Source organism: Passer montanus, unplaced genomic scaffold, assembly GCF_014805655.1.
Source record: "Passer montanus isolate IOZ18808 unplaced genomic scaffold, ASM1480565v1 scaffold141, whole genome shotgun sequence".
NCBI classification, from domain to species: domain Eukaryota; kingdom Metazoa; phylum Chordata; class Aves; order Passeriformes; family Passeridae; genus Passer; species Passer montanus.
The window spans coordinates 237,756-301,085 of NW_024361053.1; the positions used below are offsets into that span (position 1 = coordinate 237,756).

The 63,330-nt window shown below is 41.1% G+C and overlaps 3 protein-coding genes across 7 annotated transcripts; 2 read left to right on the forward strand and 1 right to left on the reverse strand.

Annotated features, from left to right (window-relative positions):
* Positions 1–1,050: 1,050 nt before the first annotated feature.
* On the forward strand, positions 1,051–25,098 carry SLC26A4 (solute carrier family 26 member 4). 2 transcript variants are annotated; one of them, XM_039700527.1, is made up of 20 exons: positions 1,051–1,336; positions 1,636–1,775; positions 3,896–4,024; positions 5,665–5,855; positions 6,322–6,486; positions 8,958–9,110; positions 9,209–9,291; positions 10,240–10,387; positions 12,765–12,878; positions 13,645–13,722; positions 13,911–14,006; positions 15,418–15,524; positions 16,864–16,933; positions 17,240–17,332; positions 17,434–17,529; positions 18,432–18,662; positions 20,106–20,160; positions 20,466–20,611; positions 21,750–21,833; positions 22,340–25,098. In XM_039700527.1, the coding sequence occupies exons 1-20, from the start codon at positions 1,182–1,184 to the stop codon at positions 22,361–22,363; spliced, it is 2,358 nt and encodes a 785-aa protein (XP_039556461.1). In that variant the 5' UTR covers positions 1,051–1,181; the 3' UTR covers positions 22,364–25,098. The 2 variants fall into 2 exon arrangements, with proteins under 2 accessions (XP_039556461.1, XP_039556462.1); XM_039700528.1 differs by having other exon boundaries at positions 3,896–4,006.
* A 906-nt stretch (positions 25,099–26,004) lies between these two features.
* On the forward strand, positions 26,005–32,016 carry CBLL1 (Cbl proto-oncogene like 1). 4 transcript variants are annotated; one of them, XM_039700521.1, is made up of 6 exons: positions 26,005–26,071; positions 28,228–28,395; positions 28,736–28,836; positions 29,085–29,168; positions 29,981–30,054; positions 30,568–32,016. In XM_039700521.1, exons 2-6 carry the CDS (start codon positions 28,356–28,358, stop codon positions 31,607–31,609), a joined length of 1,341 nt encoding a protein of 446 aa, XP_039556455.1. In that variant the 5' UTR covers positions 26,005–26,071; positions 28,228–28,355; the 3' UTR covers positions 31,610–32,016. The 4 variants fall into 4 exon arrangements, with proteins under 4 accessions (XP_039556455.1, XP_039556457.1, XP_039556456.1 ...); XM_039700523.1 differs by having other exon boundaries at positions 28,739–28,836; XM_039700522.1 differs by lacking the exon at positions 26,005–26,071 and having other exon boundaries at positions 26,088–28,395.
* Positions 32,017–40,879: 8,863 nt separating this feature from the next.
* Positions 40,880–54,182, reverse strand: SLC26A3 (solute carrier family 26 member 3). Its single transcript, XM_039700525.1, has 19 exons — positions 54,052–54,182; positions 53,101–53,240; positions 52,878–52,988; positions 52,632–52,789; positions 51,707–51,871; positions 50,857–51,009; positions 50,018–50,100; positions 49,016–49,163; positions 48,770–48,883; positions 48,580–48,657; positions 48,070–48,165; positions 47,055–47,161; positions 46,705–46,774; positions 46,524–46,616; positions 45,052–45,147; positions 44,212–44,445; positions 42,448–42,502; positions 41,802–41,947; positions 40,880–41,035 (listed from the first exon to the last, which is right to left on the reverse strand). Exons 1-19 carry the CDS (start codon positions 54,180–54,182, stop codon positions 40,880–40,882), a joined length of 2,334 nt encoding a protein of 777 aa, XP_039556459.1.
* Between the last annotated feature and the right edge of the window lie 9,148 nt (positions 54,183–63,330).

The following is a 63,330-nucleotide window of genomic DNA, read 5'->3' on the forward strand; positions in this document are numbered from 1 at the left end:
AGCTTCTTTCCATTTTAGTAATGGAACACTTACTAAATGGAACACTTACTAAAAATGAAGTTAGGACTGTACTTAATTGCTTTGAAACCAACTCCATGCCAGAGTAGTTAATTGAAAAAATACTTTGCTTGATGCTGTACCCTCAGTGTGTGCCCTCAGCACCTCTTTGGTGTTGGCTGAAACACTGGCACTGATTCTTACTTCAGGAAGTCTCCCAGGTGAGGAGAGCACATGCTTTGCTTCACTCCTGCAAGATCTGGGCTAGGTATCTTCCATACATAAGGTAGGAGAGCTGAAGTGTAGCCAGCAGTACTCAGCATGCAGGACTGACCTTTTCAGCCCCAATCCTATCTGTAATCCTAAATTACAGCAGGACTGCCAAGAAACTCATTCCCTACGAGCCTCTTTCAGCAAACCAGAAGCTGCAGCCCTGGGCCACCTTCTCTCCTTTGAGGTGTGACGCAAAGAGCCTGTGGGGCCTGAGCCACTTCTTCCCACCGAGGCTCCTGCGTCACCTCGGGGTGGTTTGGAGAGCAGGTGCTGTTTATTACGCATTTATATCTATGCATGGAGACGACTCCCAAAGCTTGGGTCATGGGATGCTTCAAGGCTTTGGGAACTCCAAGGAGGCTTCCGTGCGGGCCAAGCAGTGTGCGAGAGTGCCTGGTCCTATCTCCCTCCCTCAGGCTCGCCTTAACAGCGAGCACTCCGGCCGGCCGCCGGCGGGCAGGTGGCTCTGGGGCAGCAGGTGAGGGGCAGAGGCCATGGCCTGCCGGCGGGGTTCGTGTGCGTGCGGCAGGCCCCGCTCCGCACGCCGCAGTCATTGCCGAGCTGCCCGCGGGCCGCGGCCTTTGAAGCGCAGCCCCCGCCCGAGGGCCGGGCGCTGCCGGGGCGGTCGCTCGGGAGCGCGGGCCGGAGCGGGGCTGACCGGGGGCACCGGGGGGAGGGCGGATGGAGGCGTCGCCCGGCCCGGCCCGGCCCGGGTCTCTCTGTTTCCCCGTAAATAAAGCGTGGGGCCGCGGGCGGCCGTATAAACGCGGCTGCGGCGGGGCCGGCTCGCCCTGCCCCAGGCCGGGGAGCGGGCGCGGGCAGAGCCGTCGGAGCCGCGGTTCAGGACGCGGACAGCGCTGTGGGGCCGGCAGGGGGGGCCGCGCTCGCCGCCCGCCGGCTCAGGCGGGGCCATGGCCGCGGGCGGGCGGGCGAGCGAGCCGCCGGCCGAGCTCAGCCACTACGTGGTGGCGCGGCCCATCTACAGCGAGCCCGGCTTCCAGGAGGAGAACGAGCGGCGGCCGCCGCTGCCGCCCACGCTCCGCGAGCGGGCGCAGGCGGCCTGCAGGTGGGTCCGAGCGGCGGGAGCGAGCCGGGGCAGCCGAGGGCGCGCCGTCCCGGTGCCCCCAAACCCACCCGCGCAGGGATGGAGTGCCCCGCACGCCGCACCGCCAGCGGACACAGCCCCGCTCCTTCAGGGAGCGCGCTCTTGACACCAGAACGCGCCCCGTCCCTGTCTGGAAGGCAGCGCTGTGACAGCCGCTGCCCCTGACATTCAGACGTGCATCAGCTCTCTGACACGTTGGGGTTCTTGGGGCGCTGCAGTTGCAGCTCCGTGGGGTGTGTTCACCGCTTGTTTTCTCGCAGATGTTCGCGGAAAAGGGCCTTTCAGATTGCCAAGTCCTTTCTGCCCATCCTGGAGTGGCTGCCCAACTACCGGGTGAAAGAGTGGCTGATCAGCGACATCATCTCGGGGCTCAGCACCGGCCTCGTTGCCACCCTGCAAGGTAAAGCCAGGCACGCCCGGCTCCGCTCCCCACGACGTCCCTACAAGGGAGCCGGCTGAACACCGGGACCTTATGCAGATGGAATTACAAATCTGAGGCTTGTTATTTAATACTAGATATTAGGTATTATTTCGCAGTAAATAATTTATGGTCTTAATTTATTCCTTTTTGCTTTCCTTGGCTAGAAGATTTAAATTCCCCGAGATGTGCTGTAAGGATGTATTTAACTTTTCTTCCAGGCATTTTACTCAAAGAGTATTTATTTTGATATTTAAAATTTTAATTACATTGCGATAAATCAGATAGATTGTGTGGTCTTATTTCTCTTTCTTGGTTGTCTAAGCCTATAGTTCTTCTGCAACTGCCTACAAAAATGTAGTTATTTCCCTAAAATAATGCAACCCTGATATCTACTCCTCTTTAAAATTCATCTCATAAGGTTGTTCAGGTCTCTGTAGAAGACAACCCTCAAAGTGTGGTGATGTATTCACATTTTTCTAAAAATTGAACTTGATGGATATTTAGAGTACATGGCTTGCAATATTAAGTTTTCCTTATTTCCTTATTCCATTTGTTAGTAAAGCTTTCGGTAGATGAACAAATAGGAAAGTGTCAGAAATAAGCAGAAATTAGTTCAAATCAGCTACTTAAGGAAGACTCAGAGAGCAGAATCATCCTGCCTGAGGCAGCATCCGTCTAAGACAAGACTGACTATAACCCTGATACGTCTAGTAATTTAATCTCGGTAGAGTTCTTACGCTATTTTCACAGTTTTTTCGGGAGTGCAGCAGGCAAAACTAGCTGTGTCAACCCCACACTTTCCCTCAATGGAAATTAAGTGTTTGCGGAAGGGGACGAAGATTTACATTGGGAACAAAGAAAGCAGTTTACGCATTCCCGATTAGACACAAGTATTCTCTCCTGTCTGTTCCCTTGGAGCATGCTAGGAAGGCAGAGACTGGCAGAAAAAAAGCATTACAAACTTCTGCCCCAGGCAGGGGGTGACCTGAGAAATAAAGAGAGTGATTCTTTCCCAAAGAAAGTGTCAGAGCTGGAAGATCTTTGCTGAAGGTAATGGCACAGTTACAGGATCCCTGTGCCATTTTAAAATGAACTGGGCTAGACAGATTTCATATTACTTATAACAGCTATTGTGCTCATACTATAACTTCCTTATTTTTTTTCAGTGCCCTGATTTAATCTTAATTAGAATCTATTTGTAAAACAAATTTTTAAATATACTGTCTGGTCTCCCACCTATACATTAAAAAAAAAAAGTAGAAAAAAATTGGAAAAAACCCAAATTAATGCAAATCTACACCTAGCTATAATTTAAAAAGTCTGAAATTTTAGAACATGAATTACAGAAAAAATTGGCCAAAATATTTTCTAAAAAATGTTGGGATCTTGAGGTTCCTGAAGTCCCTAATTCCCAGCAACTAAGTGTGTTGCTTGCAGTCCTTCAGTCAGTCACAGTAATATGAGCAGGACTTCAGGACTTGTTATACTCTGACAGGTTTTGGAGAGTCTTGAAGGAGAACTGGCTAACTGGGATATGATTTTGAAGACAGTTTTGTTTGGGTTTTTTTTATTGCTTGCTGCATTTCACAGCTTGCACAGGTATGCAAAGGAAGAAGAACCAAGACTCTCAAATTTATGTGATTTACTATTGGTAGATTAGTATTTACTGGGAAAAGTAGTGGCCCTATTTTCACAAGAGCTGAAGATACTGAAACGGATTTGTTGTGCAATAACTCAGAGACTTGTGCTTGAAGTTTCGGTCTGAAACTAGAACCTTCACATATCTTCCTTTTCTCTCAAGAAGCACACACTCTTGCAGCAGTGTTATCCACTTAGGTTTCTATCTCAGACTGTGTCTGGGGCTCCCTGTGCAAACATGGGAACATCTTTCAGTACTCAGCTACCAGCACGGGATACACACTCAATTACAGTCATTGATACTCACTCGCCTGTGTGCCTGCAACTGACTTACAAGACAAAACATATACTAAATTGCATCTGGACCACAGCAGTAAATCTTTCTGAAAGTCTAATCTAGAAAAGATAGTTGATTGCTGAGAGATTTTAAATATGATATTTCTGATGATCTGTCATTTCAGGTTTGGCATATGCTTTGCTGGTTGCGGTCCCTGTTGGATTTGGTCTCTATTCTGCTTTTTTCCCCATCCTGACATACTTTTTCCTGGGAACATCAAGGCACATCTCAGTTGGTAACTGCATGTGTTCAAGTTACAGTGAATTATCTATTTCAGTGTTAATCCTTCCTGCAGACATTCATATTTCATACAATATAACTACTTTCTAAAACAAATTGGCTATGGTGAATATTAATATTGGTGGATCTTGGGAAATTAAGGCTTATTTCTTCTTTATACAGGCAATTGTGCATAATAGCTAACTTTAGGTATGCAACTGCTTTTTGCTTGAATTTGTGCTGAAGTTTAAATCTTGTCTTTGGCTACACTCTATGCAAGAAATTACCAGATCAAGGCCTCAGTAGGCAGTACGAATGACAACCATTTTGTCTATTAGCTAAAGCTCAAGATGGCTAAAACAGAGCCCTTTTAGTCTTCTCTACCAGCCTTATGTGCTGCATCCTTTTTTCATTACTGTGGACAGTATCTTCTTCTTGCCTGCTGTGGAGATCCAGAACTTGTGTATCCACTCCAGCCTCACTGTAGGTCCTCACATCAAGGCTATGGGTAAACTTTGTTGACTTTTGCTTAATACTTTCTTTAGAATATGAGGTTTGTTTCCTGTCAGTTCTCACATTTAAAATTCTTCTTACAGCTTGAACACTGAAGTGCCTTTTTCTTCATTCTAGCAAAATCTAGTCTTTTCTTGTTCCTATCTACCAAGAACACTGTGTTCTCCTGTCATAGCTTTGGCATGACACTGCACTTTTTCATCAGCTTTCTTCTCTGCTGCATCAAAAGTCTTTGTATGTTTTCTCAACTTTTGTTAGCCTCTTCCAACCCTACCAAGCAGCTCACATTTGCTATCCAGATCTGACTTGTTTTGTCAACTTATGGTGGCATTCCTACTTTCTAGATTATCAAACACTCCTTTTTTCTGCTTTTCCCAATGCTCTTATTCATGAAGTGTCCTTTAAGGTATCTGTAAAATTAACTTAACCTTCTTTAAGACATGTTGTGACATTTTCCTTTTCTGCATAATTTTAGTAAATAACTGCATCAAATATGATTACTTTTAGATTGTGTTTTGGTGACACAATGATCACTTTCTCTGTATGTTTCCCAAAGTATAGTTTCAGTCATCTTTAGCTAATGTCATCTTTAGCTATTGCACGATACTGCCAAAAGATGTGATTCTACCCACTGGATCATGTTCCTGCCACAACTGTGGTGTTGGGAACCCTGGTCATGTGGCACGCTGGATCAGCTGAAAACTAACCATGACAAAAAAAACCAAAAAACCAACCAACCAAAAAAACACGGGCAAACAAAGAAACCCTAAAACTTAAGAAAGAAATGTTGCTTTCACCTGGCTTGGTGATCTGTATTGTCTGGATATGATGCTGATACAAGGGAGATGGTTGGAGCATGTTGAACCTGTTGCCCCTTTAGGCCTTGGTACAGCCCTAAACTGGTTCAAGCAAAGCATGAAACTGCACTTGTATCTGCATGTACAACATAAGTTATTCAAAGAAGGAGCAGTATTTAAAGAAGGTGCAGTGTTTTTGTCTCCTGTATGCAGTGCCTCTGTCTCTTGGCCCCCTAATACCACCAATGTACCCCAATTACAATTACATGGTTTTTCTGATCTCGAGTTTCTTGTCTAGTCTGATAAATTTTTTTTGGTTTTTCAATGTTTGTTGAACTTCAGTGTGTTCTGTTTGTCATTACAGGTCCGTTCCCAGTAGTCAGTTTGATGGTGGGATCTGTTGTATTGAGCATGGCCCCAGATGAGAATTTTCTCATAGAAGGCAGCAATGCTACAGGGACTAATGTCACAGGGGTACTGATAGACACGGAATCCAGAGATGCCCAGAGAGTGCTGATTGCAAGTACTCTCACATTCCTGGTTGGAATTTTACAGGTAAAATAGTTGACTTGAAGACACAAGGTTGACACTGCTTCAATGTTAATGGCAGAAAAATGCCTACTATGGCAGTCAGACATTTTCCTGTGGTAAAACACAAAAATGAAGGAAAGTTATCACAAACTTTTCAGAGATTCTTGTCCTGTGTAGAGTCTCTGCCAGCATGATTGGGAGCACAGAGAGCAGAATAGCCCTGCCATTGCAGACCAGAAGACCTGCATGAAACTGAGTACTTAGTACTTAGAAATTAAATAATTAGTAATTAAGGAGCTTCTCTCACACATTTCTTCAGGTCTCCTTTATTTCATTGGATGGACAATACTAAGCTACACTAAGCTGAAATGGGGGAAATATGGTCCTAAGACTGCATCTACAAAGAGAGAAAACAAAGCATAAGAAATCTCCAAATAAAAGTGTACCTTTTTGTTATTTAGCAAGCTGATATTCTTCATGATTTTTCCAGGTTATATTTGGAGTTCTCCAGATTGGTTTCATTGTGAGGTACCTTGCAGATCCATTAGTTGGGGGATTCACAACAGCAGCTGCTTTTCAAGTGCTTGTGTCACAACTGAAAATAGTTCTGAATGTTTCAACTAAAAATTATAATGGTGTCCTTTCCATAATATATGTAAGTATGCCCTTCTAATCTGCTTTAGTTTTATGGCAGGTATTTTTATATAATTGCTTATCTTCTGCTTCCATTTCACACAGGGATGGTTCATATATATGGTGGTAAGTATAGGGCATTCCTTTAGTTCTCACTTTCATGGAGGTCTGCAGCTGTTCATTTTTAGCTATGGGGTTCTAAATAGCTGGGGTTCCCAAAAATGGCCATATTGAAGTCTTTTTCAGACAGAGCACTTTTCCCCATGAAGTTTAAATGCCAAGCAAAACACTTTAACACTTCCTGTCCCATCCCTTGCTTTCTCATTTACTGTGAAGGATATTTGATCATTTATTAACCATGTCAGGTCATCTCTCAAGCTGGCCACTCCCAAGGCTCTTTACACTTAAACCAGCAGGTCGTTCTGGTAAAGGGCACAGTTCTCCATTTCACACTGGAGCCATGCATGTGAATTCCTAAAGGATACAGATTCCCACCCTTTGGCCAGGTACCTACTAGTTAGCAAATGAGGCTGACTGTTAGAGTTGCAACTCCATTTGTTGATTTTATAGAAAATGCATTACAGAAATACTGAATTCCTAAAGGTCTTGTACTGCAGAATAGTATCCTTTCCCAGAAAATTGTTTAGAGTTGTGTCACTGACTTCAGCATGAAACTATCCAGGCTCACAGTATTTTAGATGTTCTGTAGCACTTCATATTAGAATAGCAGATTTCTAAAACAGGCTGTTCTAGGGGGAAGAATGTATCTGGAGATTTTACATGCCAGTTCTGGCAACCAGACTAGGAAAAGTACAGCAAACATCTAGATTAACAATAATAGGATGAATATAACTATAAACAGCAAGGAGAACAGTTTAAAAAGAGATCTCATGGACTATTTGTGTGGGTAAAAATTATTATCTCATGGGCCTTTTGAGAACTAATGAAAACTCTTCCCCTGAGAACAAGGAAAGTTAGATGAGACAAAGTACTTACTGTATAATAGACCTTACAGCAGACCTGCTAGAATGATGGACTTATTAATCCAGATTTTTTTTTCATCTGTTTATTCAATGAATGATATTTAGTATAAAACACTTTTTGAAAAGACTATGTGGTTCTTCCAGCTCCAGCAAGGCTGAGTGTGATGCTGACTTTTTAGGTTAAAGTTCAAAGCTTCTGTGTTCTTGCAGGTGAGCCAGGTCAATGTGTTTGCAGGTGCACGTAGACCAAAGAAATTGTTATTTCTGGTCTGCTCAACCAGTGATTTGCTGTGTTTGCTTCAGCAAGTTTTGGACTTGCTTCAGTAGTGTTTAACAAACTGCAGCACCAAGCATCCAACATTAGCAGAATCTGCAACCAAAGTTAGGAAGTTACTGTGAAGTGAAGCAGTGCAAGAGGGGCTCAGCCATTCTTATGGGATCCGTGGTAAACAGCAGAATGGGCAAGAAATGGCTTCACTCAACCAAGGGAGGGCGTCTGATTCAGTGTTTCAGGAAGGCTTCTTCAGCTTAGAACATAGCCAATTAAGCACTTAGATGTTGTATTTCCAAACCAAAGTCTGTTCAGAAGGGTGGGAGTGCTGCTGCAGCAAACCTCCTCTTGTGTTTGAACCAAAACCTCACTACTGGGGGAGCTAACCAGGATGCAAGTCTGTTTCTAACCCCTTTTCTACCAGATCGTTCTGCTACAGCTACTTCACTATGCATGGGGTAATTACATTTTCTTGGAGACAGGAGGCAAGTGAGAACTACCCCGATGCTTAGGAGGAGGACAGAGGAATATTTGTGACTTTTCTGTAATCATCCCTTCATGTTTTCTCTGTACAATAACTTGTAATAAACAATAGGATCAAGCAAGGGCACAGGAAGGGTAGAGAAGGGAGCTGCCTATTGCAGCCCAGTGAGTGCTCCAGACTGGGGCTGGACTCTGCTGGGAGGGTTAATTTACTGTAGAGTGAGAGTTTTTGCTGCTTTCTGAAGTGCAGGATTCTCCACAGCCTGAGTTCACACTCATTCTCTGTTTGGCAGCAGTGGAAATAGGAACCATGTAAGGCACAGACCACATGAACTGGGCATGAAGTGAACCAGAGCTTTGCCCATGGGTCTGCTAGCTTGCTTTAGAAAAAGAGGAACTGCCTTGCCATTTGTCAAAGTGAAGAAGCTCTAGATCTTCCCTTCCTTGCTCTGATACAGGTAGAAGTAAAACACAGGTAGAGAGTTAGCTCTTTTTACTTAGTATTAATTGACTAAAAATTGGGAAGCTGAAGCACCCTGTGAGGACAATTCTTGCAGTTATGCTTTTTCCATGAAATTCACTATTAAATCCATTTACTGATAGCATCTTGACAATACATTTTCCTCAGGCTTCTCTGGGCTTGAATGAAGTTACTTGGCCTTCTCAAAACCCTGTGCTTCTGGATCATCTCATGAGTATTTGCACATCCTTCAAGTGGACATGGGCATGTTTTATGCTGTCATTTTTATTTTTTAGACTCTTGTTGAAACATTTGAAAAAATTGGGACCACCAACATTGCAGATCTTATTGCTGGACTCCTCACCATTTTTGTCTGCATGGTAGTTAAAGAAATAAACGATCGGTTCAAACACAAGATACCTATACCCATACCAATAGAAGTCATTGTGGTAAGCAAAGGGGCATAACAAAAGCTGGGATGGGTCTAGCTACAGGAAGACAGGAACTCTTTTTTAAGTCTTAAAATTGTTGTTTTATTTTGTTACAGACAATAGTAGCCACTGGCATTTCATATGCTGCCGACTTGGAAAAAAAATACAATGCAGGCATTGTTAAGAGCATTCCAAGAGGGTGAGTGTCTTTGTTTTGTGGGGAAAAAGGTATTATTTTAATTGGCTAAAAATGACTGTAGTAAGAGAAAATGCATAAAAGAAACATTGAGAGCTGTAACCTGAGTTTAGAACTCAGATCTGGAAATTTTCTGAGGTTTACTTCTGGCTCTATCAGTTATGCTACCTGAATGTGTTCCCTAGCTTTCCTTCTGTAAAATGGGCTTAGGAATGTCCATCTAATTCATGAAGTCCAACTGAAAATTAATTGCTTCCTGCTCATGAAGTGACTATAGGACTATAGAAAATGGTTTTTAAAAATAACAATTTTTAATAAAGAAATTTAGATTTAATTTCTCTAATCCTGAGTTATCCCACGGCGGTTCATATTCATGCTGCTACTGTTGTCCCAATCAATTTTGTCACTTCCATACTCATAGAAGCAAGGATGTTGAAGATTACACTTGTAGAGACTTCCACTTGAAAGATTCAGAGCACTCACAGTAGTAACCTTCACATTCCATTTAGTATTCAGGGCTTAATTAATTAAAATTTGTGGAAACACAGTAGGGGATAAGATGCTTCTGAGATCTTACTGAAGAAGTATGTTAACAATAGTATGCAGTGGCATTAACATATTTATGTAATTCATCATACTATTCAATACATTCTTTATTTGATGCTTCAAAAAAATGTAGTTTTTCACTTTGCTATCGTAAGGCCAAATCTCAGTCATGCTGAGAACAATGGGAACTTTGTTGCTGACTAATAGCATCAGGATTTGGGCTGGGGTGAGCTAGATAAGCGTGTTCTGTATGTCAATGGGCTGTTTCCACCTTTTTATTAACTTGAAACATTACACTTCATATTATAAGCAACCTGTATGCCTCTGCCTCAAACTCCTTGACAGTTCTGGTAAGAATAGAATTCAATCAAAGTTGGTAACACCAATGTATTTTCTAAATGCTAGATTTTTGCCTCCTGAGCCTCCAAATGTCAGCCTGTTTTCCCAGATGATTGCAGCCTCCTTTTCCATTGCTATTGTTGCTTATGCTATTGCGGTGTCTGTGGGGAAGGTATATGCAACCAAGTATGACTATGCTATTGATGGAAACCAGGTATGTATAACCAAAATAGTTTATAAACATAGTAATTTTAATGTATTGATTTTAATTAATGTAAATTTACATTAATTAATTTTAATTGATGTCAAACATGCTGACATGTAGCCAAATGAAAGAAACACTATTCACACACATTTTTGAGACAAGCACTGAAGTCTGACAGGAGAAATTCTTTCAACTCTTGAAAAAAAATTAGCTGAAATGGCCGCATAGAGATGAGCCTGATCCAGCTTCAATATGGGCTTTTCACACAATTTCATTCCTTGTGTATTGGTTTAGTTACTGCAGTAGCTCTGAAAGGGCTGAGCACTGTATAGGGGGAATTTTCTGGTGATGTCAAGCTGACATGGCCTAGCAACCTACTTTCCATTTCCACTTGTAAAGCATATTTTGAGGTGGGCTGCTTGGGCAGTTGAAGGCAATGTCAAGCTAAGAAGTTGCTCTGGACAGCTTTATTTAGGCTTAGTCTTCATGCAGGATTTGAATCAGCTGAACTTTACATTTAATAAATTATTGTGCTTCTCAGTATGGCACCAGTTACATCAATATAACTACACTTGTAACCTGACAGATCAGCCCTGCAGCTTCACACAAGTTAGTGCCTACCAGCATGTGAAAGTGCTGGAGTAGCTGTGTACACTAAATGGCTGAACTGCTTTAAGCATTGGTTTCTAGGGGCACAGAGCTAGAATGTGACATGAGCTGTGCATCACAAGCTCCTACAGGATTCCTGCATTTGTTCAATGTCTTCGCCAGGAGTTATGTTGCTTGCCCATGGTGTGGAATTAAAATGTCAGAAAGCTTCCTCATCTGCATCTGTGCTAATTTTTAATTTTATCCTTTGAGCATATAAGAAAATGCCCTCACTACAACAAATAGATGAGTATTTTGTTTAATGAATCCTTTATTTTAGCACTAATGGATTACATAAAGTTTAACTTTAGAGACACTGTTTTGCTGTATATAAGAAAATTATGCTTCTGTTTGTCACTTTACAATTCTTAAAGGTCATATCTGGTAACACTTGGTCTTAAAGTTGACCAAAATGCACCAACTTTTCAGTTTAGTAAATCTCAAAGAATAATACATAATCCTAGAAGTGCTGTTTATGCTGTTCTGTTGTTGAATATGTTGTTCTGCCAGCAGTGGTGTGCTTCAAAGATACTGGTTAAATACTGTAGTAGAAGAATTAGTTTATAAAAGCAGAATGCCTTCCTTTCAGTACTATGTTGTGAATTTTACATGTAGCAAAAGTTAAATGCAGCCCAGGATGATGGGCAAATAGTTTAGTTGATCTGGAGAAGGTAAAAAAATATCATAAGAGCAGGTAGTAAAATATTTTTGAAGGACAGGTCGATACTATTATCTAGCAGTGTCTATATTGTCTTCATAGATCCAGATCATTAACACCTAAGAACACTAGGAACTATACCTCCAATATTTTCTCACCGATCATAGTGGTTACATGGGAATGAATAATTTAGGTCCGTGTTTTCTCTTATGGTTGGAGCCAAATGAAAACTTACAGGAAATTTAATTTTGTACAAAAGAAGGGAGACAGCCAGAATAAAATCTTAAATTATATTTTAAAAAGTTTGCTGTGAGTGAAAAGCTCTTGTGCCTGTGTCAGCTTGGTGAAAGCAATGTTTCTGTCAATTATATGGGGTTGGTTGCAGACAGCTCCCAAATTCTTTATTTCCCAGGAGAGGAATGGCCCAGATCCCAGGACAAAGCTCCCAGGGTCCTTGTCACTTGAGCAGAACAACTAGCGTCAGTAGGTGCCAGCATCTGTGTCCCTGGGGCAAATCTATGAGAATGCTGCTGGAGACTCAGCATGAGTTCATTGGGATGCTTAGAGTGAAAAACTTCTGACTTAGCAAACTAGAATTTCAGAGAAATTGTGTGTTATTGCAAAGTTCCTTAAGTTCTACTAATAATACAATGCTTTGCATTAGTTAAAGTCTTGTCTAAACTCAGACTATTGTACTGAGTTTAGTACAATAAACTTGTTTAGCTTGTGATACCTGGGAGTTAAATTTATTCTAGCACCCGTTTCTTGATGCAATTATTCCAGTGTAATTCTTAGAAAAGTTAGGTTTGGTAACCTTGATGGAAGTAAGCTTTAAATACCTTTGTGTATGTCCACTTCAGGGGGAGTACACCAACTTCTTTGTGTTGGTTTCCAAACAGAGGTAGCTGCACTGGCACAAGAGGCATTTGTGTAAACACTTAACAGCTGTTACTAGTTCATACTCTTCTTAATATTATTGTGCTACCTACTTTATCAACTGCTGCAGAAGATGTTGTCTTTCTCCATTGAAAAACTGTCTTCAGGCATCTTTATTTACAGCATTGTCCAACTATCTTTCAGGAATTTATTGCCTTTGGGTTCAGCAACATTTTTTCAGGTGCCTTTTCTTGTTTTGTTGCAACTACTGCTCTTTCACGGACTGCAGTCCAAGAAAGTACTGGTGGAAAGACTCAGGTAATGACCTCTTCCTACTAGTACTGTGCAGAGGTAAATGTAATTTTGCGTAGTGCACACATTTCACTGTGAGATGAAAATAGTCCTAAAATTATTTCATTGCTGTCACATGGAAAGCCATGGCTGTCTTAGCAGCTGGGCTCTAGTAGTGAATAATTTTTGTAGCTCTGCCAGAAGAGGGCAATCAAGTTTTACATAGCATGAGGTATCTTAGAGGTCAGAAATCTTTTAACTCTAGTTCCCCAGAATTTAATTTCCAATGAAAGAACTGAGTTTATCACAGAAGGATGTGGGAGGAAATCTCTCCCAGCTGGCCAGGATATCTTTAAGCTCCCATGTGCTGTTCTGAGCAGCTCTGCCATTTGCCATTCACCATCAGCCATGGAACATCTTCATCATGTTTAGTAAACTACTTTGTTCTACCAAACTATAGCTGTGTGGTTCTTAACAGTGAAAAACTACAGGTTATCCAGCAGCTCCTTTTCCAGCTTACACAGACTGCTCCATTCATCTGTCTTTGTAACATAACCCCTCAAGAGCTACTACCTTGTGTTTGTTTAGACTTCCTGCTTAAATGAATTCCCTCTGTGTTAGCTGAAGTGCATAATGGTTGCCCACATATGCCTAAACACAATGACACTTTGGCAGGTCTCCCTGTTCCTAAAGAAATGTAATGTGCAACTGTTTGTACTTTTTTCTTTGTAATCCTAGAAGCAGATGATAGAATCATAGTAAGTTAATTTCCTATAAACACTGTTCTTTGCAGGTTGCTGGTATAATCTCAGCTGGGATCGTTTTGATTTCTATTGTTGCCCTGGGGAAATTGCTAGAGCCCTTACAAAAGGTACTGTACTCTTCTGCAGCACAGCCACATCAGATCCAAATGTTCAACTATGATGGGCAAGATTAATATCCCTCTTTAAACTGTGGTATCTAATTCCAGACAGGGCTGTGATTTATAGTGTGTCATATTGAGCACTCAATATGTATCTTTGCTTCTGAACACCACTTTTTCATTATTTGTCTTCACAGTCTGTGTTGGCAGCTGTAGTCATAGCTAACTTGAAAGGGATGTTCATGCAAGTGTTTGATGTTCCCCGTCTATGGAGACAGAATAAAGTGGATGCTGTAAGTAACCTAATTTTTTTTCCTCCTGAATGTTTTTGACCGCTTTTGGGGTTTTTTTTTTACCTTTTAATGTCATCCAAGTTTCTCTTAACTACCACATAAGTAGGATTTTGAGGAGTTAACATCAGAAAACTTTTATGTGTATCCTCAAAATGCAAATGCCATGAGGTCAGTAAAAAATTCCCTGTTTTTAGGTCAGTATTCTGCTAATCTTCTTTATTTCCCAAGCCATGCTGCATGGGTGCCAGTCAGGGTATTTGTGTGTATTGATAACTCCTTCATAGCCATTTCCATAGTATACAGCAATCTTGTGTTGATACAGCTTGAAAAGCAGATGGCCTGCTGCCACCTTTACCATTCTGATTTTATCTTTTGCACTGTTAAATGAGTCAGAGACCTTTCCTTCATTCATGTGCATATATTTCTGTTGTTACCACGTGAACATCCCATTTGCCTGAATAATCCCAGATAGTTCTCAGAAAAAATGGTTTTTTTTGTTGTGGTAAGACTAATCCAAACTAGGATGTGGATTCATTTGGCACACTAAGGGATGTATGAAGAGACTTTTCTTATGAACCACTCTAACCATATCTCAGGGTACTTGCTCACATTTCACATTGTGTATTCTGTGGAAAAGACCTTCACCATGGCTCTTAGGGCAGGAAAAGATTGCATGAAAGACATTTTTCCCATTACTGTGCTTAGATTTTCCAGTTAGTGTTATTAGGCAGACAGATCTCAGATATTTTAGTCAATCATTTACTGATTTATAGATAAAAGATCCCACTGACTTCAGTGAAAAGTGCAAGCACTTAGCTTTTAAAAAAATTTGAGTCTACTGCATGAGCAGTGATGTAGGAAGGAGCTGAGGAGTGCACTTCAACTGTTCTGCTTGAATATTCAGTGGAGATCTTAGAGAAGTGCCATCAACCTCTTAATATGAAATACCTGTCTTTGCAACAGTTCTTTCTGATTCTTAAATGTCACTGAGGAATCCCCTTCCTTCCCTGTCTGCATGTGGGGCACCTTACAGTATTTTTCATCTTGGTAAAATAAAACTCTTTCCAAATTTAAGAAAGATTAACCAAGATTGCCATCATTAAGTAAATGCAATGTTTAACTATATCTCCTTCAATTTAACCAAAGGAATCGGATCCTTTAAAAATATTGTTATGTTGAAAGCCCCCTTATTTCCTAAAAAGCTAACTGAGCCTAATAAGATAATGATGCATAAAAGCATCTTGGAGGAAGAAGAAGACTTTTGTATGGAAGTCAGCAGATTGCTAGTGTGCTACAATCAGCTCCAAAGTTAAAATATGCTTCTCATGTTATCTGGTCTAGTGTTTCTTTAGCATGACCAGGAGTCATATGTTAAAATGAAAATACTTTACGTTTGTTATTTCTTCTCCAGATGATCTGGGTTTTTACATGTATAGCATCCATCATTCTGGGACTTGATTTGGGATTACTTGCTGGCCTTTTGTTTGGATTGCTGACAGTTGTGCTGAGAGTTCAGTTGTAAGTAATACAGTATCAGAAATAATTCTTAGTTTTATATTAAGAAAAAGGAAGATAATATGCTGAAATGCAAGATGGTTTGTGGCAGAATATCTGCCTGAGTTTACAAAAATTTTGAAATGAAAAAATCTGTTTCTTTTAGAACAAGACACTCTTTCTGTGGTATAATTTAATTACACTGATAAAAGAGAAGCTGCATTATTTGATCAGTATTTCATATCATGTTGGCCACTCTGGTGGTGCTTAGCCATATGTTTTATATGCACCCACACATCTGAGTTCTGAAAAGGGACAGGAACATTCTAGATCCAATATAAACAGATGTATGGCTTTTGTAGTGAATTGATCGTTACAGTAACTCTCAGCAGGTAATACTACTACAGGATGTTGCACATGCCAATAACCTCTTCACTTACTGCTTATACAAGACTGATTGTGTGGCTATAAAAGAAGAGCAAGAGAAAGCATGAGAATAAGAAAAAAATATTGTGCTTCTGGCTGATTTTTTGCTGCTTAAAGAATGTATAGGAGTGGATTGGTGAGAAAAGGTGGATTTGAAGAACCTTATATTCAGTTATCTTGTTATTTTTCATTGACCTTTTATCTGAAAATACAACATTACTCCTTTCCTTCAGCTTGGAGTTCAGAGAGCATGGTAACTAGCATTACCAAGGTACAGTTGCACTGTCAGAAAATGCATAAAAATAAAGCCTTGTAAAAATTGTTACACAATAGTAGATTATAAAAAAATAAAATTTGAAGAGCCTCAAAAAACAATTCCCAATTTCAACTCAGATAATGTTACCAAAATATAAGGGGGAGATGGGGCCTTACGAACTTCAAAACTATTTGCTTTGGCTGTTAAATATATATCTGAAGACTGCAAAATATTTTGGCTTTGTTATTGACTAAAATAAAAATTTAAAAGGTTGGACAAAAAGATTTACATAATCTGAAAATAATGTAAATGCATTTCAGTTCAAGTGAAAAAAAGCCATCAATTTTTTTTCTCAGTGTAAAAAAATTTGGTTTTTTTAAATTTCAAGTGAACTAATCTGCTTTTAAAATATTCTTCTGGTTTGGGAAATCAACTGAACAAGTTTTTCACTCATCTCTTAAATCAGAATGGTGCATTAAGTAGGCTGAGATCAAAGTACCTTGTTTTTATAAAGGCCTGTTCACTACAGTGACACAAAATAGCTTCAACACTTTTGCAAGTCTGTTAGTTTGGCATTAGAAAGCAGACGACAAGGAGTCAAAGCCACTTTGTATGCAGCAATCTCTTAAATTCTGTGAGTGCCCATATATGACATTTACCTTCACTGTCTATTTCTGGTAGTCCTTCATGGGGAGGCTTTGGAAACATTCCTGGCACAGACATCTACAAGAAGGTCAAGGACTACAAAAATGTAAGTTGTGGCTGAATTGTTTTCCTTGAGTCTGCCCATCAGTGTAAGAAAAGGTGATGCCTTGCATATTGTACACAACTTGAATTTGGAAGTGAGGTGCTCAAAGATAACAAATTTCAGAACCATCTTCATCCAGATGGTTGGTTCATCTTGCATGCTGGGGTTGTAAGCTTCTAAAAACAGAATCCCCTCAATCATCAACAAATCCATGCAATTTTTTTAAAATTGAATATGTTAAAATAGCTAAACTGCTTCTTATTGTCAAATATGGTTGTTGCTGTTTAACCTTAAATTTTTTGGCAACAGGTTATAGAACCAGAAGGTGTGAAGATTCTCAAGTTTTCAAGTCCAATTTTTTATGCTAACATTGATGGACTGAAAAGCAGCCTCAAATCCACTGTAAGTGATAAGTTATGGGTTTGGAAGCTTCTTAACTGTCCTTGAGATTTCCGCAGAATTATACTGAGTTAAGTTAAATAATTTTGGTCTGTTTTCTGTAGGTGGGATTTGATGCAGTCAAGGTATATAATAAGAGACTCAAAGCATTGCGGAAAATACAAAAGCTAATCAAGAAGGGAAAATTAAAAGCTACTAAGGTAGGCCTTTTTAAAATTATTTACGTCTATTCTTTCTCAAAGGGTTACTGTTGGAGCTTTTTAGTTAAGGTTTAATTATTAATTACTCTGTACTCATCTTTAAAATAGAGATGAAAAGCATGACTTCCTACATGGCAGTACAGTTTATAAGTAGCATACAGAATTTATAATACAACTTAATTTACAGTTTTAATCACCTAGACCCTAACTTTTAACTTAGAGTTTCTAACTACCTGGACCCCCTGCAGATCAGATGAGATCTTAATACATGGTTTAATGTATCAATATAACAATCATAATCTAAATATAAAAATGATATGAAATAAGTTGAGTCACCAATACTCAGAGAAAACAAAAGACAGTGCAGCCATCCCTGGCCCCTGGGTGTGTCTCACTGTTAGCAGCAATTTTGGTTCAAATTTCCCATACAGGACTTGCCATAGACAGTGCTCTCTCTGTGGCAAGTCCTGTGTTTCACTTCCCTTTTCTCTGATGGGGTCACCAACTATACCTGGTTGCCCACGTGCCTGGGACCTTCCAGGCCAGCAAGGAAGGGAGAGACCAGCTTGGTGCCCAGGAGCCTTGAGGCTGGTAGAGAGAGGAAGAAGAAATCGGTTTGGTGTGTCTGATTGGTTCACAGGAACACAGGACCTTCAGGGACTTTTCAGAGGAAAAAGGGAACAAATACATGACCTGCTCAGCCACAGAGAATGGCTTCTTGCAATGTAAAATGGCATTAGTTATGCTAACCACAGTACCAGGACTGGGAGCAGGGGATACTGTTCACAAGTGTCTGTCTTGCCAATTCCTTCAACAGAAGGTACCACAGGGGGGTATTTTCTGTAACTCCCAGACTTTCCCCATGATTAAATTCTATGTCCCATATATTATCTGTGCATTAGAATGGCATCATCAGTGAGCCTGGTATTAATAATGAAGCTTTTGAGACTGATGAGGAACCTGAAGACAACCAGGATCTTCAAGTTCCCACCAAAGAAGTAGAGATCCAGGTGGACTGGAATTCAGAACTCCCAGTCAAAGTAAACATCCCCAAGGTGCCCATCCACAGTCTCATTCTTGATTTTGGAGCAGTAACCTTCTTGGATATTGTAGCTGTGAGATCAATAAAAACGGTAAGGGCATTTTTTTTCTGATGTTCTATGAAAATGAAACTAGTCAGTAGTACATAAATCAAGAGCTGTTAGTCAAGTTAATTTCTGAGTTTTAAAAAAGTATGTTGTTGAAAAATACCATGAAAATATAAATATGAAAAATACCAGCAAGAAGTAGAATATTGGTGGTGTGTGTATTTTAAGTGGGGAAAAATGCATTAAAAGAACAATATGAAGGGTTCATAGTCAAGTACTCAAAATAATTAACTGCAAAATGTGGTCCCCTTATATGCATATGTTATGAAATATTCTAGTTATATATTTTCTTTCCACATGCCTCCTGCTTTATTCTGGGCACAGGATGATGCTCACTCAACACAGAGGTAGTAAAACTTTCATATTACCATCCCAGTTCAGTTTTAGATTTATTTATTAATTCCTTGATTTATTAATTCATTTTAATTATGAAGGAAGAATGATTAATTTCTTTATAGTATTTTCTGTGGCTAGTATCAAGTGCTTCATCAACATTCATTAATTAATCTTCAAACTCATAGTACATAATAAGGAGATTATATTTCTTCTTAGGAAGAAGGAAATGAGGTGTAAAGATTAAGGCCAAGTATTTCCATTATTTTTTGGTGCCCAGTTACAAGTGTGTAGGACCAAATTGTTCAGTCTTCATTTTTTTCTGATATTTTGTATGCTCAGATGAATGCTTTCACTAACTTAATTTTGCAGTTGGGACTACTTAACCTATCTATAAAACCAGATCTTTACCATGACTCAAGTTTATCAACTAACAAAAACAGAATCCTCTGAAAACACTAATCTTAGAGACTTGCCTGCCACCAGGGAGCCAGGGGTAGATTTCAGTCTCCTGCCTTTTACCAAAGTGAAATACAGGAGCAGTGTGTGCCTTGCATCAGCCTCCTGCCCAGGTACATGGGAGTACGGGGTTCACTGACATCATGACACTGACTGTCTCCATGTGTAGCTTTCTCATCCAAGGACAGGTCCATCTGTGCGCTGCATGAGGGAAAAATCTGTGTAAAAATACCTGCATGTGCCAGTGAATGAGTGTATCATATCACACATACATGAGGGAAATAAAGCTCACTCAGGCCCGCGTGGTCTCACTTGGAGAGATGATTATTCTCATTTTGAGGACAGAATGACAACCAGCAGCAAGGCTTGTGCATGTAAAATGGGTAGTTCCACTTATATAGCTGAAGATAGGCCACTTCAGCACCAGGTACTTGACTAGTGGATCTTTAAACACAGCAAACTCTAGCAGTACATTAATTATGATGAATAAACAAAATGTACTATGTGGAATGAAGACAGTCAGAAAAAAATGAAGTGTATGAGTCTATACATTACACAGACCTACAGACATATATGTATTTTCTCCTTACAGGTTTTATTTATTGATGTCCTTGTTGCAAACTTTTTTTTTTTTAGATAATTAAAGAGTTTGAGAGAATTGATGTGAGAGTATACTTTGCTTCATATCAAGGTAAATATCCAAGTATTTGTACTTTCACTCATGCAAAAAATAAAATGAAGGTGAGAAGGGATCTCTAGATGTGTGTGTGTAGCATGCACACTAATAAATATGTGAACTGTAACACTGACTCCATTGGGAAACAAAAAATGGTGGGGTGCAAAGGAAATATGGAAAGTAAAAGTCAAAACTGAACTATAATTGAAGGATTCATTTGGCTGTCCACTTGATTTCTGACAGTTGCAACCATGTATTTTAACTTTTATTTCTTAAATACTTCATATTGTATAAACCTGTTATGACTTTCTTTTATTCAGACAACCTTATATCTCAGCTGGAACGGGGTGCCTTTTTTGATGACACTGTCAGAAAAGACATATTTTTCTTGACTGTCCATGATGCTGTGCTCTACATAAGGAATCAAATGACATACAGTGACAACCAGGATCCCATATTTGAGAAGGTAAGGATATCCAGCATTACATTCCCATTCCTTCCATCATACAGCACTCATTCTTGAAATTTCTGTGCCACATTTGAAAACTAGACCTATAATTGTAGTACAAAAAAAGTGGGAGTGTAGTAAATTGGGCAGCTTCTGTAGTACATGAGTATTTTTGTAGATTAAAGGAAGGGTCTGTCAGCTCCAGGAGCTTGTTAGTGAAAAGAACATGAGAAACAGCACATATGGAAAACAGTTCATCCTAAGACATATTTTCTAATTTCTGACTACTGGCATCTTAAGAACCTCATTAGCTGGAGGTTTCATTTGGAGCATTGTATTTAATTGCTACAGATGGAGTTTTCTTCAATGTGTCTGTAAGACTTCTTTGGAACCTGTGACACTATCCTGTGGAGATGGGTTCCCTCATTTTCAATTATATGACAAATATTTCCTGGTTGGTTTAGGCCTGCTGGACTTCTGGATTGTTAGCTGCAATGAATAATCATTCCCTGCTCCCTTTCCCAACACTCCCTAGACTTCTGATCAAAGCCATAGTCTCACTCTGCTTGGCATGGATGTGTACAGAATTAACATTAGTGTTAATTCCTGCTGCCTTCTCTGTGCACTTCGTCATTGTATTCTGTGTTTTTTTCAGATACCCAGAATAATCTGTAGCATTTAGAGATTTGCTATGCTCTGTAGCATTTAAAAGGCCCTCTTTAGGAAAATGGTCAAAAAATGTCCTCCTTTCTTTTCTCCACAATTCCTTTCCTAGCAATTACTATTACAGTATTATGAATAAATAGCAATTAAAATTAATATTACTGATAATTAACTGGGCTAGGACTCTTATTTTTATAACTTTTCCATACTAATTTTTATGCCAGACATTAACATTTTTGTAATGTTTAAAGATAGATTTTATTATTTTTACAAAGCCATAACTAGTCATGTAAGCAGAGACAGGCCCAAAGGCTCTGCAATTTATCAGTTCCTCTCAGCTGAAGTAAATCATCATCCTCTTTGTCAAGGAACAGTAAACAACAGACTTTTCTAAGCTGTGGAAGTTATTTTAAGGTACTTTAGAGTAAAAAAATAAATTCAATTATATGGACAACATGTAACTCATCATGTTTCTTAATTTCTTTCTACCAAGATTTCACTCATGCAGGAGTCTAAAGAACCCATAGAGTTCACAGAAGCCAGCCAGCCTGATGATGAACTTGATGTTCAGGAAGAGGTATGCACTTTAGAACTGAATGTGTCTATCCCTCTGCCTGTAGCCTTGAGTCATGCTGTGAGAGTGTGGCCCTCAACAGGTACCTTCTCCATAAATGCACACCCTCTCTGGATACTGAATGGCAGTGCTAGGTGGAGGAAGTCACATTTTTCTTGAGATTATAGTAGATTATATCTGCTTAATTATCTCCTCATCTCTCTTGCTTTAGGATTACTTTTGCCTTACACAGGCTTATAAACAGATCTAAACACAAGCTGGATGCCTAAAAGAAGACTTTGTAAGGCTTGAGGCACCAGAGACCAAAATGATAATCAACCTTCTCCTTTCATTCCTCCTTTTAACACAGCAGACATCTTCTTGCACAACATGTACAGTTTACTGAAGTTGCTTTCTTTGTACTTTCACTGAGGTTTTAGTTTACACAAACATGTAATTTTCCCAGATGGTGTATACTGAGAACTAACCACGGCCTGTTTCTCTCCACCTTTCAAAACCCATTTCTCTAGGCTATGCGCCGACTTGCCTCCTGAAGGACTGCTGGCACTGTCCTGCCTGTGAGCACACAGCAATATCCATGCACCAGTACTATCCACACCAGCATTTTCTGCTATGAAACCAATCTTTGCACTTGAAGAAAACCCTGATTGTTTGTCTGAATGATACAGATCTCTATAACTCCAAATTTTAGCTAGCATTATCCCAGAAATATTCTGGACCTTGATTCTGCAAGCACTTTCTGCTATGATATGTATTAATAAAAAAGAAAATCAGAAGACTATTGTGAAAGATGTACTTAGTTTTGAGACTAGTCAGGCAGAAGTTGCACTACACTTTTATCAGTGTGTACAGGATGAAAAGCTGCTCTGTGGTCTGCCCAGGAGAGTGAAAGAGACCAAAATTTTCAGATGTCAAGCCTTTTGTTCAATATTTATACAAAGCCTAGTGGAAGGGCTGGAGTTCTAGCTGGCCAAGGCTTTGAATTCTAGAGCATTAGTATGGTAATATGTGCTGGCAAGCCTCAAAAAATGTATCATGATCATTTTTTTCAAGCAATTCCTTGAATTGCTGCAGGTAGTTAAATCACTGAGGTGGCAGGTGAAACTGTCACATGAACAGGAAACAGCACTGAACTACAGTAATATTTCAAATAGGAAAAGTTTCTAAAGACCCGTGGACATGGGTTCATTAGTTCTGTACTAATCCCATTGTAGCAAGTCTTGCACTACTATTAATGATTGTCCCTTAAATGAAGGACAGACAGAAGATTATTTTGGCTAGGTTACATAATCTTCATCAAGAGGCAGATCATAAGATAAATTAAGGAAAACCTTAGTCCCTGGGTACTTAATGAAATCTGTAAACAGGCTGATACTGAGTGTAAGCAAGAAAGTCAGAATGTGACCTAGTATTGACATTTGGTTTTTTAAAAATGGAATATAGGTGTATTTTTTGTTTAATGAATAGTTATATTTTTATAGAGATTTTTTCTTTTAATAATCTACATCAAACTGCTGCTGCTGCTGTTCTTTTACATATGAAAGTTCATAATGCACAAGTGCAATAATTTACAAAAGATAAAGATTTGAGCAGCAAAATTTTAATCCTTAACTAATGTTCTTAGTTTTCATGAAGAAGAAATGTATTTTGATGGAAAACAGACTGCTACCTTAATTTTTTTAGCATTACATTATTTTTAAATGGGAAAAAACCCTGCATTGTAAGGAAACAGATAAAAACTGAAGTGTAAGAAATGGCCAGAAGTGTAAGAAATGTCCAGGTATAAAATGCCTTTAAGTTCAACAATGTGGAAAATTACCTTCAGTATATTTAATTCTCCTTACTTGATTACATCAGAGAAATTTTCTCACATTACACTGCACAGAGATTTCTGCTGCAGGGAGTAGTGGAAAAGCTAAGCACTAAATAAATTATTCTGGCTTCAGGACCTAAGTGAACTCTGTTAACATCTGTGAAAAAAAAATCCTATAAACTTTGGCCAGTTGGACAGTATCTTACACAACAGGTAACAGCACCAAACTAAAATGTGTATTCTCTTGTTAAGGCACTGACTTCAGCCTTCACAACAGTGAAGTTTCTCAGTACAGGCACTTGAACTTAGGAGATGTTGGTGCTCCAGTCCAAGCCAGCAAACAGCAGGATTCTCACAATGGACATGGGCCTTTTGTCCATGGGGTGGGCATCTCCACCGTCTGAGAATGGGGCAAGGGTTCAAGCGGCAAATCACACCACTCTGCCCCTCTTCAGATGGAACCATTCATTTCTGGTGGCACTGCTGCTTCAGCCCAGCCTGTCATTTGACAATTCATGCTTTGAACTCTACCTGTCCTCCTCCTGTCCCCTTGCCAGCCTCTCACAGGGGGTTGGCACTCCAGCCCACCTTACTGGCCTCAGGTCCCCATCAGGCCATGGCCCAGCTCCTGTTATCCTGACTGCTGGAACAGTTGCCAGTGCACAAGCCAGTAACATGTTTTTTAGATGCACATTTTAAGTAAAAAGTAAAATAATCTACCTGGCAAGTGAGCTTTCAGCTAATTGTTGTGCAGGGCACAGTCTAGAGAAAAGTTGGTAAAAAAATGGTAGCAGTAATTTTTTTTTCCCTCAAGGCAACATCTGCACTGTGAAGTTTGAGTACAGATTCTTACTTGACAGATATGTCATTACATTATTTTTGAAATTTCTCTAGTTCTTGTCTGTACAGGTATTTAAAAAGCAATTAAGTACTCAACAACTGTCTTCCAGTTCTTTTCCAAATAGGACATCTGATCTGGGATTGTGATAAAATGATAAAATGCACTTATTCTTGGCCGGTGTATTTCTTCCAGGCATGGTTGTTCTTAATTTAACAGGCCCAAAATATTAAACTTTTTCTGAAAAACAGCATTTCTCTCAAAGCCTACAGTGGCATAGAAGAGTAAGAGGTAGTATGCAGAATGCATCCAAATGCCTTTCTCACTGGTTAAGTGCTTGATTTTCCATGTATCCATCAAAATTAAGGATATCAAAATACTGGATTTTGCAATGAAGCTAAAATTCTCTACATTTTTTTACTAAATAAAATATCTTTAAGTAGATGTGCTTATCTTTTTCCAGTAGGATGAAGAAGTGGTATTTTTGTATGCATTTTGAGTATTCCTGTTCTGTCGTTGCATGTCAAATATCAAATTTGGAGATGTATTTTAAGTTTTTTTACACTTTTAAAAAGCTGCATTTGAAAAGTAATTGTACCCATTAACTAGAAAATAAAGTTGTGCATACTGAAATTGTGCTCCTTGTGTCTGTATGTTTGGGGGTTTCTTCTTTAGTCTTGGGTTTTTAAGTCTTCTCTTTGTGAATTCCTATTATGGGGAGGTAAGGCATATTATGAAGGGATCAGTGTCACTCTTCCCTTGGGTCTGTTTTGAGGAACAACAAAGACAAAAGGGAAAACCTGTTCCCTGTGCCTTGTGCGGGTAAGACAAGAAATGTTAGACTTTAATGGTAGCTTTTAAATGTTAAGGCTGTAAAGATAATGAGAGACATTGTCTGTAGGGGCACAAGATCCCAACCCGGGAGGCTTTTAGTGAGACAATCACCAATGTGAAGTGCATGGAGTAGAGTTACCCGTACTTCAGGGCTGTGGAAGGACTGCTCGAGGCCATTTTCTACTTAAAACCTACGACTTCGTTTTATTTTCTTTCTATCTTCAGCGCTACTCTTCACCATCGCAGTGAATTACACAAGAATTACAAAATGCTAAATTTAACATCAAGTCCTCCCCTGCCTAGTGAACTCTGCTGTGAAGCTTCCGAGTGCTCTGGAGATGCACAGTTCCCTCACTGGCACAGTGTCAGCAATCCGCCCGTTCCGGGCTGCAGCTGAAGCCTGACCAGCAGCAGCCGCGAGCGCGCCGCGGCCTCACATCGCCCCGGCGCCTGGAGCCTGCACCGCGCAGCCGGCCGGCGGGGCCTCCGCGGCTCCTGAACCCATGGTTCCTGAGCACGTTTTCACTCCATCCTTCCCCCAAAACCCGGGGGGCGGCCTCCCAGTCCCAGCGGGCGGCGGCTCCGCACGCCGGGCCTGCTCTGCCTCCCGCTCCGCCGGCCCGGAGCGCCGCGCCCCGCCCGCGCCGCCGCCGCCGCTTCCGGCCGCGCCCTTCCGCTCCCACANGCCGGGCCGGGCTCGGGTGTCCGGGGTGTCCCGGCCCGGCGGCCCCGGATGCGGCCCGTGAGGTGCCGGAGGTGGGAGAGACGCGCGTGTGCCCGCCGCGTTCCCCGGCATCGGTGTCCATAATGTGTTTCCTGATTCCGTGTTTGTGGCCCGAGAGGAAACTTCCTCCTGTGCTTAAATTCGATTTCGTGGTTTAAATGTCGTTTGCCCGTGAGCGCGCTGGCGTAGCTGTGCTCCTTTGCTGGTTAATGCGCTGGCGTAGCGCAGTGAATGTATGAATGGACCTGGGCTTCGTGCTACGGTGGTTTTAGAGGTTTTTTCCTTTCCCTTACAAAAGATTGCGTTATGACTCTTACCTGTGAAGTATTTGAGCTGTATTTGTGAATTTTAATAAAGCTAGAAATGCAAAAATAAAGCATAAGTTGATGAAGGTGACATTTCAGTAGGCTGCATCACCTCTAATTAGAGCTTCTTTAAGTAGTCTCAACAAGTTTGGTATGTTTCTTGTAGTTTTTTCTGGACATTATCCCGCAAATTGTGCTCCTGCAGACTGGAATTTATTATCCTTCCGTGAAGCATGAGTGACTAATAAACCTGCTAGGTTGGGTTAGTTAAGCAGCTAACTCATGTAAATATTCCTGGCTTGAAAGGATATAAGGAGGAAAAGTGACAGAACCTATTGACAGTTCACTGGATTAACTAATAAATAGGTTTTTGATTTTTAAAATTCTTTTTGGTTATCCTTGTTTACAAATGGACTGAGTTGCTGCAGAGACTCTGTGGTTTATGGTGCTGTGGTTTTGTGTATTCTGGTAGAAAACAGAATTTCCCAACATGTGGAAAACAAGTGGCTTTACCTCTGATGCCTTGGTCAAGCACTCCCTGGGGAGGCCTGATGACATAGTTCAGTGTTTGCAAGTTCACCTGAAAGAAATAACAAATGACCAGAAGTAAAAACAAATTTTATTGCTTTTGCCTTTTTGTATATTGCCTTTTAGAGTGAAACCATAGTTCTAAGAGGAGTTTGGTCTCTCTGAGGAAGCTGAGGGCTTTTGGTTTGGAGGGACAGGACTGTCAGGGCAGTTTGGAACTGACACCTTTCCTGGCTCTGCTGGTAGCTGCTGAAAAACTGAGAGCAATCCTGTTTTTTCTTGGTTTTTTTTCCTTCTACTTGTTGCATTGTTATGGTGCCACTCGTTGTGGTGGTTGCAGGCTTTGAGAGGCAGCAGTTGGTGAGGCATTGTGCAGAATTACACTAATGAGCCTAATTTCAGCATCCTGCACTGCAATCCTTTGGGGCCTCTGCAGCCATTCCGGGGCTGGAGTGCCCTACCCTGTGGAGCTGCAGGGCTGAAACTGCTCGGGGCTCTCCCCTTCCAGACTGAACGTGCCCTGCTGTGAAACACCTGTGGCATTTTCAGTTAAAATCCCGGTGAAGATTTGTGAAGGATGTAACTTCATTTTTGTAACTTCATTTTTGTATGAATGAGATGCTCTGGGTGGTTGCAGATAACTCGCTGGAGGTTGAGGGAGTTGTGCCTCCTCTTTGGTGTTGCTTGTTGCATTACCTGGTCTGTGCTGTACCTGCTGATGCATGTGTCAGGCTATTTCTTGCTTTGTTTGCCCTGGTACTTAGATGTAAATCTGGTTAAGGATAATTTTGTATATAGCTGGGGACAGTAATTCTTAGGTTAGGAAGCATGCAACTACATATTCCTAAGTACCAGTATTTTTGTGATACTATATAATAAATTTTTAAGTGATATGTCAAGATGCTGAGTTAATATATGAACTAGTTTCCTTCCTACTTTAATAAACAATATACATAAATTGTAAAAATTATCTTTTCATGTAAGAAATTCTGTGTAATTAAGGTGGTACAAAGAATTGACTCTCCAGTGCTCTTCACACTGTGAGAAGAGCTGTAAGGTTAATGTTTCTGTGGTGGAAAAATGTGTGACTAGCTAGGTCATTTTAATAGCTTTATTTTTAAACTAGGTTTCCTAAATTCGTTGCTGGTCACAATGCAGTTTTTTTTACGTGATTTCTGGAATAAATTGTCTGTGAAGATACCTATCTGTAGTGATGAAATTTTGATATGTTGTAGGAGTCTTAAGCAAGCTTTAAATATTATTTTTCTTAAAATATTTCTGTTAATATTTAGCCTCTTTAGAGACCATTAGATAAATTTTAAAAAACCTATACTTTTTAAAATTTTCTTTCACAGACAATGATTTGCAAGGAACAAATAGTTCAGGATCATTGGGTGGTCTTGATGTCCGTAGAAGAATCCCTATAAAGCTAATTTCAAAACAGACCAATAAAACCAAACCTGCACCTCGAACTCCAAGAAATATGAACAGGATGCCTGCGAAGACACAAGCTGGTGATGAAGGTAAATTCATATAAATTCCCTGTAGTAGGGAAATGTATTATTCTACAGCATTGTTTCAGACTTTTCTCAGAGACTTTAAGGGGTTCTGTCCAAACACAAACCAAGTTTCAAATCTCCAAGTACTGCTGCACTGTAGGGCTTCAGTAGTGCCCACTTCCAGAACAGGCTGTCTTACTGCTTTGGTTCTACCTTTCTGTAGAATGGGCTCAGCAGATTGGAAGTGCGGTGGCATTTTTTGATGATTTCAGTAAAAATGACCCATGCTCTTAATAGCGGCTGGTGTCAATTACAAAAGTGTTGTGGTTGGCTCGTGTCTTTCTTCTCTTTCTCATTTCCACAGAAGAATTTGATTATAACAAGGAGGAGCGATACGAATGTAAAGGAGGTGAAATGTTTGGCAATCAAAGGAGATTTCCTGGACCCATTTTTTGGGATTATAAGGTAAAGTCATGGATCTCTGACTGTGTTTCATACCATGCTGTAGATAGTCCTGGTAGATACTTTGTTAATTAAAAGGTTCTCAGTTATTTTTGTTTGACTAAAAATTACCTCCTCTGCTTTCTCCTGGTGTGGCATTCTTGCTTCCTTTTCAACCAATTCAGAAATAATGGGTATGTTGATGATAATTGAAATGGGAAGCTTTAGTGACATTGGGGTTTGTTTTCTCACCCCCTTCTCTGTCCTACCAGATAAACCTGCTGGGGGAAAAGGATGATACACCTGTCCATTTCTGTGATAAGTGTGGATTGCCCATCAAAATGTATGGACGCATGGTGAGTGAAATTGCCAGTGGAAGATTCAGCCATGGATTCCCTTTAGATAAAATGAGGTTTTACTGTGTCTGTGTGAGGCTTCTAGAGATTTCTGATTTCAACGGGCATCTGAATAAACGCAGAATAGTACCAGGATAGACCTGGAGGCCTTCACTGCTCAAGTGTTTTTGTTCCATCTGTCTGACTGATTTTGCTTTATCCCCCTGATTCAATAAAGTAAGCCTGAAAATGTTAGACAAAAAACAGAACACCATCACAACAGAAAAAACCTTCAGGTTCTGGGGTTCTGACCTTAAACCACTTAGGTTTGAAAATAAGCTTTTTATCTCAGCTGAAGACTTTCAGTGAAGTTGTAAAACACTGTTCACTTTTATGTACCTTTAAAAATCCCTGAGATTAATTTAGATTTATATGTGTGATGTAACAGGCTTCAGTTTCTGACTTAATGACAGTTAATGCTTTTAAAACTTTCCTTCCTTGCCAGCAAGACAAGTGTAATCAGATTGCATATGCAGCTTCTGTGAAAGTTCAGTGTTGGTAATAGTGCAAGACTCAAACTTCTGCCAATGCTTTTTACCAACACTTAACCCCAAACTACAGTATCCCAAAAAACCCCAAACTCAGCATAAACTGTTCTAGAAAGTTGCTGTGGAAGATACTGTAAATTGTTAACTACTGCTGTGCTTGTTCACCTCATAAGTAACTTAGTTACTTTAATGTTATAAACTGTGTACTGGAGGGAGGAACTGTATTCTGCAGAATGGACATAGATATTTATATGCCATGTCTTAACAGCAATTTTTTATTTCTAGATACCTTGCAAGCATGTTTTCTGCTATGACTGTGCTATACTACATGAGAAAAAGGGAGACAAGATGTGTCCAGGGTAAGTTATCTCAAGATTTGTTAGTAAAGGAAATGTAAGAAAGTAACTTACATATCTTATTTCAGATACTCTATTAACACAACTCTTATTTATGTACATTTAGCAGGGGCAGTAGAGTACTCTGAACTTTCTAGTTCCCATTCCATATTTTGGGATTGTAAGAGATCAGTGTTTACTTTATTGTTTTTTGATAGGTAATCTGTTATTGCTGTAATTTGAAAAGGAATTAATGACAGTTTGATTTACTTAGTGAAAATGATCCATGTTATGTTTTAATGCACAGAAGAATTTGAGAGATGCTACTTAAAAATTCTACCTCATGACATTTTTATGTCCTTTCGTAGTTACATTTCTATATTTATAAACTATGTAAACTTCAAAATCATTGAAGTTTCTTTCATTGCTACAGTGGGGAAAAATTGTCAGTTCTAATTTGGCTAATTACATTCACAAGGAAGAGTGAATGTTGAGCTCCCTGTGATGACAATAAATCAATATTCTCTTTTTATTTAGCTGTAACGAACCCGTGCAGCGAATTGAGCAGTGTGTACGAGGGTCTCTCTTCATGTGCAGCATTGTTCAAGGATGCAAGAGAACTTACCTGTCACAGAGGGACTTACAAGCTCACATCAACCACCGTCACATGAGAGCTGGCAAGCCTGTTACTCGTCCTCCCATCGAGCCCGTGCATCCTCCTATCGCCCCGCCGCCGGCCGAAATTCCCGAGCGTTTCATCATGCCCCCTGAGAAGCATCACATGAGCCACATTCCGCCAAAGCAGCACATCATGATGCCACCGCCTCCTCTGCAGCACGTGCCACACGAGCACTACAACCAGCCCCACGAAGACATCCGTGCTCCTCCCGCAGAGATGTCCATGGCTCCGCCGCCCCCCCGCCCCGTCGCTCAGGACACCTTCCGCATCTCCACCAGGAAACACAGCAACTTAATAACTGTCCCCATCCAGGATGATTCCAGCTCAGGCGCTCGAGAGCCGCCTCCGCCAGCGCCCGCACCTGCTCACCATCATCCCGAGTACCAGGGTCAGCCGGTGGTGTCGCACCCTCATCACATCATGCCTCCCCAGCAGCACTACGCGCCGCCCCCGCCGCCGCCTCCGCCCATCAGCCACCCGCTGCAGCACCCTCCGCAGGCGGCAGGCACGCCCCACATGGTGTACAGCCAGGCCCCGCCGCCGCCCATGACCTCTGCCCCGCCGCCCATAACCCCCCCGCCCGGACACATCATTGCCCAGATGCCCCCCTACATGAACCATCCTCCCCCGGGACCTCCCCCTCCGCAGCACGGGGGCCCGCCCGTCAATGTAAACGCTCCCCCTCCCCATCACTATAATCCCAACTCTTTGCCACAGTTCAGTGAAGATCAAGGAACTCTCAGTCCCCCTTTCACACAGCCTGGGGGAATGAGTCCAGGGATATGGCCAGCTCCAAGGGGGCCGCCTCCACCTCCAAGGATGCAAGGGCCTCCTACTCAGGCCCCCCTTCCTGGACCACATCACCCTGATCAAGCCAGATACAGACCCTATTACCAATGATACAAGCAACTACATGAATAGAGAATGCCATGAAGAGGGTAAAACTAAATACAGAAGCCTTTTAATTAATCATTTTGGGGTTATTTTGTTGTGGTTTTTTAAGAATACTGTCATTTTGACTGTAAGACATTTTGAGGTTTGAATCTTAAACGATTTTTAAGCCTTGGCTGTAGGACTCTTAACTTCAAAATACTCTGTAGTGCTAAAATAAGTGGCTTAGTAGACCACAGTTGCATTTTAACAGAACTCCTGTTGCTAGTGTGGCTAAATTGTCCTAAGATGATCACTTGTAATATTATTTCCTGGAGAAGATGAACACGTGTTGTACCATTCTGAATATTGTTTTCGTTAAACCCAGTGTTTTTGTTAACCTGTGTACAATAATTAAATTGAAATATGGTTGTAAATGTGGTGAGTTTTTATATGAAGTTAACATACACATAGTTCTGGGACACCATTTCAACACATATACCTTCTAAACAGCAATGTAGTGAAATATTAAAGGAACTTTTAATATTTCTCCTACTGCTATTTACTGTTACTCATGAGGATTTCAGGCTGTAATTAATTCTTGGCACTAGAAATCAGACATGCAGAATTCTGCATTTACCACATTCCAGCTTTTCCATTTTTTTCTTTATGCATCAAAATGAATCTATCAAAGATAGAGCTTTGGGCATGACGTGAAACCATGTATTGTGGGTTTTGTTTTCTTTTTTTTTTTTTTTGAGTTTTTGGAGTTTGTTTTAAAGCTAGTTTTGATTCAGAGGGTTCTGTTGCATGAAACCATGTATTGTGGGTTTTGGGTTTGGTTTTTTTTTTTGAGTTTTTGGAGTTTGTTTTAAAGCTAGTTTTGATTCAGAGGGTTCTGTTTACATGTAAGCTACTCAGTGGAGTTGAATTCAAACTACTGTGTTTACCTATGGCTGTGTTTGTGTGGAAGTGGCTGTGAACTGGCTTGCCATGTCCATGAAAAGCAGCTTCTTTTAGGCAGGGAAGCCACATTTGCCTCTCTTACTTTATGTAATGTGTACAGTAGGAGAACTTCCCATTTGGATAATATGAGAAAAGTGGTCTGAAATCCCATGTGTAGAAATAAAAAGGTACACATTATTTATCTGTTTTGGTTTTGTGATACGGGTTTAGCTGAACAGTCACTCATTAGGTGTTTTGCTTTTCTCAAAAACTAGCAATATAAAAGCAGGCTTTTAGGTCTGTTTTTGTCCAATATTTTTGTTTTGTGAGAATGCATTTAAAGAGAAACATAATATAAAATGAGAAGGTTCCTTTTTAGTGCAGCTGGTAGCAGAAGCAGGCACTAACAAGACAGTACTGTCGGTTGGTTGGAGTGTTTATCTTTCCATTTCTTACCAGTATTTGCACTAAACCATTGTTTTTCCAAATGCCACATTTCTGGCAGTGGTGCTTTTAGATTAAGTCCTTTGGGATTTTTTTAAAGTTTGTAGTTTCCTACTGTTTTCAAATAATCTGAGCCATCTTAAAGTCTCAATGTTACTTTTTATTTTATAAAAATTATTTTCCAGATTCATAAGTGTTAAATTTATGAAAGAGCTGTGACAGTGCAACATTCCAAATTTTGTATTTTTATGTCTAAAGTTCATATTTTTAATTGGTAGAGCAAGGGCTCTTTAGATTTATTCTGTTCTTGACTGCCATTGATTTCCTTGTGACCACGGCCAAATCTTTTAGACTGCCTTTCAAGTAAATTCTTCTTTAGAGACGGGATACAAATAAATTCTGGGGTATGCAAATGGCTAGTAAGTGTCAACTGCTTGAGAATCTGCTTAGCTGTAACATACTTCTTTCTAAGAGAGAGTTATTTGGTTTGGTTGCCCTGAAAACGAAGTAATTTTAAATAAAATACAGTGGTGAAGAAAAAGAGGCTGATTGTGATAGTGTGCTATGAGATGGGCTGGTTGAAAATTTACTGTTTCTGTGCACGTGAAGGCAAAAATGGCTCTGCCAGCATTCTTTTCTTTCAGTAACTAACAAACACATGAGGAACTTTTGAGGACCCTTTCTGTCACTGTGAAGTTGACTGGGAGGAGGCACATTTATGTTACAGCACGTGACTTCATCTGCGGGGAAAGCTGCGTGTCAGATCCTTGTCCTTCATCTGCGAAGAAACTGCGTGTCACATTCTTGTCTTTCATCTCTGAGGAAAGCTGCGTGTCAGATCCTTGTCCTTTATCTGTGAGGAAAGCTGCATGTCACATTCTTGTCCTTCATCTGCGAGGAAAGCTGCGTGTCACGTTCTTGTCCTTGGCCTCTGCCAAGCCGAGCTCAGGCCCAGCCCAGCTGCGTTGCAGGGACTCAGAGGGCTCCAGCTGCCAGCTCGCTGTGCTGGGACACGCGTGGTGTCCCGAGGGAGGGCTGTGTGTCCACCCCACCCTGGTCTGGGTTTGGGAAAATCAGACATTCTGGAATGAGCCACTACCCACAGTCACAGGTGATGAAGAAATGAGGCAACTCTTTCCACCCTGCTGTGTTTTTGAAGTAAGTCAGGTTGCAAGCTTCTGCTTTGTGTTCTCGCATCTCTTGACCCACATGAAGAGTTCAAAATAGTTATGTGTCCAAAGCTATTGAAGTTACTGTTAAAGTGCTTTCCTGAAAATGCTGAGGCAGATGAATTGATTAGGGGAAAACAGCAGTTTTTGCTCTATCAAGAAGCAGTGGAGATGAATGTATCTCTATCATTGTCACTGTAGACAGTGCATGAGAATTTTTTTCCTCTATATTTGAAACAAAGGTGACATATGTCATAGGGACAATGATGTATTACCCAAAAAATCAGTGGGATCCCTTGAGCTGGTTAATGACCATGGACCAAAAGTCTGTGATAGAGAACTTAGCTGAAAAGTCATGCTATGTAGGCAGGTCTTGGACTTGAGTCAAATTTCTATGTTGTCTTGTAAGAGGAAGACTTAAATATATTTTTTAAATTATTAAATCTGGATTAGATTATATATAAAAATCTATTACCTATGTAACTAAGGGCACCGTTGATGTTTCCATATTTACAAAGTTTAAAAATGCTTCCTCTGCTTCAAACCCTGTGTTAACTGTCTTTTCAATTAGTTTATGGGTTTTGTGTATGTTTTATGGTGTTTTTTCCCTTGATTTGTTGGTTGGGTTGGTTTTTTTATAAGTACTTGATCATTTTACTGAGAGGTTACAAAATTCATGTGTTGTATTTAATTGTGTAATTGACAGAGTTAGAAATGGTGAGATGTGATTTCTTTGGATTCTTTCTTACTGTAAAGACAAACATTTGAATTTGATTAATTATGTTTATTTTGAATAAATATCCTTGTCTGTGGCAGTGATCTCCTTCCTGAAGCATTGCCAAGCGGATCTCAGGCTTTAAAGAGAACTCTGACATTTAAATCTGTCAGCCATTGCAGGTTGCTCTAACAATGTCACATAAGCAATGACAAAGAGTTTGAGATGGTTTGTGTTCACCATGGAATGAAAGGGCATCAGCAGATGGCCTGAAAACATCTGTGCTTTAGATGCTTGTCTCCTTACACTTTATCCTTGATTCTATCTGTAACTTTGCTTAAAGAGTTGCCTGCAGCCATGCATACTTTATAACCAGGGGACCAATTGTGAGAACTATACTTTCTGTTTGTGGTAGGGTTTTTTTAATACTGTTAACTTAAAGACTGGTTACCTACATGTGATAAGTCATATTTTTCTTCTAAAAAGAATTAAAACTATGTTTTGGTGTTTTTTTAGTCTGATCCAAGAGAATTATAAAACCTTACTGGATGAATTTTCCATTTCTTTTCACTTCCTGCTCTCAAAGACTGTCAAAAACTGATTGTTACAAACTGAAATGGAAGTAACTCCACTATTACCTAACTCCACTTTTGAATTTGCACACATAGCAAGGGAGAAAACTGTCTTCCCCTTAGTGGAGGTCAGGTGTGGAAGTCAGGTGTTCTCAAAAACACATTTGTGGATATGCTTTCCCTGCGGATCAAGTCTGAGAACACCCCTATCTTCTTAGACTGTTTTCTGCTCTGTAAAACTTGTGTCTGATTTTGAGTTGTTTCTCTCTGTGTGCTTTGCTGGGCTGCTGACAAAAGCAGGCTCAGGTTCACAGCAGAAGGTCCTGTCAAACCTGGCAAACTGGAGGAGCACTGTGGATTGGAGCTGCAATGGAATATTGAATGTATGGGAAATAAGTTTGAAGTTTTTGTATGTATGACACAGAGTCCAGTACAGCAGAGAAATGCTGTAGTGCAAGGTTTGGATTCATTTTCATCCTGATTAGATTTCTAAAGTAAATATGAGCATTATACAAGTTGTATTTCCCTTCGTATTTATTTTATAGTGTTAAAAACAATTCTTAGCAATTCATAAATCATCTTGATACAGTAATTGTCCCTTCACAATTGTGAGGTTTTGAGCTTTTCTGTTCAGATGTATTATACTCACACTGGTGATTCACACTGTCCAGTTTGCAAACTGAACTGGCTGAGTTTGGGCAATGTGAGTGAAAATAAGGATGTTTAAATCCCCTTTTATTCTTGACTTAGCCATGAGACACCAACTTTAGAAACTTTCCATACTCTAAATTGGATCTGTTTTTTCTCTTGAGTATGAGGCATTAATTTTTTCTTTTTTAAAATTTATTTTCAGTGTAGACTCAGTTCACAAATGCAAGAGGTTAAGGTATTTAAAAATGCAGCATGCATCCAGAAATGTGTGGGTGGAATAGCAGCAGGAAGCCGGTAAATTAGCTCAGCCATTATGAAACTTCAGTGAGCAATTTTGATAATACACTTCAAGTGATTCTTGAGTGCCAGTAGGACTCAGTGTGATACACTTCTGGTCATGGGAAGAGTGGTAATGTCTGTGGGCAGGCAGGGACATTTCCATTTTTATGTAGAAATGTTTCACCAAAGAACTTCAGCATAACTTCTTAGGGCAAAAACCCCAAATGAGTAACTAAATAGAAGTATGTGTCAGTCATCAAGGGTTTTCTTCAGTTTTATTTGTGACAGCCAATGCTTGAACACACCTTCAAGATAATTTATGATGAATTATTTCCTCCACTAAATAAAACCATGTAAGTGCTGATGATTGTAGCTCAACATGTCCTTTGCCATTTCTGGGCCAGGTAAACTTTCAGGCATCTTCTTAGGAAGCAGAAGGGAGCAATGCATACAGACTGAGAGAACAAATTCTCCACATTGAGCACAGTGATGAGGAATGGGGAACTGTGAGTAGCATTTTGGTACAGCAGTGCTTAAGATACTTCTTCCTTCTTAGGAACTCAGTTTGAAATGGAAAAAATATGGGTTTGCGTGTTATAATCCACTCTCCATTGGGCCTAAGACATTGAACAAACAATTTTTTGTTTCTGTATTTCACTTTTCACCGCAAAGTGATAATCAGGCTTGAGTAGGCTTAAACATCACTGGCTCTGTGGCTTCTCCATTTTCCATTCCTCTTCTGTCTGTAAAATTGTTATTTAGTTACAAAGTGTCTGTACTCTGCTGAAGAGAAATAGGCTTAGGATATGTGATGAGGTATTAACATGATACCTGTCAGCTCTCCAAAAAGCAGGTATGGAATTTGCCTTTTTGATTAATTCCTGAGTAAAATACTAAAACTCAGTGTATGGTAGTGTTCTAACTGAGTAGCAACAGCGGCCAGTGCAGGATGTTTATAAACCCAAATAGGTTTCTGAAGGTCCCTGTCTCAAAAATAGAGCAGTCAGCATCAGCACAGTGTCCCACAAGATGTTATAATCTGCATTAGAGAAAAATGCTAGTATTGGAATAACAGAGAGTTGCAGAAATAACCAGTACCTGGAGAGAATATCTCATAAAGCATCAGATGTTCAATTGCTGCTGGTACAACATTGAAAAAGAAGGAGTAGGGTGATTTAAGAACATGGCAAATAGCTGGTAGGGATGTGTGACATGGGAGTGCAAAGCTCTCTGGCCAAGGCTGTCTATGTACCATGTCCATTTAAGGTGAATAGTATCGGAAGGAAGATTTATCCTCTGTGGCACTGTGCTGTGTCAGAAAAGTCATTAGTATAGAAATTAATTGTTCTGAGATGTGCAATTTAGAAAATAATCTTTTTTATTAACCTGAAGTCTGTCCAAAAATCCCATATAGTTTTGAAGTGCAATATGTGGGATTCCACCAGATACTACACTTCATATATTGCTTTTGATAGGGATGTTTGCCTGGGTCTGTATAGGTGCATGTGAGCACAGGACTGAAAAGAGCAGCTTGAGTCTGACAGTTCATATTACACTGGTATGATGTAGTATCATGATTTTCATGAACATTTTTACATCTCATCCTAAAAGCAGCTTAGATTTTTGCTCCTCTTGTTCCAGCTGGAAAGGATCTCACCATTGTAAAAATGAGGAACCATCTTCTAATATCTTGTTAATGTTTAAGTTGGGCCAGTTCATTTTTCCCCCTTACAGGACAAATTATTTTTTTATGTTGCATAACTTTTCCTCTATCCTAGGTTAAATCCCTGTATCTATTTCTCTTTTTGCCAGTCCTTAGATACAGGCTCTCCATTTTACCAAGATCCTCATAGCAATTTTCTTCATTTACATTTGATTTCATCTTTCTTGAACTGGAGAGCTCAGTCCTGAAGTTCAGAGTATTTAGAGTGAAATTTCCCCTGTGCTTTGCACAGTATCACAGAATATGCTGGGATGGAAGGCACTCACAAGGATCATCAAGTCCAAATCTGGCCCTGCACCATCCCTGCAAGTCACCCCATGTGCCCAAGAACATTGAACTCTGTCAGGCTGGTGCTGTCACCAGTGCCCTGGGGAGCTGTTCCAGTGCCCAACCACCCTTTGGATGAAGAACCTTTTTCTAATATCCAGTCTAAACCATCCCCTACACAACTTCAGGCCACTCCCTCAGCTCCTGTCACTGTCACCACAGAGCAGAGATCAGTGCCTGCCCCTCCTCTTCCCCTCATGAGGAAGTTGTAACTGAGTGAGGTCTCCCCTCAGTCTCCTCCAGGCTGAACAGACCAAGTGACCTCAGCCACTGCTCACATGGCTTCTCCTCAAGGTCCTTCACCATCTTTGGACACTCTTTAATAGTTTAATGTCTTTTTTATATTGTAGTGACCAAATAACTTTCTTGTTCTGGAAAGATCAATGGTGTTATGCTCTATGTTTTTTGGAAGACTGCATTGGAAGGGCACTTTGGCAGTGTGCTAATTGTACCTGTCTGCAGGTACTGCTGTGCTGATGATCTGCCCCACGACACGCACTTGGCAGTGAATCTGCCGTGGCACACTCAGAAGAACAGTGGTTGGTATGAGCAGCTCTCACCATCCCTCTGGTGTCTGCAGGGAGCAGCATCTCTTGGGGGTGATGCCACCAAGGGCCACATCTCCCACACCACGTCAGGCAATGATCACCCACCACAGAAACACAGCTTGTTATTCGTCTGCAAATGCGTGAGTGTTTCCTGAAAGCTGAATTTGTCTACTTCTGTCTTCAAGCTCTTCTAATTCTTTCTATATTCAAAATCTCCTCAATTTTAATACTGACTCCGAGCTTGGTTCTCATCAGATAACTCCAGATTTTAAAAAATAATATAAAAAGGATGAAAATATTTAGCAGATTTTGTTTTTAACACCTGCATACTCTGAAGACAAAAACTGTAGTACAGAACACTTTCTCCTTACCTTCAGCTGTTCTTCAAGTCCAAATGCACATTTCTGGCCACTCCAGCTTGACTGAAAGTCAAAACCAGGCTTTGAAAACCAAAAAGTCTTGTGATTTCAGAGTGCTGTTTCTTTCAGACTTCAGGAATTGTTCAATTTTCCTTTAGGCTGAAGATTTTTATACCTCTAGCACTTGCTATGAGAAATTAAAAGTTCTGTCACTGCGGGCATTGGGTGCTCTTCTCTGGAAGCTGTGATGTAGCTCATCTTCAAGCCTTAGGCTTCCAGCAGGGGTTAATTGACAGCAGTTGTGCAGAGTATCAGAGTAGATCCTTTGAGCTGATCTATGCTCATCTGTCCATGGATCCAGGCAATTCAGCCTGCTCCCCTGGCAGCTCCACACCCACAGCTCCTCCAGGCAGGCTCTGGGGCCAGTGCCTGTCACAGGCTGCTCTCACTGACTCTGAGCTGCCCTGATGATGCATGGACAAATGCAGCCATAGACTCACTGAAACCAAGGTGATTCACTCCATATGTATATACAATGGTTCACTATAAATGTGCACTTCACACAAGCCCAATACAAACCAATTCATCATGTTTTGATCTGAAAATCCTGTGTCTTTCCTGAATAATCTTCATAATTAGATACATTAGTCACTATGTACACTGTGCTTATGCTTGGGTAGTAAGCTGAGAGCAAGTTTAACTCAGTCTACTAAATATCTTACAAACCATCAAGAAACTTTATTCAAGTTATATACATGCTGAAGATAAAATATCAGTCTTAACTATTATTCTGTGGTATCCAATATAAGATTTCAAATATTTATAGATTCTCAAGTAACTGTACAGATTGTCTACAAACTGTGGTATGAAATAAGAAAATCTGTGTGATTTTAACCTCTCTATATATACATAAATACATTTATATATACAGAGACACATAAAGACTAACAAGCCCATTTCAAAACCTGGAACATAACTACATGTAGTAAATTCTTCTTAAGGTATTTGAAAGTATCCTTCTGTCTTCATGCTCATCACAGCTTCATCCACATTCTTCTGTGACATTGTGTTGCTGGAGGATGTTATACTTAGGAAATTAAGTCTAAAATTTTGTTTCTATTGGAATCTGTAGGGAATAAAAAAATAAATAAATTCCACATTCTGTACAGAATAGCCAGGGTAGGTGTAATCTGGTAAATGATGTGTAAATATTTGATCCCCTAAAGCATTTGTGTGGGAAGACTGGGATCTGACATTTCTCTCCTTACAGGCTTGCCCTGTGCTGGATAGCCCTTCTCTGTCTGTGCTGAAAGGCTGCATGTGTCCCTTCCTTATCTCTGTCTCCAGACCCCCCTTCTGCCTGAGACATTTAGATAAACTGGACTAATGTTGACTTCTCTGCCACAGGGCCATTCTACCAGTGACTTTATCATGGAGGAGCTGTGGTGGACAGGTGAGGAGACCAGGTGAGGCAGCCTTTGCCTTACTCCTAAGCCAAATCCCATCAGTAAACTGTCTGGTGCCTTCCTGCCCTGGGCTGACACAAGAGCTCAGCTGTGAACAGGAGCTCAGCTTTTGTTATCTGACCTAGCTGTTCCCATGAGCAGCTTTTTAGGGCTGCATTTTCTCCAGCTGGAGGGCCACAGCCAGAGCCTTACTGTGCACTCCCGGCTGCGCAGTCCATTCCTGGGGATGATGACACACCCACTGCTTCTGCCCTTCTCCTGCAACGAGCACAAGAAGTTGTGGGTTAGGAAATTGATTGATTTTTTTTAAAATGTTTATAATTTTTCACACTAAAGAAGTCTTGATTTTTAAATCTCTGGAACATGCCTGGGATGTTGACATAGAAGAAAGGAAGCTCTCACTTGTCAGGCTTTTATGACCTCCACTGCATCTCTGGGTAAGTGCAGAAGATCTGGACCAGTTCAGTTAAGTGGGATTAGACAGTTGAGCAGCATTCTGGGTCTGGTACATTTAAACACATTTATTGTATAGGGGATCGTTTCTTGCTCATGATTTAAGAACACTTCCAGAAAGGCCATCACCAAATCTGGCAGTACTAATTTATTCACACCACTTTAGCACTCATTTTGAAGACAGGGCTGGAAAGCCTATATGCAAGCAGCATAAAGTCTGCCTTTCAAGAGCCACTGCAGCAAATTGAGCAGTCTCTGCTGGGTGGGTGACCACAGAGGACTGCTGGTGGATGGGCACTGTGTTCTTCCCAAAGAGGTGACTGGAAGTCCACAGCCAGACCAGCTACCAGTGGGAATTATTCACTCCTTTCACAAATGGTTTTTCACACACCTGAACCAGCAGCCACTCTTGTTTTTCAATTTGCTTGGAGACCAGCTGAGTTTTAATGACTATCTTTTTCAAAATACAGACAGTGTAGCACACACAGCTGTAGCTGTGCAGGGTGCTGCTGGGAGCCTGGCAATACTAAAAAGGCACTTAGATAATTAAAGATGAAGACTGTAGTGTTACCTCAGCAAGCTTTAATTTGGGAGAGTTGGCTATGTCCTTCTTCAGCAAAATGTGTAAAACCGCATCATGAATGGTGAGGAAAAACATGGATGGCTTAATCTCTTCATCAAAAAATGCACTTCTCTCCAGTTTGTCCAGGAGGCCCTCTGTGAGGTAACAAAATCAAAGCACAAGTGACCTGCAGGCCTTAAAAAGGAAGAAATTGTGTATCCTGAGCATGCCCACTGAGTGAACGTGGGAGTTGCTGGTATAATACACTGTTTTATTTAATAGAGCAGATGGCTTTACAGACATCAAGAGGATGGAACACAAGTGCCCATCAGTAGTTCCCTGCTCTATGCCAGGCAGGAAGGAATTGGAGCCCCTTTTCTTACTTAATGCCTAGCCCAGGGTGCATGATGGTGGGTCCTGCAGCCCAGAGCTGTACAACACAGCAGGGGTCAGAGGTAAAAGGAGCCATCACACAAAGTCCCAGGATTTTGGGGACAGCCTGGGAGAGACAACACCTCCACTTAGTGGGACCTGTTTGCTATCCAAGACTGGAAGGTAAAACTGGGTGATCCTCCACAGCCATACTCGGTGGTCAGCAGGGGAGGCAGTGGGACAAGGCATCTGTGGGGAAGCCAGTGCAAAGGCAAGTACTCACCGTATGCCCCAGTGATGTAAACGTCAATGTCGAGCCGGACAAATTCTTTCAAAGTCTGTTAAACCAGAAGGAGGCACCATTTAGTTTCTGCTGGGCTTGCTGATTACCATTTGCTGTGATTAGCCACAGCAAATATACCAGCCACTCTATGATATTTAAGATCTATGACGGTAAGTGGATCTAGACTCAAATTCTGTTGCACATAGAGGCAGGACAATCTCTTCACATGGCTGCAGACAGGGGTGGCTCAGCCTTTTGAAAAGAGGCAGTATTGAAAAGGTTTAGCTCACAGAGAAGAAGGTGATCTTTCATAAGTTGTATGGCTTTGTTGTATCTACATAATACATCATGAAACTAAAAAAAAATTACTTCACAAGCCTCTGGGGGAGATTTTTGTAACTGGGAGCTTGAGCAGAACTATAATTCCCACTGTCATGGTGGGTCTTTATTTCCTATGGAAATACACACCCTCTGTATCTCCAGACAGTTAACTGGAGCTGCTACTGTTGAAAATGTTGTGCCTTTTGCTTTTGTTCAAGGTCACCCGGGCAAGCAAAAGCAGGAGCGGAAATGGAACTCCAATGCTCCAACTCCAGCTGGGTGTTTAAAGCCATATTTCATATCTGCATTTCTGCAAAGCTTCCCAAAACCATACCAGGTGAAGAAAGGGTACCACAGCCAACACTTTAATTCCAAGACAATTTATATTGATTATTTAAACTATTTCCTAAATATTTTCTATAGAAAATGCACATTCAAATTCACATAAACTCAAGGTTTGCCACTGGCCTTCCAGCCCGTGTAGCAATGCCTTTAAGAAGCAGACTACAAACACAGAATAGAATCATAGAATGGTTTTGGTTGGAAGGGACTTAAAGATCATCTTGTTCCAAACCCATGCCCTGGACAGGGACACTTTACACTGGAGCAGGTTGCTCAGAGCATCATCCAACTTCTGGATTGAGGGATGAAGCGTTTCAGGGATGAAGCATCCACAGCTTCTCTGGGCAACCTGCTCCAGTGTTTCACCACCCTCACAGTAAAAGATTTATTCTAACCTGGACCTGTCCTCTTTCATTTTAAAGCCATTGCCTCTTGTCCTGTCACTGTATACCCCTGTAAGAAGTACCTCTCCATGCTTTTTTATAGGCTCCCTTTAAGTATGGAAAGGCCACACTTAATAGTATAGCCTTCATAGCCTTCTCTTCTCTAGGCTGAACAACTCAAGCTCTCTCAGCCTTTCCTCACAGGAGAGATGCTCCAGCCCTCTAGTCCTTTCCATGGCTCTCATCTGGACCTGTTCCAAGATGTCCACCTCTTTCCTGTGTTGGGGACCCCACAGGTGGCACCTACCTCAGGTGAGGTCTCATGAGAGTGGAGTAGAATCTCTCAGAGAGTGGGGAAGAATCACCTGCTGGTCATACTTCTTTTTATGCAGCCCAGGATATGATTGGCTTTCTGGTCTCTGAGTGCACATTGCCAGGTCATGTCCAACTTCTCATCCACCAGTATCCCCATCTCCTCCTCTGAAGGACTGTTCTCAATTCATTTATTCCCCAGTCTGTATCGATACTGGGGATTGTCCTGATGCACCTGCAGCACCTTGCACTTGGCCTTGTTGAACTTCATGAGGTTCAGGTGGGCCCACTCCTGCCCAGGTCCCTCTGGGCGCCATCCCTTTGCTCATGTGTATCCCTCAAGTGTAACTGCATTTGTAAGGTTTTCTCTCATGTGATCACTGTTTGTCTTATGAATTGTGATTACCTTTCGGAGGACTGTCATGGCAGAAAAATCAAGGAAGGACACGGATGAGAAATCCAGAATGATGCTGTGGAGGTTGACCTGGGGCACAGTGATGCCAGGGGGGAGGTCAGTGCCCCAGTTGATCCGAATGGGCAAGTCTGTCATGATGGTGGGCTGGTCCAGCTCCTCTATCTTGTTGTTGTCCAACTCTTCCTCTGACTCATATGTAGGGTTAGCCATGCAAATCAAGCCCTTCTGTGTTGACATAGAAAAATATCATCATTAGTTCTCTTCTTTAATACCCAGCCAGGGTAGTGGTACTTCTCACACAAGGGCAAGGGTAATGGCAATGCACAACTGATCTTCCCATGAGACAGATCAGGACCCACCTGGAAAGTTCTGTCTCTTCCTTGTCTGGAGAAATATGGAAATTATTTAATCATCATCATAATCACTTAATGACAGTTTTTTATTGTTTCCTGAAGCCAGTTGCCAGACACATTTTAATTCAGTAGTTTTGGAATAAGTCAACAGAAGACATGCAGGATTTGAGCTGGTAGAAAACCTGCTTTATCCTACCATTAATGCAGAAAGATATTCACTTCTGTGGGATCTGATCCTGCCATTTGTTGCCAAACAAAGCTCCAGTGGACACGCACAAGCTCTGCCTATGGTAAATCTTTAGGTCTCTAACTGTGAGAACCATTTAAAATCTTGGTTTTTAAATGTGCTTATGAAGTAGCAACTTGGGGTATGGTGTATCCAATTAAGAAGGGAGGATATGAGGTCCATCTCTGCCATGTAAAACAGGGAGCTTGGTTGCTTAACACCCCCCTCACCCTGGGGGCTTGCCTTACGTACCGGTGTCACTTGCAGCTGTCCTTTCTTCAGCATCTTCCTAATCTTCCTCAGAGCTTTATTGCGTTTCCTCAGGACTCTCAGTGGGTTGAAGCCAACCTGCAAAACGAGCAATTTGAATAATTAAACAAAAAAACACCTCTGTGACACCAGGGGAAGGACAAAGCACCTCATAAGGTTTTTTGTTACAGTCATGATGACCATAGTTTGAATTGATGTTGTTTACCACTTTTCACAAATTCCAAGCAAGGACTCTTTCTAGGCTGGAAGGATGTCTACAGGAATGGCTGCAAATGAGGCAGGGCTAACTGTACTGCTTTAGGACACCAGCATGGACAGCATTATAGCAGTGACAGTGCTTAGCACAGTCCAGTAATTCCAGCAGTCTGGCACAGTGCTGGGATCTCCTGCTCATCTGCATTATGAAGTGGTCAGCCAGGTAGCCAAGATCTGAGAACTCATGATTTCTATCTGCTTTGTGCCTCCTGACTTCAGTGTGGGTCATTCACCCATTCTTTTTCCCGAAGAAGCCAGATTTTATCATGTTGCCTGCATATGCCTCTTGAAACTCTGAGCTGGTTTTAACAGAATTAGCTGGCAGGAAAATTAGGCTAATAAAAAAATTAGGCTAAAATACTGAATTCCTGCAAGTCTTCTGCATCATCCATCTAGTGTGTAGAGGAGAAAGGTGTTAGAAGTATCTGTATTTGTAGAGAAGAGTGGTGTGAACATCTGCCCTCACAGAAAAAAAGCTTCAGGCTCTTCTGAGGTGAAAGCCAAGCACATGGAGAACCAAATGTGCCAGATTCCCTTATTCCTCTGCCAGTTTCAGTCCCTCATGTGAAGAATGAACTGCTCATTATGAGTGCTCAGGGGAGTCACTGCTTATCAGCTCCCCACTAAGAGCAGCAGGAAGGGGAGGTTATGGTGCAAATTGTGTTTGGGCTGGGGATGGTGGGCCTCATTCACACAGTGGGGCCTCAGGAGTCCTGGATCTCTGTGCTGGTTATGGAAACACTGGCTGCATTCACCAGGTTGTTATGAAAGATGTTAAGACCTCTTTGAGAGAATGATTCCATTTGGCATTCTTCTGACTGTTGCGGTTAGGTTCTTGGGGCAAGAGAAGTAAACTAAAATTTATTGTGTGTAAATAATACAAGAGCAAATAGAATAAAATAAAACAAAATTTCCTTTATATTATTTATGTTTACACTCCTTTCTTCTTGAAATATATATTGTTATGCTACAAGTATATATTTGGTATAAACATTTCTGTGGTGTAAGTTCAGCATGAGTCAGGCTGTTCTGTTTCTCAGAGTTGTGTGCATACTTGTTATATTACAGTAGTGGCAACAGTATAAAGAAAATTCACCCTTGAACTGTGGAATGGCTGCATATATAGCAATTATTGGGAAACTGTATCCACCTTAAAGTGTCACACAATTCATATGTTAAGAACAGCCCCGGACACTTACAGCAGTGATCAGTTTCTCTCTGAAGAATTCAATATTAGCAAAGAATATCGGAGAGGAGCATCTGAAAATCTTCACTCCCTCTGGCTCATAGATCTGTAAAATGAAGCAAAAGTGTCAGTGGCAATGTTTGCTACAAAAGCACAAGTGCAGCAGGTGGTAAAAGAAATGAGACATTTCTTACATCAGTGTAATCCTTCCTGTTTCTGTAAATGTTACTTCTCCCAACATTGGCCAAAACAGTGCAGCTTGGACTGTGAACAAACACACACACACAATTATTTACACACACACAATTATTTGTGTCCCACACCAGAACAGGGGGGCTGGGAAGGATCAAATGAAACCATCTCAGCTGGGGGGGCACACTGAGGCAAGCCCCCACATCCAAAGGCTTATGCCTGTAAATTATTTTTCCAAGCATGGTTGCTGGACAGACCAAGGCACAGACAGGGCTGTTGCCCTTCTCTGTACAGAGGGAGAAAACTTATAACAGGAGGCCCTGGGATGCCATTGCATTCAACAAGTACTCACATCTGGGAGCGGATCACCACGGTCAGCAGCTGGAATGCCACAGCTGTTGCTAGCCCAATGTCCAGGCCAAGAAAGATGGCAGCTAAGAAAGTCACCACCCATATAATCTGTAGGGACACAGTGGATGTCAACATTATAAACATGCCAAGAACCTGGAGCATGAGCTCAGGGTGAGAGCAGAAATAGATCTCAGATCTGGTCCAGCATATCTATCTGCTTTCGGTAAGGTTTTATTTTTCTTGTAAAACAAGGCCAGAGTCACCAACCAGCACCAGGGAGTGTTTCTAGGGACAACAATTTCTAGACAATAAAAGCTTAAAATGGTATAGGTGGTTCAGTGAACGCTTAATGAAAATCCAGCAGAAAGGCAAGATTAGAAGTCAATCAGAAATCTGGTAAAGCTGAGAGTTGTAAATGTGCAAATATAGGTGCTGTGAGTGTACACAACTGATAAATTACTCGATAATACTGAATAACTTTTAGCCACAGAGTTCAAAGCATTTTCATGGGGCAAATAGTTTGACAGCTGGGAAAACTGAGGCCTGGAACCATTTATGAGCCTAAATTTTCTGAGAGGTAGTGAGTCCTGCCCTCTAGCCACAATCTTTACCATTTGGACTAAACCCTTCAAGTCTCAGTTTTCATTTGTTTGTTGTTGTGTATCTTCCATATTACACAATGTGTGATTGTGAGAAATGTCCTGAATGTTCATACATTTGGATATTTTCTGTCATTTAGGCATTTTCTGTAACTGTCTTCTCTATTTGACTTTATATAATGTACTATTTTAACAGATCTTGATGAAATGGATGAAAATGAAGTTAAGAGTGAGAATCTACTCCAAATAAATGGGACAAAATGGAAAACATTAACAAGGGATATACCAGTAAAAAAGGTACGGAAATATTGTATTTTCTGTTTAGTGAAGTAAAACTGGAATTAAAAAAAAATAACATTTGTATGACAGATTACTTTTTCAGAGCATTTAACTTCTGATGCTTGTGAAACAACTTACGCAGTCACACTTGTCCTTTCTCCAGAGGATGCCTATTTCCTTGAACTGCATGAGCATTCCTTTCAAATTGCCAAGAGCCAAAGATGCAAGGACTGACTGTTAAAAAGACCAAAACACATATTCCTTGTTTAAGTAAGCAAAGAAAATATAAAACATTAGGAATTAAAAGATCATACAAATAGGGCCAAAGTGCAGCTGAAAGGCCAGGGAGCTGCTCCCAGTGTACACTGCTGTTGGAATATCCTCAGCTATGGTGCAGTGCTGGGTCTGACTGAAGCTGTAAATCTCACTTATTTTTGGCACCTGAAAGTTGGATTTTGGTGTTTGGGTACTTGTGTTCCCTTTCAGGGACCAGATGTAGGGGTCCTTTCTGGCATAACATGGGAAGAAGAACCAAGCTTTTCAAACCTTTTTGGCTCCCACTGAAGCCTATGAACACTCTCAGTGTGCTCAGAGAGCAGCCCTGTCTTTGGGAAGCAAGAGGAAGCATTAGATGAAACCAGTGAATACCTTCTGTAATGGTGCCAGGAGAAAACCAACGGCCAAGATCACAACCAAAACAATGACAGATGAGATAATGCCAGCAATCTGCAAGAGAGAACAATTCCACAATGAATAAGTGCCCACAGGCATGATGGTTAGCTAGGAAAAAAAGAGCTGTCTTTCATTAAATGCCATCATGGCTTGTTGTCTTCTGTACCTGTGTTTTGCCTCCTGTGCTCTCCTGCACACCTGATCTTGACAGAGCAGTGCTGGAGGCAAATCCCTTGAACGATCCACCAAGTATATTACCCAGCCCAAAAGCAATTAGTTCCTGAAATAAAAATAACAGAGATTGTCCTTAAGAGCCTGGTTTGTGACAGTCATTCACAAGGCAAAGCTCTCCTAAAATGACTTATTTCCCATTGATAAATGCAGTATATTTATCTCTGTGTTATTTGCCTACCTGGTTGCCATCTATTGGGTAGTCATGCTTGATGGAATACACTTTAGCCACGGAGAAGGCTACTGCAAACCCAACGATTGCGATGGAAATGCCATCACCAATACACTTCTGGAGGATGCCTACATCAGGTGCAACCGGCGCGTGGAACCTGAAAGACAAAATCCTCAACTCATTAAGGAGATGGCTAGGGGTCTTTTGCAGATCCTAGGGAGAATTCCTCTCTGGACTTCTTTTTCCTCCTTCTTTTTTTTTTTTTCAGTCAACTGAAATCTGAAGAAAGGAGACTCATGAGCAGAAATAGCTGCTGCTCTGCAAGCTTCACCCACTAACACCCCTGGGGCTACAGAGACCACCCCAGACTCACTCTGCTGTCCTAGTAAATAAATAAATAAATAATGATCTCCTAGTAAATAAATAAGTAAATAAAGCTGTCCTAGTAAATGTCTTCCTCCCTCTTTTTAACTTGACATGTGCCACGTGATTCTTTATGCCAAAATTCTGGCATAGCCAGATGAAGGCTATATATTCTATATGTGGAGAAATAATCTTTATAGTCCTGGACGGGCACATGTTGAGGCCTCTGGAGGATAATGGTACTGGTACTGATGGCTGGTCATGGGACCAAGCAGGAGAATGGTGCAGGGTCCTGGTGGCTTCCCAGGGCTGGTGGTGGCTGCTGAACTGTGCATGTGCTGTGAGGGAAACGGAGGAGTTCAGGAGTAAGTAGTTCAATAAAAAGGACAAACATCAAGCTCCTGCTCACCAGATGTCTCAGAAAGTGAAGGACAATTATTTCGTGTCTCAGTGTACTCCTTGATAAGTAAAAGATGTGCTCTAGAGTCTGTGTACTGAAAGTGTGTCATATCATTGAGAGAAAAATGTTTATTTACTGACTGAAGAAGATAAAGCAGATAATTTTAATCAGAAACATAGCTGAACTTGTTCAACGCTGCCAAACCAAAGAGAACATCTTGCTCCACCGGTGAATTGTAAGTCACTTACCCTTCCTCTAGTTTTCCAACAACAGCTACTTCAAATTTTTCTTCAAGGTTGACAAAATAGGAAATCAATGCTGCTAAGATTGTCTGAAAGATAATAAACCACACCTCCATTAGGCACATTAAAGCAAGAGTGTGAAGAATCTATGAAACACCATTGCCTTCCTTCTCTTACACACTGTCCACCCTCATCACTACTGGCAAAATTATGCCCCAGGTTTTCATATCCCTTTGCTTTTTAGATGTCATTCCTGAATGACCTTACCAATATGGGTTTACATTCATAAATCACACAGTTTGTAACAGAATATCTTACTAACAACAGAGATCATCCCACCTAGTAAACCAGGTATGTTTTAACAAGGTTCTGCAATGACTGTGGGGGAAAACAAGTGCTGCTTGAGTCTATACATCCTCCAGAATTTTAGGGGCTTGCTGCCCCTGTGAAGCTTCCTCCACCCCTCTGCTGTTCAGAATGGACAAAACCTTCTGCTGCTGGGGGGCAAAATAATTTTGTCTGTGGCTATAGATATCCAGGATTTCAGTAGCTGCTTGCAGGTGTGGTGCAGAAGGGCCTCAGCTGTGAGACTGCAGCTGACTGCTGTCAGAGCCAATTCTGTCCAAGGAAAAAATTCATAGTTTACAACACCACAGATATGTTCCGTTAAGAACAGCTATGTGGAAGTAAAACATCTCACAATAGCTCCTGAATGCTGTAAATTTTTCTTTATAGGTAAAATGATAACACTGATCATTTAGTGGATAACAGGAGAAGAAATAGTTAAAACTCTGCTTCCCATGCCATAACAGGGAGCAATTGCAAAATCAAAGGAAGTGACTCACCACAAGGAGCTCGATCGGGATGGGAGCCGGTAACTTTTCCTTGTATCGATCGTTCATTTCTTTCACCACGAACACAATAAGCAAGACAACCAGTGATGTGACAAGGTCAGCAACGTTTGTTTTTGTGATCTGGCTGAAAATGCTCTCCAGAGTCTGCAGAATCAGGAAGAAACACGTGCTTTAGCAACGGTTCTGCCCTGGCACAGTAGCACTACCCCTTCCAGTAGAACCTGTATCTGAACGGCTCCAAGGATTGTGCTGTTTGGGATTTATTCCCTGTGGTATGATGTGGACTGCAAGCCCCCCTGAATGTATGTGCATCTGCCAAATGGTAGAAGCATTTGCAAAAGACCTTTTCCACTAACTTGTGACCCTCTCCCCCATATTTGCCCCTGAGGGATGGTTGGAACAACAAGCAAGCCCATGATAGGAAATGAGAGCAATGGCATTGCTGGGCAGGTGCCTTTCTCCACTCCTTCCTTCCTGTTCTTCTTGTCTCTCCTTTCTCATCTAACAGCCCTCACAGTGTCATATACAAATTAAATATGTATAATATCAGTCCAGCAAAAATGAATAATTAAATCCCTAAAGCAGAGTTGAATGCTTAATTGAAATATGCCAACACAAAATAGTAAATATTACCTAATTGTCCCAATGGGGTATAACTTGGTGCTTGGTAATAAATTTAAATGTTGGCTAAATACTAATAACATTTTCTCATTTTTCTCTTGTTTTTCCTCCTGCTTTGCATTTTTTAGCTGAGTTGTTATTACTGCCTCATGATACACAGTCAGAAATACATCCCAGGTATATCAATAGCATTAGCAAACAATGAACACCTAGCACTTACATAGATGATGCCAAATGGTTTATTAAATCCAGGGACAGGTAGCTGAAACATGAATTTCAGTTGAGATACCAAAACGTGGATAGCTGCAGCAGTTGTGAAACCACTAATTAATGATTGTGATAGATAAATAACGATGAATCCAAATTGGAAAATTCCCAGAAGCAACTGAAACACAAAATGAGCATAGGTCAGTGGGATTCATTTGTATTTTTAAGCAATCTTTGAAAGAAAGACAGCCGTACTAATGAAAGCAAAGATTTTCACCAAATCTTATCCATCCAGAGATTAAGGAATGTACCTTCACCAGACTTGCAACAAAAGCTGACATTGAGAAACAGAGGGCATAATACTAGTAAGAATAACTGCTACAGCAGTTGAAACCCATTCCTTTTATTTTATAGCTCAAATATACATCTTTATTTCTAGGGTTTTCAGTTCCTATATCTTCACATAGTACAAGTGTTTCATGAAGCAACAAATATATTAGTATGTCAGGAAGGGAGGAACTGTAGGAATTCCTTATTAGGGAGTAAGGATAAATGGGTTTTTTAAAAAAAAAAACAACCAAATACAGATATTTTACTATTGCAAGGCAGAACTTTTACTCCTCTTGGTGCATCTGCATCATTCACATTACTTTCACAGCTTTTTCTTTCTTATCCAGCAGATTGTTTTTTGTTGCAGGTGTAGGTTGAAGGTGTACGGGCTGAGGGCTCAGGCCTGTGCAAAACCAAGGATTTCACAGCACATGTGAGTGCCTGGCCACTGGAGGGAAGAAATGTCTCCTGATCAGTGAGCCAGGGTGGGCTACATGGAAAGTGGAAGAGGATTACTTTGGTGACTAGAACAGCAGAAACCAGAGAGGAAGGTCAGGCCACCCTCCATCTGTTCACATAGGTGTGCACACACACATACATTCACCAACCTGAAAAACTCCAGAAAGGAAGGTTACAGATGCAGCCACCATCACCCTCTCATCGTTTATCGCTGAGGTATTTGTGGAATTGCCATTTCCAGAGCTGTCATCAGGGGCCAGCCTGGTGACGACTCCTCCCACCATGAGGCTCAGGACAGGGAAGGGACCTGAGCAGCACAAGGCATTTGTTAAAAGATCTGAGGAGGCAGCGTGTAGTTCATCACTGAGGAGGGTAAGTGGTGTGCCTGAACTCACCCACTGAGATATGTCTCGATGTGCCAAAGATAAAATAGACCAGGACAGGGAAGAATGCTGCATAGAGTCCATAACTGGGGGGGACATTCACCAGCAAAGCAAAGGCCAGACCTGTAAAGACAGAGGCCCAGGGAAGGTGATGTGTGTGTTGCAGGCTGAAGCCAGCAGTGCCTTGGCACCTGGCTTAGCAGGCTGTGTCAGGACACACATTTCCCAGAGGTACCTTGCAGCACAGCCACGAGCCCTGTGTTGATGCCAGAGATGATGTCACTCAGGACCCACTCCCTGAAGCGGTACGCTGGCAGCCAGGAAACAACTGGAAACAAACCCAAAGCAATTTTTTTGGCCCTTTGTGGGGAGCAGCTGCAAAGGCACAAGGGGAAAAAATTTTGTCAGTGAATGGCTTGGCTGAATTGCAGCCTGTTTCAGAGAGGTGAGGAAAGGGGAAGGATTCAGGTTCTGGCTGCCAGAAGTCAAAATCTCACCCAGACACAGCCCTGATCAACCTGCACTGCCATCTGTGCTTCAAGGTATATGCAGTGGCCTTCAGAGCTCCTTTCCAAACCAAAATCTCATAGAACCCTAGAATGGCTTGGAGTTGGAAAGGAACCTCTATGGCCATCTAATCCAAACCTCCACCCCAGTAAGCAGGCATGCCACCCACTGGATCAGGTTTCTCAGAGCCCTGCCCAACCTAACCTTGAATATTTCCAGGGACAGGGCATCCATCATGTCTCTGGGCAACCTGTGCCAGTACCTCACCACCCTCATCATAAAAAATTATTCTTGATACCCAGTCCAAATATACCTTCTTTTAGTTTAAAATCACCATCCCTTGTCCTGCTGCAACAGGCCATGGTAAAAAGCCTGAGTATGTCTTTCTTACAGGACCCCTTTAAGTACTGAAAGGACACAGTAAGGGCTTCCTAGAGTCTGTGCTGCCAAAGGCCCATAAAAAGAGAAGCTACCTTACATACAGCTGTAGGAAGACTTCTAAGGGTAACAGCAGTCAAAATCCATTAGAAAAATCTGACATTGAATTTAGTTAATGAATTTTCACTTGCTATGTTGGAATGGGAGATGGACACTGTCCCAATGAAGTTCATGCTGTCCAAAATCAGTCAGGACTGTTTCTTAGATCTAACTAAAAAAAAAAATAAAAAAGTCTCCTTACCTAAAATAGAGTTTCAGGTGATCCCAAAAGGTTTTATGGTATCTGTGCAATTTCTCATGCTCTTCATTGAATGCATTCTCCGAGTACACAGGTCTGGCTATAACATAATGGTTACCCACAGGTTCAACCATTTCTCCTGAAATGTCAGGATAGGATGGTTACTTGTGTGTGCTCCTCTCTGCTCCAGGCACTTAAAAACCTGAAATGAAGAACAGGGTTAGCTCCTTATGTACTGTGGGGCGGGTAGCCATAGCATAGCTGAGTGAGCTCCAAACTGAGCGTTTCCACCTTTGAAGATCAAAAGAGGGATGGTTGAGACACCCACTTCACTTTGCCAAGGTGATCTCCTGCCCTGCTCCTCCTTCTACTGCAGAGCAGTGTTTCACTGGAGCATGAAGTATTTCTTTCGAAAGATGCAGCCAAAAAGTGGACAAGATGGTTTTTGAGTTAATTTATCTCTCATTCAGCCGTGTACAATCAAAAACTTCCTCCCTCAAAGGAAATTAATCTCCTAAAGAACAAATAAGCAGATCCCAAGCAGTTTCTCCTTGTGGCACTGCTAGGAGGGCTGGGAGCTCCCTGTATCCCACACATACAGGAAAGGCAGAGACCAGACAGGGCTCAGCCATCCTCTCTTGGATTCAGAGACAAGGCTGAATGTATTGGGCTGGATTTGTGTGACAAGATCAGGCTCAGTAGTAAAAAAGCATAATATTGCTGCTTGTTATTTGTAAGATTTATTTCCACAGATTGTCTGGACTGCTTCTCCTCTGCTGCATGTTCACGAACAATTGTTGCAATGTCTTACCTGAATGCTATTTTCTGCCTTGTCCCACCCCACATTTGCATGTTTGTGCTGAAGAGAAACTGTCCTGGGTCACTCCAGAAATGACCCCTGGAGCCCACATTACACATGAGAATGAATCTGCTCATCACTCATTTCAGTCAATACCCCTGGGTATTTTGCAGCAATTAATTGATGCCATCACTGTGCTGCTCACTGTGCTGTTACATTTCTCATTATGCCACACATTCTTCCCACATTAAATTCATCTTAAACTTGTATTGTCTAAAAATATTTCTCTCAGTTGAAGCCGTGATTAAATGTTTAATATAGCACTAGTCCCAGACAGAAGCTGTGGAACTTGCTCTTTGTAGCAACAGTTGGACTAGATGATCATTGTAAGATCCTTCCAACTGGAACTAATCTGTTTGATCCTGTTCTATTTTGTTTTGACTTAGAGATGAAGATGTGCTGTAGGAAGCAAGTAGTCTTTTGGGACACTGATAATAGAATTTTTTAATTTATTTTCTCTTCCTGAATGAAAATGCTCCACAGTGCCTTGGTGCTGGCTGGTGGTCTCTTGTCAGATGCCTGACCAGCACCAGTTCCTTGCTCATGTCTATCATCTGACTCTTGCTGAAACACCCTACATGCATTTCTAACTCAGATCAGTGAGTACTCAACATTTGGAAATATCACAGCACAGATTTTAATGTGGCACAAAGCTGCTTGCATAGTTATGAACAGATGAAAAGCTTTTAATCTATGACAATCTTGGCACTAAAATGTGAATCCCATCTTAAAACTTTGATACAGCTCAGAGCCTCTTATTGACCTATTTGAAGTGATTTAATTTTAGTTTCCTTGTTGTTCATTCTGTGGAAATTCATAGACATGTGTAGAAGTCCAAACAGTATCAATAAACATCTTAGATATTTTGTTGACATACTATTCTTGCACTAAGGATTCATTATTTTGGCAATGGGTTAAACATTTTTACTCTTTGTTTTAACATTAAAAAAAGTTGATCTGTAACATTTTCCAAAAACTGGCAGGCAATTATTCTAGCAAGCAAATGCTCAAAATCTAAGCTCATTCAAAACACTGATCCAAAGCCAGTTAAAATAATACTCTGATCTGTAATTTTACACTGCTATGCCTCCCTCTGTTGGGATCAGAGCTCCAAAACTGAGGCTGATAAAATTTCAATGAAAAAATTAGTTAGTTCAGTTTATTCCCTGATAAATCGTGGTTACTTAGATTTGCAAGAAATTGTTTCATCTGTTAAAGGTTTTTAAATTGCTCTGTTTCCTAGTCTGTGTATCTGCCTTTTAGACTTCATGTCACAAAGAGGGATATTGCTGAAAGTGGAATAGTTTTGTCCATTACATTATAGGGCACAAGATGTACTATTTGTACCCTTTGAAAAGTTCATAAGCCATAAAAATAAAAGAAGTGTATGGGTGACTCTTTCATTTCAGATTTTCCTCAGTGCTGTAGCTGCTGTAGCTTTTGGGACTACTTCAGTTGTCCCTCCTGCCCCTTGCCCAGCCGTTCTTCTTTCGTCAGGCAAAACTTACTGCACCAATTTCAGGGAGGATACAATATCTTCTTCACAACTCTCTAAACATCCTTTGGTTTATTAGTGCTGGTCTCATTGCATGTATTTTTTACCTCCTGAATGCCCCAATTTACAGACTTTCTTGGGGTCTGATGGCTTAGAGCTGCAGGGGGGACCAGGAGCCTTGCCAAGCTGAAGTCTGCATTAAACACCACAGAGCTGTGCTTCAGTGAGGTTTAACCAAGCCAGCCCAGGCACCTGCAGTGCAGTGGAAGGTGCCTGCAGCCTGTTCCCTGGCAGGTAAACAGGACCACACAGTGCTACCTTGCTGCAGATAGATAACCACTGGTGCTAGGCAAGCTTCTCCTGTCTCATTCCCTCTTCCAAGGCTCTGTCAGCAGCTGTCAGATACCACAACACAGCCAGTATTGCCTTCCTCTTGCCCACTCTCACTTTCTTCCCATATATCTTTAAAAAGATGGGATGCCTTCAGTATAGGGAGGGGTTTTTTATCAGTTAGTCATTACTTATTTTAGATGTTTTAAAGATAAGGAGGATATCGTGAAAAGTACAAGCATGGTGAAGGCCAATGTCCTTCACAAATTCCTCAAAAGAGAAGTCTGTACTCCAGTAACCCACATTGCCTCTCTAGAGTGCCTTGGGCTCCTTGGGGGGAAAAACCAATTCTTCTGATGACTTCTATAATGTGTCCACTCACACATGAGGAACACCAGCACAGACCAAGCTCACACTGCGCAACTATTGAGTGGTTACAACTTTCAGTCACTATTGACCAAGACTAGATCTGAAATAGAACTCTAGAGACAACACTCTGGTTCAGTTTTAATCCATATAGCCTCTGATCTTGTTCCCATGGTCAGAAATTAAAAGCATTATCATTTCTCATGCGTAAAAATCTCCAACTCCACTGCTAATCTCTCAGCTCTATGAAATCTTGGAAATGTGTATTTTCATGTGTGCCATTTTGTTAAGAGGATTAACAAAAGGACACTTTTTCCCTTAATTGACTTTTCCTACATATTGACTAAGAAGTACACAAAAATATGTCATTTTAATTGAATAATAAAATATTAACACGATCCATCTCACTTTTAAATCTATGTTTATCACTCACAAATTGAACTTCTCTGCAATATAAACAATTGAAAAATACAAAGAAATTCCACCAAGGAAATTTTACATTTTACAAAAAATAAAACACATTACTAGAAGCATTTCATTTATAAGCATCACTTCACATATCCCATACCTAAAATGACAATTTTAAGTTGTACCTGGTATATCTTCCAGGAAGCTCTTCAGAAGAAACCACACCAAGATTTTTTGGATAAAGATGCCCCTGAAATTTTCACAGGCAGTGCAGGTATCTTGTGCTCTTCTTCACTTCGGAACCTCCCTAAATACTGCCAGCACTTTAATAACTAACTTCAGTTAACTTTTACAAGAAAAGGAAGATTTAACTGTGGCCTTGACCGTTGAGCCTATCCTCAGGAGGGGTGATAAGGAGTAATTTCTTAAAGTTCTCTGGGATATTGCTTATCTTTGTTTGGTGAACTGTTTCTGATTGGTCTGCAAAGATCAGATGGGAAAACAGAGATGAATAAGAAGGACTGTCTGTTGCAATCCTGTGTTGTTGCTGAGCTGAAGTGGGAAGTGTGGACAGAGCTCAGCTATGGTACCCTTCACTTCTGAAGAGGCCTAAGACATTGATGAGGGAGATGGGCTGCTGGGCATGCCAGCTCTGAGCAAAGCTTGCCTCCCCAGATCTTCCTCCAAAGCATCTTTAACAGTCCCTAAATTGTCTTTCCAAACACAGGTTCTGGATTCTCAGACTATTGCCAAAAATAATCTTGCAGGGATTTCCAAAGGACAGCTGAGAGCTGTGGCACCCCATGACAGAGAGTGGAAAGGCACAGACCACGTGTCTGGCCACGTACTGTGGCATGGGTGGGTTGGACTGAACTGCAGGCTCCTGCTGCCCTCACTGCCCACAGAGCAACCGGGGGGATTATCCTCCCTAGGCCAAACTGGACCTTTGATAAACATCTCCCTGAGATACCTAAAACCTCCTAAGGAGATACATGAAATAGCATTTTGAGGCCTCAGGTTGCAACTTCAGTTCCAGGTGCCTGTGTTCATGACAGCAGTGAGCCTTCAGAGCTGAGGTGCTGAGAACACTCCAGCATTGACGTGCCCTGATGAAAACCATCCTTACAAGCCTTTGCTTAATCACACTGACATGAACACCCAGCAATGCTTCAGCTGTTGATACCCATGTTATCATGAAGACCATGGTTTGCCAGGCTCCTTAGGGTACTCCTCTGCTCTGGAAGTCAGAGCTTGACTTAGCCTCTGGGGATTTGAAGTTGCAGACTCTGCCCCTGAAGAAAGTTTTCTTCATCTAGTGAAAAGTCACAACATGCGGATGGGCACTCTTCATGCTCTGCAGGATCAGTCACACACATGGATCCAGGAGAAGAGGCAGGAGGAGCCTGGAATTCTGTCCTCAGCTCATTTGCCCACATTTCAGTCAGTTATTAGACCAAGACATGATGAAGTAAGCAGGACCCCAGTATCCAATCTCACAAGGTGTGACCTCTATTAGACCATTCAGCAGGATTTCTTTCTTGTGCTTTAGCCCCCTGAGAGATGTTTGAGACCTCATGTTCTTTTGAAAGTCAGAGCTACACTTCTAACCAAGACCATAAGCTTGTCTAGTCAGTAGAGATCCCAGGTCACTTCCCAAACTGTTGTGAGTACCTTCTCTGCATCAGCAAGACCCTGTTTTGGAACCTGCTGTTTGCTTAAGGAATTAACTGCAGTTTGTGAAGCTGGCACAGTTTGTTTTTTACTTCTTACCATTAAAATAACAAACATTAAAAAAGCTGTAGAACCATCAACTATAAAAAGCCCCATAAAAACCATAAAACAGGTTAACAGCTTTTGGTTTCCCTTCTCACAGGGTGTGATTATAGAAGTGCTTTAAAATTTTTAATTCTTTGTGTTCATGATACATCACAAGAATCTGCAACATAAACCAGAGAACAGCTTTTTGAAGACTAGGTTTAAGTGCAGGAGGGACCCTTGGCTCTAAAGAAGTCAGTAGGGTCTTGTCTTTGGCTTCCTCACATCTACCTGTAAGTGCTTTAGTGCTTTACTCTTGGATTATTTCCACTAATTCACTGAAGCAATAAGGTGGTATGTGGACTGACAAAGGGAATAAACACTTTGGCTTTTCTGTTTTCAGCAGTAGTGTTAAAAACATGATTTTCCCCTGATAGTGCAGAAGAGCTTTCATGCACAAAGGCCACACAGGAGGCTGGTTGCCTGTGTCTCACACTGCACAAGTTCAGCTGCGCAAACCCTTTATGTCCTTGTACCAGACACTCAAAAAACAGCTAAAGTAACTAACTGGGAAAGTGTAGCTTTTTCACAGGCAGAAAGAGGAGGAGGAAATGACCTAGGCAGAGCAGAGGAGGAGGAGGAAATGAAAATTCCTGATTGTTCTATCTCTCAGGTAGCTCCATAAACACATAGAGTTCAGAGATGTAAATCAGTCACAGCCTGATCCTTTGCCAAGCCTCAAGCACTCTCAGCTTCCCTTTGTTTTCATGGGAGCTGAAAACCATCTACAGCTCTTGAAAGCCCCTTGGTGAGCTGAGCTCTGAAGGGCTTTACCTGTGCTGCTTCCCACCCTGGCCAGGATGGAGAAGGAAGAACAAGTGACTGGAGTGAGATAAAGCAGCAACAAATTCAGTGACTTACTGCATAAAGAAGCTATTCTTCACAGAGGAAGAAGAAAACAGTTCTGCTGGAGATGCAGGATTTGTCTTGTGAAGTGCTCCATGTCTTTCGTCAGTGTTAAACAAACACCAGTATCGATACTGGGAGATTAGCTGGCTGAGAACATGGATAACAGCATCAGCCCATACAGATTTCTAGTGTTTCCCAATGTTTTCCTCCACCATGTGCTGTACAAAACTTCTGTTCTCCTGTGTAGCTTTCTGGCAACATCCTGTCTTCTGGCCAGGTTCTGCCCAAAGCCTGGAAGCAAAGTTTGCTCACAATACCATCTGCTGTGATGCTAGAGGTGCAAAACACCCAAAACTCAAGTTCTTCCAACCATTTAAAAAATGACACTCTGTTCTACTCGGGCAGTTTAGCATGTAAATGCATTTTGCTCAGTGGTAAGTGCAGCAGGCGGTTTGGGCATGCACCTCTTGTCAGTGCCAGTTCCTCTCTCCTTTTTGGAGGAAAGACAGGGACACACCCTCTGAATGGCATCCTTAGGAAGATTTGAAGCTCCCACTGGGGACATCCAAGAAAGAAATGGAAAAATGCTTGGCCCTGAGAGGCCGTCATGGAAAGTAGAGGTGTCACTTGTACTCACAGACTCAGGACTCTGATGCCAGAAGGAAGCATAATGCCATTTCACTTTTTACTTCTTATAGTCTCTAGTACCTTAGGTTTTTTACAGCAAATTTCTTTTACTAGCATCCTGAAGTTCAACTCAAATCAGTCACATTACTGTGTCAAATTCAGTGGTGACACCTAAAACTAGGATGAGGATGAGTAAGTTTAGTCAAGATGCAAATATGAGGCAAACAACATAAGAAAGGAAAGGGCAGTGAGGCTGGGTAGGAAGAGATTAGTTCAATTAACAGTGATATTTCTTGATTGCTCAGGTTTATTGAGACCTGTAGAAAAAGAGGGCTGGAATTTTGCTTAGTGCCTCCAGAAGAGCTGACACCCTGCTAGGATGTGATTCATTGAAAGTTATTACTCCTTTGTACAGAGCACACTATAAGCAGGAGCACCCAGTGCAGTTATTGCAGTGTATGGTGAAGTGCAACTGGAAATTTCCAATAAAAGATTGGTGTCATATTCACATACCTCTAATTTTCTATTCACACTTTTTTTATTATACTTCTGTAATTTTATTATCTTTTTATGGACTTTACAGTTATTGTGCCCTGAAAGCCAGCAACCATGGCGTCAGTATTTGGTTTTTATAGGATTCCATTACACCATAATGAAGAGCACATACACAAAATCCTGTACATTGCTTTTCAGAACAAGTTTTGACATCCTTCTCTGCCAACATTAAAAATAGTGCTTGATTCTTCTTCAATACAAAAGTATCATATTTTAATCCAATGTTATTTTCCCTCTTATGAACTTTCTGTATTTTGCTTAAGATGTAAGTAATTTGTTTTCATTTAAAGCTGTCTCTTTTAACTTCATTAAGAAAATTAATTCAGCATTCTCTCACATCAGAGACAACCAACCCATTAGACTTGTCAATTCAGCATTTGACTGTACTTTCACAGTTGCTGAATCTAGCAATATATTGAGACTCAACCAGGCTAGGAATCACAGGGATGGGAGGGAGCACAATCACAGAGCTGGTGATGAGTGAGTCAGGGAATCTGCAGTGTCACAGCCAGATACTGCTACAGATACTGGTATAGGTACAGGGGGACTGCTACATGAGTATGGAGTTGTGTTTAACACAGACTGCAGTGAGTGTTCAGATATTTGAAATAAAGCAGAGATGTGGATTGCCTCTTTTTGTGCTGTGCTGGAGTGGGAGGCTCAGCCTTGCCACTCCACCCTGATGTCCTGTCTGCTGGCTACAGGGACACCTGCCACAGAGATGCTTGTGGGACCCCCATTTACAAGGGGTTTTCAGCCATGTGAGAATGTAAAACCATTCTGTGTTTCACCAGGCCAAAGAAGAAGCATTGCAGGGTGTCCTGTCCACCTCAGGCTTGCATGCAGTGTCCATGTATATTCCTCCTCCAGGCATATCCCATCTCTGGGAAGCCAGGGTCAAGATAATGGTCCTTGAAGACCACAGCAGTTACCTGAATTTCAATTAATTCAAAAATATTTCTGTTACACAGGAACAAAGTCAAGCTGTCATGAAAGAAAAAGCAAAACCAAAATAATTATAAATGGCCAAAATGCTACCTGGCAGAATATGACAAGAAACTTCCATGAATGGGTGTCAGCACCGTATTTCACAGGTGAGCCCTGGCCACTGTTCCCAGTTTCTTTCCTAAAGTCCAGCTGAGCACACTTTTACTAGCATATCCATTTTGAAACAACCTTAAAATAAACTGTTAAAAATAACCCAAACAAATAATATATTTCTAGGTAGCTGGTGGAACATTAGAATATATACAAACACTGTCAGAGACATCTAGTAATCATTTATGTTTCTGCTCTAGGTCTCCCCGTGTGATGTACCTTTGCAGATACCACCGCAATAAAATACTCCACTATCTCCAGATACTTTAGACTGTGCCATCCCTTAAACTGTGTGAATTATCCTTGGAGTTTCCCTTGGGTGACAGCGACATGGAAAAATGTCTTTCCTAATATTTCACCAGGTCTCTTATCAGTTCCTGCGTTCCTATCAGTGTCAGCTTGTTTTGCAAGAATGTGCAAAATGAAATTGTCTGGGGTTTTGCTCATGGAGCAACATTGCTGTGTTCATCTAGCAGAGGGATTCACGCACCTGCATGTTCCACAGGTCTGGGGTCTACAGTCACCCACTTCATTGCCAAGTGTTGGTTCCAGAGCTATCCAGATGTGAATAGCGCCTTTGAAATCACATCTGGGTTTGGGAATTTTAAGCTGAACTTAACATTTATTAACAGCCTGCTCTTTCCCTGGAATTGTACAAAACAAGTTGCCATGGGATATGGAGTATTTTGTCTTTTGATCATACATCAGGATATTTTCAGATTATTTAAGGAGCCTCACTTTCCTGAATATTTTGGTAGTTGCTAAGTGTTCCTACATTGCAATGATTTGCTGCTGGCATTCTTTGAAATTCTTGTTATTTTTCAACATACTGTTATCATACTTAACTTCTATTTGTGGGGTCATAAACATTTCCATACAG

Coding starts and splice junctions, on each gene's coding strand:
- SLC26A4 (XM_039700527.1), top strand. CDS start 1,182: ATGGCCGCGGGCGGGCGGGCGAGCGAGCCGCCGGCCGAGCTCAGCCAC. Junction 1,337..1,635: donor CGGGCGCAGGCGGCCTGCAG/GTGGGTCCGAGC, acceptor GTTTTCTCGCAG/ATGTTCGCGGAAAAGGGCCT. Junction 15,525..16,863: donor GTTGTGCTGAGAGTTCAGTT/GTAAGTAATACA, acceptor TATTTCTGGTAG/TCCTTCATGGGGAGGCTTTG.
- CBLL1 (XM_039700521.1), top strand. CDS start 28,356: ATGAACAGGATGCCTGCGAAGACACAAGCTGGTGATGAAG. Junction 29,169..29,980: donor TCAAAATGTATGGACGCATG/GTGAGTGAAATT, acceptor TTTTATTTCTAG/ATACCTTGCAAGCATGTTTT. Junction 30,055..30,567: donor GGAGACAAGATGTGTCCAGG/GTAAGTTATCTC, acceptor CTTTTTATTTAG/CTGTAACGAACCCGTGCAGC.
- SLC26A3 (XM_039700525.1), bottom strand. CDS start 54,182: ATGGTTGAACCTGTGGGTAACCATTATGTTATAGCCAGACCTGTGTAC. Junction 48,166..48,579: donor TCCTGGCACCATTACAGAAG/GTATTCACTGGT, acceptor TCTTTTTAACAG/TCAGTCCTTGCATCTTTGGC. Junction 41,948..42,447: donor TTACATCACTGGGGCATACG/GTGAGTACTTGC, acceptor GTTACCTCACAG/AGGGCCTCCTGGACAAACTG.